The sequence below is a fragment of the Physella acuta genome, unplaced genomic scaffold (genome assembly GCF_028476545.2).
Source record: "Physella acuta isolate Inbredline_101_S28 unplaced genomic scaffold, ASM2847654v3 ptg001929l, whole genome shotgun sequence".
Lineage (NCBI taxonomy): Eukaryota > Metazoa > Mollusca > Gastropoda > Physidae > Physella > Physella acuta.
The window spans coordinates 404-72,492 of NW_026733434.1; the positions used below are offsets into that span (position 1 = coordinate 404).

A 72,089-nucleotide genomic window follows, 5' to 3' on the forward strand; every position below is an offset into this window, starting at 1 on the left:
TCAGAGATGAGTGGACTCAGTGACGATCTACAGACACCAGCATGGGATACGAACTCGGGACGTTCGGGGTTAATTGTCATACTCGACCACGTCTTAGTTGAGCATAGACTATGGAACTAAATCCAAAAGGAATAGCAGGCTGAAATAAAAGTCAACGGCCTAAGTGGCGCATAACCGGTTGACACGTATATTTAATTATGAGCTGGAAGAAACCCCTTCCAACACTAAAATTAAGAACGAAGAAGAAGAAAAAAGAAGACCATGTCGTCTCGTATGTAAGTACAGTATCTCTTATTTTTCAAACCACTCATTACTTTCTACGTTCTCAAGAGGATTATTGGATCGGTGCCAATGATAAAGCGAATGAAGGGCAGTTCGTGTGGGCGGAGGACGGTAGCTCCGCCTACATCATAAACAGCTGGTGGACTCCCGTGGCCAAAAAGAGTGACGCACTAGACTGCATCGCTGTTACTGCTGATGACAAAGTCTACGACTTGTCGTGTATTAAAGGTGATGCTGCACGTAACTACCTTTGCATGCAACCCAGTAAGTTCACCACAAATCGTTAGTTCGTTATTTTGTCGAAATCTTCGCTACTTAAAAGGGTGTTTTTTTTTAGTTTTTCAATACCAGATTAGCTTAATCTACCTTATTTCTCTAAAATATGGGATCATCCATAAACGACATCACGCTTTTTTGACCATTTTTACCTCCCCCTCCCCTCCGTCACACATCGTCACAAAAAGCCAGACCCCCCCCCCCCCCCCATAAAATGACGTTGCACCTCATTCTACAACCCCCCTCAAAATTGCAGTTGAATTTTCTTTTAAAACATCGATATTTTTCCAAAATCTTGTCTGAACTCTGCCAAAATTGAGTATTTTAATCAATTCCTATTAAAACAGTTTTCTAAAACGCGAAATAACGTCTAAAATTGGTGTGCTTTTTAATAATGCAAAAGTGTGACGTCGCACGATCTAACCCCCCCCTCCCCCTCATCACACACCGTCACAAAATTACGGACCCCCTCCCCCCTACGAGTGTGACGTCATTTATGGACGTCCCCTATAGCAAAGTAACTAAGAAGGACGTATTGTGATATTTGTCTTTTTTAAAAACGATAATAAAACACTAAATTTTAATATTTTACTTATTTTGTTCTGATAGCCTTATTAAATGTCATTCAATTAGAAACTTCATTAAAAAATTCTATTTCAACCTTTTTTCAAATTCTGCAGCGCCTGACCCTACAACTATGGAAGAAACAACCAGCCTTGCTACCACTATAACCATCTCTACTATCCCACAGCCCGCACTGAACCTCGAGACTACAACGCATAACTTAGCAGTCACCAAAACATCCAACGTTTTCTCTCTCTACTGTGCTCTCGTCCTCATTTCTATTGAGATATTGTTCAGTCTTAAATTATTATTTTAAAATATTATTTAGCGTCTGTGATACATGATTTCATATAGCATTGAAATGCTACTTGTAAACATGATATTATGTATATGCTTTTGTTTCAAAATACTTAACCATTGCTCAGTGGCGTAGCGAGGTCGGGTGTCACCCGGTGCGGCACTTAATGGTGTCACCCCCCCCCCAGAGGCGTAGCGACCCTTCCCGGGGACAAACTTTCAAGTTTTCGATTTGCACCCCCCTTCCCTCAAACTTTCGATTTGCACCCCCCCCCCCCCCCCGTCAAGTTTTTCTCTATATATTTTGCTATTTTTTGCCTTGGTGTCACCCCCCTCTAAATGGTGTCACCCGGTGCGGTCCGCAAACCCCGCCCCCCCCCCCTCGCTACGCCCCTGCCATTGCTAACCTTATTATATTGAAAAGCTAACTGTAAAACATTATACTATGTACGTGTTGTTGGTTTTTTCAAGATATTTTACCATTGCTAACCTTATTACAAACTCAATTTTAATGGGACAGTAATAATAAATCATTTTAAGTCTGCTTAACGCATCATATGTTTATTTACCCATATTTAAATTTGAATTGTCTTTCCGATTAATTCAATGTTTGTTTTGAAATTCTAGTTCAATTGTAAATTTCTTCAAGATTGTATGGGTTACCACAGCCTTTTAAGTTATTTTTTAAAAGTACTTTGGGATTACATAAAGACTGAATAAAAGTTTATTTCTTTTGTTTTCAATGCATGTATTGTATTTGTACGTTATTTTGAAAAAGGTTTTACCAAAAAAAATGATCAGGACTATTATCAGTGTTTCTTCCAGACTTATTTCTCGGGGGTGGGGGGGGGGGGGGGGGGCGGACACTGGTAAAAGTATGTTTTCTATGTTAATTCCATTTCGTTCGGGGAGGGGGGTGGACTTTCTTGGAGGGGGGGGGGATTGGGGGCAGAGCCTTTCCTCTCCCCCCCCCCCCGAAGAGATGCCTGGAAGACAATGTCGCATTGGGTTTGATTGATTCATCAATGTTTAGTGTAGTTCTGGACGACAATATAGGTGAGCACATGGGTAGCAGTAGTTGCTGTCCTGTGTGTGTGTGTGTGTGTGTGTGTGTGTGTGCATGCGCAACCACAACAACACCTGTCAATGTGAAAACTATTCGAGCCACAACCACAGGGGGTATAGAGGAGACACAACACATAACTCAGCCGTTACCAAGGCGATCAATGTTTTGATTATCTCCCTTCTGACAGTCCTGGCTTCCCTTGAATTATTCTATCTTAGTTCATGTCTCTTGAATTAAATATCTAATCAAAGCTAAAATCATAACATTTAACTAACTTTTTCACAATGGTTTACCATTTATATGAGGTTTAATCAAGGAATATAAACATAAATCAGATCAAATGTAATGTGTTTTTAGTGTGCCATTTAAAATGATTATCTAGAAATGCTTAATCTGAATGTAATGTGGAAGGTATGTACTCAAAACTCTTGTGAAATTAAGATTTAAATAAACTATAAATTATATGTATCTATTTAGCTATTATGTGTTTATATATTTTTTACAGTACAGGGATATAATTATAAAGCCCTCTATTGCCAAGAAAGACACTACAAGAGGATCTGTATAGAGTTTTATACACTTTTGGTAAAGTTTGAGAAACAAAATGAATTAGTTCTTTTTAATGAATTGTGCTGGTATCTTATAATAGATTTCTTATTTGAGAGTAAAGTGTAATTCATTACAGTTTATGTTACGCTAAGTTTTGGTTAAAGTTAACACCTAGAAAAATTTTAAGAATTTACATAATGCAGGCAATAAATAATGTTACATTTTAGTACTTCTATAAATCTGTGTGGTATATAGAGAATTCAAATAAATTGTTATAGTTCTTGACACTTTATTATTATATATGTCTATAAAAATGTGTACCTCTAGATTAGTGGTATATAATATTATTTTAGAAATGTATTTCTGTTTGTCAAAAGGCAGCACTAAATGTAAGTCATCTTATTGACAACCCTAAAGCATAAAATACCATACTTATAATTTACACAACAAATGTATATGGGTACCATACAAGAAAAAAAATTGAATGTTGATAATTAAATTCCAAATTGGTCCAATTTGTTAACAGATGTAAAGTCAAACAACTTAAAACCAACACATTTAAAACTACAAACATTTTAATTTGTAACATAAAAACGTAAACTCATTTTAAATGTTTACATAATACTTTGATTATATTTTTTTGTAGTATAAGTTCACTTTATATTTTGTGATAGCTAGACATCAACACTTAAAATAAGATTTACCAAACCTGTAGCTAATGAAATGTCCCTGGGAATATCTTCTTGACTGAAGCAATATATACATGATTTTGATTACTTTATCAGGTGTAATTTGCATTTCTTCATGATGTGAAGCAACATTTGAGGGCAAAGTTTTGTGATAAAGTGCTGTTTAATAGAGTTGTTTCAGTGTCAGTATCTAGAAGATGTAGTACAACAGAAATAGGAGCACATTTAGAGATTTCAGTGTGGCAATAGCTCTATAAACACATTTGGGTTGTCAGTGTGGCAACAGCTCTGTCAGCACATTAGGGTTGTCAGTGTGGGAATAGCTCTATTAACATATTTGGGTTGTCAGTGTGGCAATATCTCTATTAACACATTAGGGTAGTCAGTATGGATTTCAGCACATTTGGGTTGTCAGTGGCTTGAAGATGTAGTACAAAGGAATTAGAAGCACATTTACAGATGTCAGTGTATCAATAGCTCTATTAGTACATTTGGGTTGTCAGTGTGGCAACAGCTCTATCAGCACATTTAGGTTGTCAGTGTGGCAATAGCTCTAATAACACATTTGGGTAGTCAGTATGGATTTCAGCAAATTTGGGTTGTCAGTGTGGCTATTATTCACTAAAAACATCTACCAGTTAGTTGGTGAATTCATTCTATTGTTTACCATCATCATCATCATCATCTATCTTGCTGCAGTCAGTCAACAGATCTGTAAAAAAAAAAAAACCATAGGCCGACTTGTAAATCAATTATATATTATTTATTGGTTAAATTACAAATATCTCTCAATATGTGTATATATGTATGTATGTATGTTTGGTAATATATCAGTATGTATGTGTTTATATATAGTAGCTGTCATTGACTAGGCTTTGCTCCAGCCATTTATAGCCATGTAGGCCTATAAATTTAAATGTTAACTGAAACGTGTATGTTTAAATTTTAAAAAAAAATTTAAAAAAAAATAAAAAAACTGCAGCAACATGTACACTTCTACTGGATTCTAAAAGTTAACATACAAATCACCTGCTATTCCTTGATAAGACAGTTACACAAATCATTATAGAGAAAACTGCTTGTTACTTACTTTCACCCTCCAACAACCCCAAATGTTATTCAATTAAAATATCCACAAACAAAAATTATAAAACTAGTATCATGTAAGAGTATATAGCTTTTTACACTGTCAATGTTGAATTAAGTGAAAAATAAACAATGAAATCATTTTAAGAAAGTGTAACAACATTGCACACACACATGCTCTATATCTACAATAAAAATAAAACAACAGGTAACCATTAAATAATATGTAGAGCAGTGATTCCCAACCTTTTTTGAGTGGCGACCCCCTTTTATAAAAAGTAAGTGACCCGCGACCCCTATAGAATTAAAAAGCCAAAATTAGTATGGAAATTAATAAGCACTAAATTAAGATTTTCTAGTAGACTTTCAATATAAACTACTCTTGATAACTGTTTTAATAGCATGAGTAAAATTGCATACTATTCACTAAACCTTCGAGGTTAAGTTTATAATTAAAACCATTTTTTGTTAACGCCAACCTATGTCATTATAATTATCTTAATTTTGTTTTTAATCGAAGAATAGTGTTGAAAATATATTCTCGAAAAGTAAATCAATTTTACGTTTGGGTATGAATGGTGAATACTAAACCAACATTGTGTCTGCAGTTTTTCATCTTACTCGGAATCATTCTGCAAATCAAAGAATTCATCTTGTAATTCATCGGAAATGCTGGCAACAAGGGAAGAAGAGAATGGGTAATGCGTAAATGCAGATTCTTCTTTTTTTTCAGCTCAGAGAAATAGCGATGCAGTTCGTTTTCAACTTATTTCAAGAGATTCAAGATGCCCAGAACTCGCTTCTTTCAAAATTTTAATTATCTCACAATCAGATTCATCTACCACACCGCAGAATTTCTCAAATTTACAAAATTTCCAACATTTGTTTTCTTTACCGATTTTGCAGCTGTGATAAAAATGCCCCGAGATTATCATGGAAAGTTATAATATTCGTTCATTTTCCCTGAAGCTTTAGGTTAAGCTTATCTTGATGTTCGAACACATCTGCTAGGTATGATACTCTCTCCAACCACTCTATGTCGTTTTAAGTATACCAAAAAGTCTTGTTTCCTTTGCACTCCCAAGAACAATTTGATTTCAGATTTTAATTCAAAAACACAATTTACAACATTTAGTTTGACAGACAGCGCACTGTAGTGTAGAAGAGCAGAACCTTGTGATCTATATTAATGTTTTGCTCAGTTCTTTGAGGCTCCAGATTTTATATAATTTACGACTTATACTAGCAATAGACTCTTGATGTCGATTGGTTAGGGCAGTGGTTAGGGAACTAAATCTTTTCTGTTTTCTGAAAGCCCGATTTTAAGCTAAACATAGATGGCGCACCATCCGTACAAACCCCCACAGCCGTTCTAACCCATTTTATTCTTTAATCATCCAGTTTCAAAAAAGGTATTTATTTTCTCCATGCTATCTTCACAAAAGAGCAACTCTTCTTTGCTATCATCCGCATGAATATAGACACAGACCAGCAACTGCGAACACGAACTCACGTATGTTGTTTGTCAACTTGAAAAGCAAACAATGGTGAAAGCTTAATTTCAATAAAAATGTATTATTTAACATTTACGTACATGCAGCGTTTGATGAGATTTTCTCCTATTGTTTTTTTTTTTTTTTTTTTTTTTTTTTGCTTGGCATTTTCTACCGCGACTTCATTTGATGCTTGCACTAATGCTGGTTAAAACTTCCTGTTTGATCAAGTTTCTGGCGTTTGCAACTAGCTTCTTACCGACGAAAGAACTCCATATATTTTTTGGTGTGTTCCGAATGACTCGTCTCAAATGACGTTTTAGTTTTGAAGATTTCATTGATTCGTGACTGAGAACAACTTTGTACAGTGCGCTTTGTTTCTTCTCGATTACATTTCCAGTGATGTTAATGAAGCCGAATTTAGAAAATTCTTCTAAATATTTATGTTTTGTTTAAAATTACTAAGGTTTAGTATACCAGTTGGCGACCCCCCAGAAATACCTTCGCGACCCCCAGGGGGGTCGCGACCCCCAGGTTGGGAACCCGTGATGTAGAGGATTGCCAATAATATTAAAACACAATTTACTGTCTCAAAAATTGTGTAAATAGGCATACAACAACTCAAATGTTAACCAAAATGTTACATGTTTCACTAAGCCCATGATGTCACTCACTACACCCTCCCCATTTTTGACATTAGCTCCTCGTTTAATTACCTCTTATCAGTTACCACCCTGCGTAATTATCCCAATACAGAATACATTTTATACCTATTCCTATCCCCATTTTTCCCCATATCCATCACCCTATCCCTAACTCAGTTCCTAAACAAAATCATATCCTCCACCTTCACCATTAACTTAACTGATGGATAATTGTCAAGGGTAACATCCTACTGCTGTTTATGAGTCTGGGTGAAGTTTTGGGAGGTTGGTAATTGACCTAGGGGTAGGGACAATGGAAAAATGACCTGGGGGTATTTGATCTGAGGGTAGGGACAATGGAAAAATGACCTGGGGGTAATTGATCTGGGGGTAGGGACAATGGAAAAATGACCTGGGGGTAATTGATCTGGGGGTAGGGACAATGGAAAAATGACCTGGGGGTAATTGATCTGGGGGTAGGGACAATGGAAAAATGACCTGGGGGTAATTGATCTGGGGGTAGGGACAATGGAAAAATGACCTGGGGGTAATTGATCTGGGGGTAGGGACAATGGAAAAATGACCTGGGGGTAATTGATCTGGGGGTAGGGACAATGGAAAAATGACCTGGGGGTAATTGATCTGGGGGTAGGGACAATGGAAAAATGACCTGGGGGTATTTGATCTGAGGGTAGGGACAATGGAAAAATGACCTGGGGGTAATTGATCTGGGGGTAGGGACAATGGAAAAATGACCTGGGGGTAATTGATCTGGGGGTAGGGACAATGGAAAAATGACCTGGGGTATTGACTGGAGGAGTGTAATGTTAGGCTTCAGTTTTAACCAGCTCCTTCCTCATTGTGTAACGTTTCATAACATCACTATAGAACATCTCAATAGAATTATGTGACATTGCAACCCTCTCCCTCCCTCCCCATTCCCACAACCACACAAAAACTACCACCAAATATATTACAAAATAGGTTGTTTTTTTTAAATTGTAGCAGGAATCGCGTTGTTTTAGAGACTGATTTTAGAACCTAATATTATGTAGTTGTAATTAATATTCTAGATAGCAGGAGTTTAATGACAGGGAACTTGAAACAATAGCAAAAAGTAACCCTCAATACCACCCTAAACAATTCACATTACTATTTCTGAAATTTTATTTGATTGATTATTTTATCATCAATGACCTCAAATCAAAACTTCTTTTCTCTTTCTTTAAGTTTCCTCATTGGTGCTAAGTACTAAATTACCCTTTTAACTAATCAGTAGCTGTGTTAAAAATAACTTTGCTATGCCTTATATAATAGTAAATACCATTGTACCTTCAAAATGCCCACTAATGCACTAACTTTATTGCTAATCTGTGACATATTTGCTAAATTCACATCAGCATTCAATCAAAAAAAGTAATGATTAGTCATTGTTGATTAATTTTCACAGCTGTTTGAATAGATTTAACAATAAATCTAAATGATTTCTTCATTTATTTTTGTGTGTAGTCAAAGAACAGGGAAAATTGTAAGTTTAAATTCCTGACAGAGTTATGTCCCTTTAGTGAAATTTAGTACCAAAGTTAGTCTTACTTAAAGTAAAACTTCTGGTTAAAACGTTAGGTTGATGTAAATAAATAGAAATGTAGACCAGAATAGTTACCACTTCTCTGATTTTTGCATCTTTTAAAGCATTGATTCTTAAAATATGAAATAGAAAATATTTTTTTCAGCTATAATTTGTTTCTTTTAAAAAAATTTTTTTTTACCTCCACTGTAAAGGCAACATTTACAAAAATAGGTTTCGTCCAATCTTAACAGTAATGAACAAGTGCAACTAGTGAGTGCAATTAAGTTTATTTAAACTTGCATTATAGTTTAAATTTTTAACAAATATCTTAAAAATATATTTCCTTTCATAAGAAATAAAAATATGTTGTATAATAAACAGCACAATTCTTTTATATAACTAAGTTAAAGAACATTCTTAAATAAAATAAATTGGGAAGCTCGAAATAAATATAGTACAGAACTGAATAAAATAGCATCACAAACATCTAAATCACCCAAATCTTATAATGTCTATGGGCCACCAATTGATCTATTACAACACTGAGGGCGTCGCATTAAACTTAGCAATATGCCATTCACCACACCCAAGTCTCATATATAGAGACAAAATCGTACAAACAATTTCAATACCAAATAAAAGAACAATAACATGTCATACAAAACACTGTGTTGAAATTTCATAGAAACAACATGGAAGTTAACTAATTAGTTATTAATAGGCCTACAGCATAAAATTGTTCTATTTTAATAGCTTAATTATATTGAGGTATGAACATACAAACACATCCAATTAGCATATATATATATATATAAATATATATATATATATATATATATATATATATATATATATATATATAGATATAGACAGCAGACAGCAGGTAGACAGACAGACAGATATAGATATACACACAAATTAATATATCTACACGTAATATATTTGATGCTATTATTATTGGGCTTGATCTGAGACATACATATCATGGGAAAAGCCAGGGAGAATATTGCAGTTTCCATTGAGAGGAACAAACCTTTTATCTAAGAAATAAAATGGCAGTGAGACAGGCTACTCTATTTCCATCCTGTCCACAATCTGGTTAATATATGGGCTTTAGGACCCCAGTCCTACAGGCTTGCAGTAGTACAGATCTTATGGTTCACTTACGTTGGATAGTAAATGAATATTTACCTAAATCATTTTATTTTAATAAAAGTAAAGTGAGTTACCCTTTTGAACTTGGTAATCTGTGTGGAAGATGAAGTAGAGTTCATCTATTGCTGTGACCTTGCATATGAAGGGATAGTTTGGTCAATATTTAAATACTTGTTTACTTTCCCTAACAAGTGTCATGAACTCAGGGATGTCCTACAGCCTACAGCCTAGGATCTGAACTCATGACATTCAGGTTAGCAGCCCTGTGCTCTACTGCATGACCACACCATCCCAATTTATTGATGGTATTCACACAAAATTACACATTTTCACTAACCTTAATCCTAAACCGATTACCATCAATTGTAAATAAAGCATTTGTTCAAAATTGAAAACATACAATACATAAAGAGGTTAGTTATACAAAAACAGAAACTTTATACTGAATGAAAGAACTGTGTCTTACCTTTTTTTTTCATTATCATTACACTGCCTGTAAAAGAAAATAATTCAAAGCGTTAAATTTAAACTTACACTTTGTACACGTGCTACGCCAGATAAATATAGTACATTAAGACATTTAAGTAAAATAATCAAAAGGCCAACTTACCAATAAAAATCACTATGGTAAAACCTAACCCTAACCCCATAGCCAGAAGCATTAAATTTTTGGGAGGCTTTACTGGATCATCAGAAGCTTGACAAAAGAAAAAGTATTTAATGAATAAAATGTAACAAGTAAAGTGCACATTACATACTGAAAACCGTGCAAAATATTTGTTTTAAAATTGGAATGAATATTTATTTTTAAAATAAAAACAAGTGTTTCATGATGGAATATAAAAAATAGAATTTATTTTATTAGTTTAAAATGACAAATTAATCAATTTTAAATTAGCTGCCTATAGTCTTAAAGTTTCTTATTTTTAAAACTTGCTTGGATTTCAACATATTTTTATTTCTTTAATAAAAAGACACTTCTTAAATCAAATGCAAATGAATTAGAGTGTATATATATATATATATATATATATATATATATATATATATATATATATATATATATATATATATATATATATATATATATATATATATATATATATATATATATATATATATATATATATATATATATATATATATATCAGCCAGACTAATTTTCTCTGTGAATAGGCTTGGTAAGTGATCAGCTTTGGTAAAAGGTCATGCAATAAACAACTACATGCTATTTAAACAATTTTTACTTCCTCATCCTCGCCCCATTGCCACACGTTAGTTAAAGCCAGGCCCTTCCCCCTCTCCCCTTATAACTACAATTATTGTTTTTTAAAACAGTAATTTCTCTAAAATATTAGCTGAGCTCTGTCAACATTGCGTGTATGTTTATTAGAATTTACAAAAAGAAGAATTTTAAAATTCCAAGAGCATAAAACACAACAACAGCAAACCTCAATTTATAACATTACTTTTTAACATGCATAAGGGTGTCATCACCCCCCCCCCCTCTCATTCCCATGAGTGTGACATCATTTATGTGGTGTCTTTTTTCAGATTAAAAATAGTATGGTTAGCAGTTATAGGAGATTTGTATGAAGTAAAAATAATCAGGGCAACATACTGGGTGCTGGATGGCTTTAATTAGATCCAAAAAATACAAAAAAAAAAAACAGGAAACAGCTAAGGCTAGTTGTATCTTATTTCAGTTACACCAAAATAGTAAGGAAAAAGAAAAATTGACTATAGAAGAAAACAACATAGCGAACAGGAAAATAAATAAAGTCTATTTGGTCAAATAGTTTAAAAAACAAGCTTACAAGTGATTCTTGCTGCTAATGGTGCTTGAATGGACCTGACTGTGTGGAATTAAAAATCTTGGTGTTATTAAGTTTAGTGTTAATATTAGTTTTTAGTACTTAGTTTAGTGTTAATATTAGTTTTTTAGTACTTATAAGCAATCTAAAACCCCTTGTTACTTTCTTGTATACAATGTATTGAGGATGTTTTGTAATCCTGCAAAAAAATTGAAATTGAGATTTCCCTGAGTCTGAAAAACTTAGCTTTGCAATTTTGTGTGTCTGTGTATGTGTGTATGGGATGGAGTGGTCTAGCGGTAGAGAGCTGGACTGCTAACCAGTAAGTCTCGAGTTTGAATCCGGGTTTAAGTCAGTAGACCGTCCCTGAGTCCAACCAACTCACGTTAGGCGGCTGGGCATAGTGCTGACCACACTATCGCTTCATATGCCGAGGTCACAGAAACAAATAAACTCTACTTCACTTGCCCCATGGACCGTCAGGTTTGAAAGGGAAACTTTACTGTATGTGTGTGTATATGTGTGTGTGTGTGTGTGTGTGTCTGCGAACACAATAACTTGAGTACCATTAGAGTTAAGTTGATGAAATTTCATATTTAATTATTGTAACAAGTTTGTAGTTCTGTATCAACGATTTGTGGATTTTCAAAAGCCTGTAATCTGAGTACTGTTTAGATAGATAAATAAAATTTCAAATAAAAGTAAAAGATCTAATTCTCTGTATTATGTTAAATTTTGAGTTAAATTCCGGTGAAATGAAGTAGTACTTGATACTATTTCAGATTTCTCAAAAAACGCATATGAATTTATAGCCCTAATGTTCAGCACTATTATACATGCATTTTGTTCTGTTCACTTGCTGCTTAATTCTTTTATCTACAAGATACTATTCTATTTTAAAAAGTTTAGTATGTAAATATTTATTCAATAGCATATCTATATCAAGAGTTGTTATTCCCAGTAGTGTAATGTAAAAGTTTAGGGGCGATCACTTGCGCTTTATTATCAGGAGATTCCTTTATTGCTGCACTAGTTGGCACTAGTGTATCTTAAACGCCAGATTATTTACTAGTGTTCAAAATTGAAAAGGATATTATCTATTGTTACTGCTGTAAAATACAAGTCTTAAATTTCTTCTGTAAAAAGTTGTACTGAACTAGCATTAAATACACATTTATGTACTTATCAAATATGACCTATACTTTTTCAGTTAAGATTTAGTAAAAGTTTGCACAAGTTTTCAAAACCTATGTTTTTAAATGTTCAATCCAAGATATGAGCATCCTACTAAAGTTGAATGTTAAAAGCTGTTACTTAAAATAACTAATGCATCTATAATGACTGTCAGAGAATTTTGATATACCTGAGCAGTTACCTACAATTTGGCTATACAAAATTCAAGCTAAACGATCTTAGAAACTGACTATTGTCTTTAAAATGGCAATTCATGGTAGTTTTATTATTGGTAATATTGAAGACAATTTATTTCTTTAGAAGATATTTATCCCAAATTTTTTTTTTTAATCACAATAAAAAACTTAAGATTTTCCAAACAATTCTAACCATGACCTGGAGATGTGACCTGGAAGAAGACACCAAGAAGATTGGATACACCTGGGGACTGTTGGAGAGACTAGCCCAGGACAGAGGCGCCTAAAAAGCTCTTGTCAGCAGCCTATGTGCCAGGAGGGACAATAGACAAACCTAACCTAACCTCTAACCATGAAATATGCTTTTCAAAATTTTGAAGTTTTACATTAGACCTAATGTATGTATAAACACTGGTTAATTAAAATCTTGAATGTATAAAAGGCACTTGCTTACTTACCAATCCGATAAGCAAAAAATCTACTTCTATGACAATCATCAGTGTAGCTGATTATGCAAGTCTTATTAGACCATACAGCATTAGCTTCTATGCGATGTAATATGCACTGGGAATGCTGGCTTGGTATAATTTCAGAACCAAATTGCATCTTTAGTACAGGGTTTTTTAAATTAGCCACACAGAACTCAAACGTGTGGACCTTGTTCTGGTCCAGCTCAATAGATGATTTGTATAAGTGGAATGATTTACCATCCTTGGAGAGACGAACAACTTCTTTCCCTGTTCATGAAAATATTGTGCCAGTTATGCAAATAAAATTCAGAAATAATTGTGTATATAGCCTACTATTATAAAAGTCAATTTTATTTTTTAAGAAATGTATTTGAAGGTTCAAGTGCAACCAGTAGGTTTATGTTACTTGGAAAAATAAAATGTTTTCAATTAATTAAAATGGCACTTTATAAAAGAGTTGCTTCTTCTTACAACAAAATATAGTACAAATATTAATTAATATAAAACTTGAGAAATTATTATGGACTGACAGTTATAATTACTTCAGTGTTTATAGATATAACAACTGATATTGTTTTTACAATAGATTGTTGAATTCACAAATTATGAATTGTTGATAAGTAGAAAACTTAACAACTAGATAGCAGCAGGGTTCCTACACCAAAGTGAACTTGAAATTCCAGGAGAATTCCAGGAGTTTTCCAGGAGAAAAACCAAAATTCCAGGACATAATTTAACCTATTAAAAAGCAACAACGACTCAACCCCGCGCTGAATGGAAGGGAGTTTGACATTTCTTAAATAGGAAGTGGTCTTTATAAAATGCTATGTAGCATAGCATTTGTAATTTTTAAAAGTAACTGTTTCTAAACCATTTAGTTTAGTTAAAGTAGATTCAATTTTGCACCCCACACCTCCCATTTATAAATTGTTATTTATAAAATTGCTATCTCTCCTTTCTCTCCCCCCCCCCCCCCTTTGGAAAATTTGGTGGCACTTTTTACCAGTCACTATCCTGTAACAATTTTTATCTTTCTACTACACAATTGAGGTAGAGAAAAGTTGAATCAGTGTGTAGTCTTGTAGCAGTTTATTTTCTTAACTTTGACTGTGTATAATTCAATACTTCAGCATAAAATGAGCTTTTTGTAAACAAATTTTTTATCCCTTTTCATCAGCCCCCCCCCCCCCCCCCACTTATGCCAATGAGTAGTTTAATATATAAATGTGACACTATTCTTAAACTACTCACTGTCCATAAATTAAGCCTGTTTATAAACCCCCTCCCCAGCACCAGTTCTAAGGCCTGTTGTCACAAATTGATCTCATAAATTTCCCACCCTGACTTACCACAAAAGAAATAAATTATACTATACAGAGATGTAAACAGACTATTGAAAATAACAGTTCTTTATTATTCCACCCCCCCCCCCCCCAAAAAAAAAGTAAAATTTCACAACTTTAAAAATATTAGAAAACAATTTCAGCAATAAACTAATTTAAAATATTAATCAATTATATGTTTGCACTTCTGTTTTCAATTCAATGATTACTGAAATAGTGTGAGTAAATTCACTTAGTAAAATAATTATAAATTAATTAAGATGTTTGCTACTGAGAAACATATTGAGCCTAGCAATCATAGCTATATCCCAGTGTCAAGTGACTTAACCCCTCACCAATGTCATCATCCGTACTAACAATGTCAATTATAAACAAACAGAACAGCTGAAACCATGTCTTGTCTTTTAAAAATGGACATGGCATTGTGATTTGAATGGGAGTCTTCAACAGTAAATAGCATAACTGTAATTTTAACTTTTTATCATTTGATGAACAAGTAGATCAACCTGAGTAGCTTAGATTTGACCTACTAAAAATAAACTGTATTTTGGAAAAAAGGACAAGGGGTCATCCATAAATGACGTCCGCTTTTTTGACGATTTTTACCCCCCCCCTCCGGCACATGTCGTCACAATAAGCCAGACCACCCCCTAAAATGACGTCACACCTCAGCCTACAACCCCTCTCAAAATTGATGTTGATTTTTTCTTAAAACATCGATATTTTTCCAAAATCTTGTCAGAACGCCGTCAACATAGAGTATTTTGATCAATTCCTATTGCAATTTATTAAAACAGTTTTCTAAAACGCGAAATAATGGCTAAAATTCGTTTTCTAACATTGCTTTTTATGATGCAAAAGTGTGACGTCACACCATCTGAACCCCCCCCCCCATTACACACCGTCACAAAATTACGGACCCCCTCCCGCTACGTGTGTGACGTCATTTATGGACGACCCCTAATACTTGAAAAATTTAAAATATTTCAGCCAAAAATAGAATTTCAGATAGTTTTTTTTTTTAATGCCGGTAGCGTATTTTTTCCTCCAGCTAGACACGGTCGCGCGGGGTCAGTTTGAGTTCATCTCGCTTACGGTTGGCCTGTAGTATACTGCTGATGACATCACTAGCGGGTCACACAGAGTTCACTTCATATACCCAACCAGCGGTCCTCCCTCCCCCACCCTATCGTGGGAAAGAAACTGGGATGCGGGATGGGAGGGTGGTAGTATTACAACACGCATGTAAAAATAGAAAGTAGATCTAGGACTGTAGATTCAAATTAGCTGCGCAAAAACTAGATTTTGGCCTAGGCCTACTTGAAATTTCCAATTTAAAAAAAAAGTCAGGCCTATTAAACAGAGCCGCACACATAGAAAGACGTGAGAAATTTTTTTTAACCAAACCCACATGTTAAAGACAGCTTTATGTCTATATTTTAAAATATGTGCCTTGTAACGCGAAGAATCGAAAAGGCAGACCATTTTTACTGGGGCGGTCAGATCTGATTACCTAGAAATCTAACGCAAGAAAAAAATATTCGCTAAAATTATCGATGCGAGTAAAATTCCAGGACATATTACAAAATTTCAGGAGAAATGTTAAAATTCCAGGAGAATTCCAGGACTTTTCTGGTTTTTTGAAATTCCAGGAGAATTCCAGGACATCCTGGAATTTCAGGAGGCCGCGGGAACCCTGTAGCAGTGTAAGCTACATCGTGGGTCAGCTGGTGTTAAATATTACTTTGAGTAAATTTTTTTTTTAAAAACTCTTAAATAGCCTATCAATGTGATTAAAAAAACTGAAGATGCAAGCACAATAATCAATTTAACCAAACATTCTAGTACTGAAATAAGTGTTTTAATCAATAAATATATAGAAAAGGAAAAAATATTTGGTTTTAATATAAGCCTATCTATTAAAAATATTAAGTAAAATTAGAAAATCTCTATGGTCTACCCTTTATATCTATGGAACAATGTATAAAGTAAAGTAAAGTTTCCCTTACTATGGGGCAAGTGAAGCAGAGTTCACTTGTTTCAGTGACCTCGGCATATGAAGAGATAGTGTGGTCAGCACAATGATCAGCCGCCTTTACTTTCCCTAACGTGAGTTAGGTACCCATCAGAGTTGGGTGGACTCATGGACGGTCTACTGACTTGAACCCAGATTCGAACTCAAGACTTATGGGATAGCAGTCCAGCTCTCTACCACTAGACCACTCCGTCCCACATAAAACAATGTATGTTACCATTAATTTTTAAACCAACAAGAAAAGCCAAACATTTACCATGAATAACAGGGACATCAGTGTAAGCCCTTATTACATCAGTTGTGTTCAACTTTGCCAGCTCAGTCATTGCTGTGGAGTTACTCAGCCACAGAGCTGCTAACCTGGTGAATGTGAAGTGGTAAACATTCCCTGAACGTGCCGTACAGTAACACTCACTGCCGTCAGTCTGGCAGTAGCTGCTCATATGAACTGTGCAGAGCTGGGGAAACATACAATTAAATCTAAATTTAGAAGAACAGCACAAACAAAATATTATTCTAGGCTTTTAAAATAATGTAATGGTTAATTGAAAAATGAAGCTTATGCCTTACAATCCGACTTAGTTCTTGTATATAATTTTAGTCATTGAAGTGTTTTAAGGCAGTTGCAATAGGGTTAAATTATTTATGTGACCTTGGCATTGTGTGCTCAGCAACATGGTCATTGACCTTTACTGGTTTACTGGGTAAAGTTATAGAGATCTTAACAGAATCTTAACAGGAATCTTTCAATGGTAATAGGCAGTCGCATTACCTAAGCTTTTTTACCATCGTCATGGTAATAATGGCTGCCAAAAACGATGATTCTGACTTTCTATTTTTAAACAATGATTTATGGTAATTTCAACAACACATACTTGTAACAATTATTTTTGTGTTTTATTCAATGAGACCTATCTAGTTTTAACAATGGTTGATTAGTGCTAAATGTAAACTTGCCTTTTGTAAATTTTTTCAGGCTAAGAATATTGAGCACAACATAAGATAAGCAAAACTTCATCGGGGTAAAAAATATAACTTGATCAAGACAACACCCAACTACGCTCATCTATTTGCTCATTGTGTATTTGAATGGGAAGAATTCTAGCAGACGACATGTTTTGCTGAATGATTAATCGCATCACAACAACACTACTTAAAAACTAACCCACCGTAACAGTCAAAGCACTGTAGCCATTTAAACACAAACAAGTTTTTTTTCAAAAAGCATTTTCTAGGCTATAGATTAATATTGATATTAAAATGGATATCTAATTAAAGGTTTTTTAAATGTTTACGTCATATTGAACAATAATGAAGATTAAAATCTTATGTGACTTACTAATGCTAACCTAAAGCATTTTCAAAGTTTTTGTGTGTGTGCCTAATTCTATGTTGAAACACAGGCATGCAAGTGAACACAAATGATATAAAGTTTTGTTAACTGCACTAGTGTATATCATGCTCTTGAACATTATTTAAATACAATCCTAATCCTCACTCTTCTTCTCAATTGTAATGTTGGATGGGATTTCCTCCAACACAACTAGATTTCTAAGTATTACATGTCAATATGTTATGTGACATATAGGGAGCTGACTTCATTTTAGCCTGCTTTTTTTTTTTGAATTAATCCATAGCTAATATCCTTACATAGTACATGTCCTTAAGTATGTTTATGACTTTTCCTGGAAAGCCATATAGCTCTAGTATCTTCCATAATGATGGATGGTGGATGCTATCAAATGCTTTCTCGAAATCTATGTAGTTGATGTAGAGAGACGAATTCCACTCCAGGGACTGTTCCACTATAGTGCGCAAGACAAATATTTGGTCGTTACATGACTAGAGCTATATGGCTTTCCAGGAAAAGTCATAAACATACTTAAGGACATGTACTATGATAATCAATGCTGTGTGCGACACGAAAATCAACAAAGTGAATGGTTCAAGGTAAAAACAGGAGTCAGACAGGGCTGTGTCATCTCACCTGTCATCTTTTTGGTGGTAATAGACTGGATTATGAGAAGAGCCACTGAGGATAAGCCAAGAGGAATTGTTTGGGAACTTACAAACCACCTAGAGGACTGTGACTTTGCTGATGACTTGGCTTTACTTTCACATGCCCAAAAAGACATCCAAGCGAAAACCACAAGAATAGAGCAAATTGCCAAAAGCGTTGGGCTAAAGATAAACTCCGGAAAAACCAAGCTAATGAAAATAAAAACCAAAAGTGCTCTCAAGACCTTTGCGAATGGAGCAGAGCTAGAAGAGGTCGAAGACTTCAAGTACCTCGGCAGCTATATATCAGCAAATGGCAGCATGGAGAAAGAAATTGCCACCAGAATAGCAATGGCAGCACAAGCTTTCAACAGACTCGCTAAGATCTGGAAATCATCCTCACTGCAGCAGAGAACTAAAATAAGGATCTATAAGTCTAATGTACGTTCTGTACTCCTCTATGCTGCAGAGTCATGGAAACTAAACAAGAAAGTAGACAGCCGACTCAGAGGCTTTGAAAGAAGATCCCTCCAACGCATCCTCAGGATAAAGTGGGACAACAAAGTCCCGAACAAGGAAATATGGCGAAGGACAGGATTATACGACATTGTCTCAGAAGTTAGAACGAGGAGATGGAGATGGCTGGGCCATGTCCTACGCATGAGCAAAAAAAGACTCCCCAACATGGCGTTGAAGTGGAACCCACCCGGAAAGAGAAGTAGAGGAAGACCACTGGGAACATGGAGGAGGGAGATGGAAGAAGAGGTACAGGCTACTGGCAAAACCTGGCATGAACTAAAGTGGCTCGCCCAGGACAGGGTGGAATGGCGGAGATTTGTTGTTGCCCTATACTCCACAGGGAGTGATGAGGATTAAGTTGTTGCCCTATACTCCACAGGGAGTGATGAGGATTAAGTAAGTAAGTAAGTAATATCCTTACAATAATTTTTCTGTATTATTTTAAAATAAGTGATATTTTTACTAGATTTTGTAACACTTTATCATAAGAATTTTTTTTTTGGATAACTTTAAACCTTCTTCTATATACAAAATAAAACTTTTCTTACAGTTTGAAACTGAAGAGCACCATTCTTTCTAAACTGAAATGGAATATCAAGGTTCCAATCAGTTGAATTTTGACCTTCCAGATTTATTTCCCCAGTGAGAGTGATGACATCAACTCCCTCTAGAAGATCGCCATCAGTGCATGAGTTGGGGGTTGCACTGTAAGACAATGTTACAGACTGTCCTGAAATAAAAATTCATTTTTAATGTTGCACTGTAATGGTAAGACAATGTAAGACTAGTAATTAGAATCTAGATTCTAGTAGCCTATTATTCTAGTAAGTAATACGATTTCCAGTAGAGGGGGAGGCACGAAATTTTTGTGGGGGGAGGCGGCACAGAAGCTGTTAAACGTATATAAATTTTTTCTATATAATTTTCATCTGCCACCCCCCCCATCTCCCCCCCTAGAAGTTGCCAGGAAGAAACTCTGATCTAGATCTAGTTAGCAGCACCAACACTTCACTGACATACAGTTGAAAAACTTAAACACTGTCCTACCACCAACTATTTTTAATAACACTTTAATAAAATTAAATACTGTGAAGCCAGTGATCGGTAAACTAGTAGTAACGTAAGGTACTAATTATAAATCTGACTAGATCTAGATCTGAATCTATTTTTTAATAGATCTATTTACTATTTAGTATTTTGTAAGTAGATCTAGAGTAAAGTTCCACGCGCGGTCACACATAGCGAACTCCCGACTTTCATCGACTTTCATCGGGCGCTATTTTGTAACCGTTTAACACAGAAACAAACCCAAAGTACTATATTATTCCTCTGCCTTTCTACTCTTAATATGTATCAATCATTTTATATTCCTACGCATTGAATTTGAGATATTCATGTTTTAGTGACGTGCTACTTGCGATATTTTTTTCCCCTCTTTTTTTTTCCCTGCGGCCATCTGAACCGGCTTGCGTAACGATCGTGTTTTATACGTTTTAATCCTAGTTTAATAAATAAAATAAATATTTTACACTTTTAAACGTGTTGTTGATTGTATTATTAATTAATAGATTTCAAAACCATTTTTAAAAACATGTTAATTAAATTAATTAACGACATTAAAAGTTGACCCAGTGATGACTCAAGGGACGCAACTATAATAATCATAACAAAGGGACGTAACAACCACTGACAAGACATAACGTAACATTTGCTTAGATATGCTTGTATGTAGAGACACAAACTAGATTTAGAAGAAGTAGATGATCGAAATAATTTAAAACAGCAGAAAAAAATAGAAATTATACAGATTCTAGGCTTAGCTTGAAATGTAGAGCATCTAGAACTAGGCTAGTCTAGCTCAAGTCGTTGGTTACGCAGCGCGGTGAAACCACCCAAATCGACACCCAAGCTGCGGCCACCCCTATTCACCTATCAGGTTGCTTTATTAGCCTAATCTATCGTATGTACAGTGTCCCGCACATATTGTAGAAGCTATTTATAGTTAACCTAGTTATAAAAAGCTTTGATTGGTTGGTTTATTCATCTCATCCGGGACTTAGTGTTTTTCATACGGGGAATTAGAATCGCCTTCGACGTCATACCTCGAAACTTTAAAATTTAAAAACTCGACTTCCAGAAGGAGAAAAACAAAAGAATTTGACCTGGATATATTTAGAAATGGACAGGTTTACAGCAGATATCGGTAGTTTCGTATAAAACATCAAAACAAATATTGTACGAAGCGATAAACATGCGATGACCGCACCGGTGTTTTAACCGCGCGTGGAACTTTACTCTAGATCTAGATTCTAGACTAGATCTATTAGATCTACTAGGAAAATAGATATATTCATAATTCTAGATTCTAGATCTAGTTCTATCTAGAATCTAGATTCTAGATCTATCCCTAGATTCTAGATCTAAAATTTGTCTAGATCTAGATTTCTAGTCTTTATTTATATTTAACTTTACCTTCCAATAATCTTGCACTTTCCAAAATAAGAAACATCAAATTGATAAAGACTTCGATCGATGGCATCTCATAATAATAAATGATCATACATTATTTTTATAAATCTAGCTAGAGTTCTAAGTTTTATTAAGAATAATTGTGTTTGTTACATAAGCATTTAATCTAGAATCTAGTTCTAGACTCAGATAGACATAGATTATGTAGATCTAGATCTAGATCTAAAAATTACGTTTTAGAAAAGAAATGGCTCATCTTAAACTTAAAAACTTCCCTTTTTGTAGATGTTCTGGCTACTTCCGGACATAAATCTAGACTTCTAGAGTCTAGCCTAGATCTTATATCATTATCTAGACTCTTGACTAAAAGAGTTTTCATTTGAAAATTTCGTTTTTTTTCTTCGAATATGTGCTTGAAAAATTAATAAATATCTTATTCTAAAAGAATCAACATTTGCTAGCAACTTCGCTGCGTAGATAAGGAGGGGAAAATGGTATTGTATGGAATATTTTCCATTCACAATAATATTGCACGTGTATGCCTATAGCAATAAAATCCGACGGTCGATTATTTTTTTTTATTAACTTATTGGTTAAAATCTAGAGATCTTGAAATGAAATCAGCGCTGATTGTTTTCTTGTGAATACAGCACAGTGCCTAGCCCGAGTTTACACAACCACCGCTATGATTATTCTTGCGAGAGCGCAAAATGTAGCAAAGGATTTTGTTTTCTAGGCCTACCCATCATCTCATCGGGGGGGGGGGGGGGGGGGGCGGAGAAAGTCTACCGCCCCACCCCGAACGAGATTGAATTTATATAGTAAACATACACTTTTACTAGTGTCCGCCCCCCCCCCCCCCCCCCCATAAAAATATTTTTCACGTTGTGTTTATTTTTAAAAACACTTTTTAAGGTTAATATGAAAGTTTTTAGTTGACATTTAGATCTAGATATCTAGAGTAAATCATATGTTCTACTAGAATATCTAGATCATGGGTTCCCAAACTGGGGGTTGCGAAGGGCTTTCTGGGGGTCACCAACTGGTAGACTAAACCTTAGCAATGAAAAAAAAAACATAAATGTATAGAAGAATATCATTCTGAAATGTGGCTTTACTAACATCACTGGAAATGGAATAGATAAGAAATAATGCGTAGGCTACTGTGCAAAGTTGTTATCACTAATGAGTCTATAGAGGTTTCAAAGCTAAAAAGTCATTTTGGGACGAGTCATTCGGAGCACATCAAAAAAGATAACTTAGATATGGAGTTCTTTCGTCGTGAAGCTAGTTGTTAACGTCAGAGACTTGATCGAACCAAGGAAACGCGATATTGGAGCAAACATCATATAAAGTCTCATTAGAAATTGCCAAGCAAAAAAAAAAACCCTCACACAATAGGAGAAAATCTCATCAAACCCTGCATGTTGAGGATGGTGAAATTAATTATTGGGTATTACAGTGCAGTAAACACATATCTCTATCTAGCAGACACGCCATAGATGTTGAAAAAACTAATTTTGAATGAAATCAAACTTTCACCATTGTTTGATTTTCAAGTTGATCAACAGACGAGAGTTCGTGTTACCAGTTGTTTGTCTTTGTGAAATAGATTCATTGAGATAAATTATATTAAATCTGGAGCCCTACACACTCGTCTGTTTCAAGAACTGTGCAAAGACGTGAATAAATATCACGAGGTTCTACACTACAGTACGTTGGGTGTCAATAGGAAATGTGAATCGTATTTTTGAATTGAAATATGTAATCAAGTTGTTCTTGGAAGTGCAATGGGAAACAAGACTTTTTGATATTCTTTAACGGCGAAGAGTAAGTAGTTGGAGAGAGTAGCATACCTGGCAGATATATTCGAACAGCAACATAAGCTTAACATAAAAATGAACGAATATTGTCTCTTATCAAGATAATCTCTTGTCATTTTTATCAGAGGCGTGGAGACCCTTCCCGGCGCCGGGGGACAAATTTTCGATTTGCACCCCCCTCCCTTCCCTCAAGATTTCGATTTACACCCCCTTCAAACTTTCGATTTATTTATCCAACCCATTTTGGCGCCCCCTAAGGTTGGCGCACGGGGACATATGTCCGCCCCCCCCCCCCTCGCTACGCCTCTGATTTTTATCACAGCTGTAAAATTGTCGACGAAAAATAAATATTGGAAATATTGCCATGTTTGAGAAACTCTGCAGTGTGATAGATGAATCTGATTGTGAGATAAATAAAAATTTAAAAGCGGAGATTTCTGGACATCTTGAATCTCTTGAAAACGAACTGCGGTGTTATTTTCCCTGAGCTGAAAGAAGAACAATCTGCATTGACACGTTACCCATTCTTTGATTCCCTTGATGTTGCCAGCATTCCCGATGAATTACAAGATGAATTCTTAAATTTGCGGAATGATTCCGCGTCACGTTTCGTGTTAAATGAAAAACTGCTAAAATATTTTGGTGTAGTATGCACCGTTCATACCCAAACTGAAATCGATTGCCTTTCGAATTTTAGTTCATTTTGTGTCTTCTCCAATTAAAAAAAAAAAAAAGAAAGAAATTTAATGCTAACAAAAATTCAACCGCGAATGTTGCGGCTAGTAATAGGCATTCAATTTCAACCATCGAAATAAAAGTTATCAAGAATAATTTATATTAAAAGTATACTAGAAAATCGTATTTTAGTGCTTATTAATTTCCTCACTAATTTCGACTTTTTAATTATATTGGGGTCGCGGGTCGCTTATTTTTTATAAAAGGGGGTCGCCACTCGAAAAAGTTTGGGAACCACTGATCTAGATCTATGTATAGTCAGCCAATATAATCGTATAGCAACATTAAACTGCTTGATAAGTCTCTTTTAAAGGCTAGGCCAAAATGAGACAGCACGATGATATCATCATTATTAATTTATTTAATATTAAATATTAATATGTAGGCTAGTATGTAGGCCTAATTATATTTTTTTATAGGGTTACTTCCCCTCAGCGAGAAATCGAGTCTAATAGTTTGTGGATTGTGAAGGAACCGACTATGAAATCCTTTGACAAATGTTCGAATTCTCTAGATCTAGACTAGATCTATACCTTCTTGATGCTTTCAAATGTTTGCTGCTAGAAATGTTAAATACAGAATTACTGAAAAAAAAAAGATGAGTTTACATTCTTATAAAATGTTACTGGACTTTAAAATATCCATAAATTTACGGAATCGGTCATTTATCTTTACGCTATCAGTCATTAGGCATACGATACTGAGCTACTAGGCTAGCAGACGACAAGTTCTGGCGCTACAACAAGAATTCAACATTAGATAAAGATCTGAATTATCAAAAACAGCCTACAGTTAAAGTTTGTATAGAATCTAGAAGTGTAGATCTAGATCTATTGCTAGATCTAGTTATTCGTAATATTTATGTTATAGAATAGAAGATTTGGAATGAAAGACTTCTATTCTAAATCTAATCTTAGTAATCTAGATTTCTAGAGTCTACTTACTTAGATCTACTAGCTAGACTGCTCTGGCTCTAGATTAGATCTAGATCTAGATTCTAGATCTATCTCTAGAATCTAGTCTAGATCTAGTAATAAATACTAGATCTAGATCTAGTCTAGTAGTATCATCTAGATTCTAGAAGATCTAGATCTAGTCTAGAGCTAGATCTAGATTTCTAAGTAATATCTATTCTAATCTTGACCTCTGCCAAACCCCTGAGACTCACTCACCGAAACCCTGGGGTTCAATAAAACCCTGTTCAGAACAATTGATCTAGATCTAGTCTAGATCTAGTCTAGAAATATCTACTTATCTAGATCTAGAATCTAGAGTCTATATTTATTACAACTAGAGTCTAGAAGTCTAGATCTAAAACTAACTTTAAAAAATGTTGTAAAACTAAAACTTCATATACTTTATAAATTAGATCTAGACTCTAATCTAGATCTAGATTGTATAGAGTACTATAGAGGCTATATTTATATTATAGATCTAGATATAGATCTATATATTAATATTATTTACTACAAATGAAGACAATGTCTTTAATAAAGACAAGCATAGAGATCTAGATTTTGTATTTTAATACTCTAAATCTAAAGTCTAAAGCAAGCTACGATCATTAGTCAAATAATTTAGTATGTAAATTCTAGATCTAGACTAGCTACTTTGTAGCTAAACAGTAATCACCAAATTCATTTAAGGACCAAGTTAGTTCAGGAGGTAAAATTGACTCATTATAGAAAATTCCAGGAGGTAAAATTTGACTCATTATAGAAAATTCTAAGTCTGGCTCTGAGATTTGTGAAGGTCACTGCTAAACAGAATGGTAATTAGATCTATTTACTACAATGAGATCAGTTAGAATTTAGAAATGTTACTTAATTCATTGAGTGAGCAAAAGCAAATGTGAAAAATCAAGAGAGATGTCTACTCCTGCACATAGTCATTTGTTGTTTAGTAGGCCTAAAGAAACAGGGGCTAGTAAGGGAACAGTGGCTTAAGATAGTTCCACACAGGTGCTTGAGATCTATTGCTCAATGGTGCTACTAGAAGAACCCTCAAATGCAGGGACATAAAAACTATTTAGTGTTTCCTAGGTTATCGTAAGGAATTAAGTTTTTTTTATATTTTAAATATTAAAAGTTGTAAACCAAAAAATCATCTTTTTTTTTTGTTTTTAAAAACACTTTTTAAAGATTAGCAATAAAATGTTAGAAAAGGTTTCTTAAATTTAATGAAATATTTTTATAACTGATGAAATAAATACTGTTGTATTTTCAGCTATGGAAAACATGAAGCTAAAAGTAGAACATTTGCCCACATCAATAAAAGAATTTTTTACACCTGAAGAATTTGCTGCTATACCTGAATATGAAAAGAAGCATCTCAGCAGCTTGAGGCAAAATTATGAAGTGCTAAGAAGTGCAGGTAAGATTTTATTTGCCATTTAGTTTTAGTATGTATATTTTTGTTTTCTGTTCAAGGTCTATCTACAAACTTTTATAATAATGTTGTTATATAAGGCCTCAATTTTCAATAGTCATGAGCAGAGCCTTAAATAGGTTTTTTTTAAGAACATGTTCTTTTCTATTTGTTTTCTTTCTCTTGATTTTATAGCACTCTCTATGCAAGTTTAATGTAGTTCTTAAGTAGAGTTAAATATTGGACATGTTCTCATTTTTTGTCCCATTTAATTAGAAATAGTTTTCCTTTACATAATTTTTATAAATTTATTTTTTCAGGCCTTTCAGTAGAGCCTCCTGAATTTATGCTTAAGAAAAAGAAGAAAAAAGTGGTGCTAGACTTATCCTCAGATTCTGATGATTCTGATTCTGACTGGACCCCAGCATTGGAGGCTACACCACGAAGTAAAACTTAAAAAAAATAGAATCAGCTGTTTGTTGTCTCAAATGTTTTATTGAATTAACATCTGATTGTGCTAAAGAAAATAAGAATGATTTGTTTGATGTGTCAAATGTTAAATTAATTGGCTCAACAACTATGTGTATATGAGTGGAGAGAGAAAGAAGGCAAGAATGAATTCATTGATGGGTAAAATGTTTCATTGCATTAACAAATGTATATGTAAATAGGTGGAGAGAGAAAAAAGACAACAAATGTTGCTCTGTGTCATCCTGAGATGAGTAAAGAGAAAACCAAACCAAAGGTTGAGATTTTTTTTTTTTTTTTTTGCATCTATTTCATAAAACTTCCTATGCAAAAAGTATTCTTCCAAAACATTATCAAAGCCATTGCTCTATAAAATCCAACCAGAGTAAATAAGCGGATAGGGGTTCAAAATCAACTGCTACGTTCCTCTTTACCTAAATTATAATACTGCTACATAGACCGTACACAGCATTAACATATATTGTTAATCTTTACAATTTTAAACTTTAGGCAGTACAAGTTAAAAATAGGCAGCCTTGGTTTCCATCAAAAACTGCGATAGAGAAAGAAGCAAGACACACATATCCTCTACGTAGGAAAAGAGTGACCAGCTACATGTCTCTGCACATTCCTGAAGACGATGAGTATCTCTGTTAGTTTATTTGTACATGATAAGTTTTTGTGTTTTAGCTATTTTGTATATGATGAGTATCTATGTTAGTTCTTTTGTACTTAATAAGTTTCCCAATTAGTTCCTGTTTTAGCTATTTTGTATAGGATGAGTATCTCTGTTAGTTCTTTTGTAGATGAATATATTTTTTGTCTTGTTTTGTGTGTACATGAGTATCAATTCTAGCTGTTTTGTACATGATAATTATTCCTGTTACTCGTTTATCAAATCATTATCATCTCTTCCTGCTTTGCCCACCCTTATCTTAGTTAGGTGCCCTTTAGAATTATATGGACTTATAAACCTCCCTACAGACTTGAGTCTGGGATCCAAACCCATGACTTCTGGGTTAGCAGTCATAAGCTCAACCCTCCGATCATGCTCTTCCCTGTTTATAAACTACTTTAGTGTAATCATATGTCTTGTATCCCACCTTTTCACTGTGTTTGCTGTTTTAAGAATGAAAAAACTATTTAAAATATTATTTGTACTTAGGGGACAGATTAGTAGAGCACCTAACCACTGGCATAAGGACTTAGATTCTGCAGATGCTCTGAGTTTAGCCAGTTTTTTTTTTACTTATAACCAATATGATTGTGCATCTATTTTTGTTAAAGTTGTTGACAATTAAAAAAAACACTCTACATAAAGGTTTGCTGAACTAAACTACAAATGCTTTTAAATCTGTTGTCCTTATAATCGGTTGTTATATTGCTGCTGGGCATTAATCTGTGTATCATCAAGTGAGTAGAACTAGCAAAAGGTAATTCAATTGGTTGTGCTACGATATCCTTCTTTGTAGTTTAAATGTTTTACATTTGTGTTTCAGTTTGTGAAGAGTGCAACATTGAATACATAGGAGATTGTACTGAACATGGTCCTTTAAATATTTTATTAGATTCACAGGTAAATAAAACAGTGCTGCTTTGAGTTTATATTTTCTATTTCTATGCACTATTTGTGATGATTAAATGCCTTGAAAACTTCACTTACTAAGGCCTGGCAGGTATACCAGACAGGGTATTGTTGCATAACAAATAAGATTAGTAATAACTATTAGAAAAATGATATGCAGTTTTCTATGGTGAAATAGGTTCCCCCAGACTGCCTCAGGGGAAAGGACAATGATTATTGTAAGAAAACTCTGCCCCCTGGTCTAGTCATTAAAACATCTAACATACCTGATGCTGGACTTGGTGTTTTTGCCTTAACATCCTTTCCTGCGCGGACAAGGTTTGGGCCATATGGTGGGAAAAAAGAGAAAAATGAGCAGATGGCACATGACTCTGGGTATTGTTGGCAGGTGAGCAATGTAGTGAAAGAAACTGTTTGATGCTAGTACAAGTTTTTACCCATTTAATGCCCATTTTATCTGTAGATGTTCTTTTGGAAAGTACATGTATCAATTTTTTTTTATTTTACTCATTGTTTCCCATGCACAAAGCATTATTTCTTTAATTTATATGCTTCCTCAGATTTTCAAGGATGGGAGACCATCCCATTTTGTTGATGCCAGTGACAGCTCAGACTCTAACTGGATGAGATTTGTAAACTGTGCTCGCTGTGAGGATGAGCAGTGTGTCACAGCATACCAGCACAAAGGTGAAATCTACTACAGAGCTCATAGGGACATCAGTGCAGGCACAGAAATACTGGTAACTAACAGATTATCTCATCATCTTTTCCTGTTCATGTCCAAGACATAAGGGGTAAATGTAGTAGAGTTCATTTGTTTCAATAACCTTGGCCAGCCGCATTAGTTTCCCTGATGGGAGTCAGGTACCCATTAGAGCTGGGTTGATTCAGGAACGTTCTACAGACGAACCCATGATCCTAGCTTCAGACATTTGGGTTAACAGTCATAAATTCAACCATTCAACCAATGCCATCCCTTACTAACTTAGATGCTTCATCAAAACACTCAAAACTCACTGGCACTGGGGCAGGCATAGCCATTGAATTATTTTTTTCTTCCATGTTGCAATTTAAGAAGTGCAACACTTAACATACTAACTGCAAAAATAAAGAAATTTTATTGATCTTGACAGTAAGTTATTTCTTGTCAGAATAACCCAATCATGTCAGGTGTAGATCACTTTTTTTGAGCTTGGATTCTTAGCACCACTGGTAATTGGTTAAAAAATAATTTAGAAGAAATGTGTTAATGACAAAAAAATTGTTTTCAACTAATATTGTCTAACCATTGCTACTTTATAACTCTGTATTTGTAATATTTTTTAAAATGTGAGACATGGAAAAAACAGTTAAAAAAACAAAAATATAAATATTTTTTAAATAAAGTCATCCTGTCTTATGTATTACTCATTAATCTATTGTTTAAAAAGCTACATAATACATATGTCATAAACTATCTAGAGGTAAGCAGCACTTCAATAGATTTAAGAAGAAGGGGTCTAGTGTATGGTTTATTACTATGACTTTAAAGTTGGAAACTTTTTCCCAGGCAATTGTGCTAACAATCTTTTTCCTAGCCCCACCCAATGATTCCAATGGATTGAATCTTGTGTTTAAGTTAACTAGTAGGCTACTGAACAGTATTCTGTCATTTTCAGGTGTACTATGGTGACAGTTATGCCAGAGACCTGGGCATTCAGGTACAGAGGGTTGGTGTTGTAAGCAAGAACAGTTTAACAAACATGGAGAACAATGACTGTGGTAATAAGCTTACTCAGTTCTTTACACTGATCATCTCATCTCTGTTATCTCATTTTTAGTCTTTATTGTTGATACAATTGACTTGTCATTCTGTTTTATCAGTAGCCATCACTATGTCCACTGTATCAGCCAGTAATCACTCAGATTACTGTCTTTACTATACCAGTCATCACTGTGTCCAATGTATCAGTCACTCATTACTGTGCCAGTCAGTCACCACTGTGTCCACTGTATCATTCAGTCATCACTGTGTGCACTGTATCATTCAGCCATCACTCTGTCCACTGTCTCAGTCATCACTGTGTCCACTGTATCAGTCAGTCATCACTGTGTCCACTGTATCAGTCAGTCGTTACTGTGTCCACTGTATCAGTCAGTCATTACTGTGTCCACTGTATCAGTCAGTCATTACTGTATCAGTCAGTCATCACTGTGTGCACTGTATCAGTCATCACTGTGTCCACTGTATCAGTCATCACTGTTTCCACTATATCATTCAGTCATCACTGTTTCCACTGTATCATTCAGTCATTACTGTGTCCACTGTATCAGTCATCACTGTGTCCACTGTATCAGTCAGTCATTACTGTGTCCACTGTATCAGTCATCACTGTGTCCACTGTATCAGTCAGTCATCACTGTGTCCACTGTATCAGTAAGTTATCACTGTGTCCACTGTATCAGTCAGTCATTACTGTGTCCACTGTAACAGTCATCACTGTGTCCACTGTATCAGTCAGTCATCACTGTGTCCACTGTATCAGTAAGTTATCACTGTGTCCACTGTATCAGTCAGTCATTACTGTATCAGTCAGTCATCACTGTGTCCACTGTATCAGTCATCACTGTGTCCACTGTATCAGTCATCACTGTTTCCACTATATCATTCAGTCATCACTGTTTCCACTGTATCATTCAGTCATCACTGTGTCCACTGTATCAGTCATCACTGTGTCCACTGTATCAGTCATCACTGTGTCCACTGTATCAGTCACCATTGTGTCCACTGTATTATTTAGTCATTACTGTGTCTACTGTATTAGTCATCAATGTCCACTGTATCAGTCAGTCATCACTTTGGCCACTGTATCATTTAGTCATCTCTCTCCACCTTTATTATACTTTTCATTGTTTTTATATCCTTGTTGTCTTCATCTTTATTCACATTATCACTGAGTAATCACTTCACAATGTAAAAGACTATAAAAGATTAACACTTATTGTCAGGTTAACTGTATTTTTTATTAGCAACCTTTATTCAAATATAGATGTGTTTCATGTATTCGATAAAGTTGTCAGTTATTTTTATAAAAACATTTGTTGCAGATATATATCCATGTCAGCATTGCAGAGTGGCCTTTTCAAAACTTTCCTATTTGAATACACATCTGAAATACAGACATGGAGGTGAAGGCATTGTCAGTAGGGGTTTGGATGCTATTGATGACACTACTGTACATTCTTCTTCCCAGTCATCAAACTTACATCAAAAGCAGATAACACACATTGGGAAAAAGCCTTACAAGTGTGACAAATGTGGTAAATGTTTCGTAAAGCTTGGAAACTTAAAGGAACACCATAGAATTCATACAGGAGAAAAGCCTTACAAGTGTCACAAATGTGGTACATGTTTTACACAGCCTAGCCACTTAAAGGGACACCATAGAATTCATACAGGAGAAAAGCCTTACAAGTGTGACAAATGTGGTAAATGTTTTACAGTGCTTGGTAGTTTACAGAGACACCATAGAATTCATACAGGAGAAAAGCCTTACAAGTGTGACAAATGTGGTAAATGTTTTACAGAGCTTGGTACTTTACAGAGACACCATAGAATTCATACTGGAGAAAAGCCTTACAAGTGTGACAAATGTGGTCAATGTTTTACAGTGCTTAGTAATTTACAGAGCCACAATAGAATTCATACAGGAGAAAAGCCTTACAAGTGTGACAAATGTGGTACATGTTTTACACATAACGAACAGTTATCCAGACATAAAAGAACCCACAGCTGAAATATGACTTTAAACATCTCTGTCTAAGATAAGCATCAATTCTATCGTCATCTGACATGCCTTGTACTCTGGTTCACATTTCCTTATGTAAAATAACTGTTAAAACATTTTCTTTTATCATTAAAGTTTTAGATATCAAACTTTGTTAGTTTTTTTAAATTGTCCTTACTTATACTATATAGGTAGGGCCTACTTAATTCTAGTCAAATCGATGCAGTTTTATTTCAAATAGCAAGATCAAGAACAATCAGTTAGTTGAATTCGCTACAAAGTTTGAATGTTATTATATAGTTTGAAAATGTTAGGTAGGTTGTTACGACTGCTCATGTGTGCTATGCCAGAGCTTTGCATCACTTGGTTCGATGCTATGAAATACCACTACCGGATTGAGGTTACAACCTTAAGCTACTATTAGGCTACTTCACATCTAGATGACAAATTATAGATAAGACCAACTCAGTAATTCCTTCCTCCACTTTATTCTTGTATTAGACTTCTTTATAATCTTCATTTCCATTCACATCTCTCAAATCTTGAGTCATACAAGTCAACAAACGTCCTTTCACACCGACGCTCAAGATCAGACGGCAACAACGAACTCACACTTAAACGTCACACTTTCACTCGTTCAATATACGGCCGCACCATCAATCATGCGCACCAATTTGCCTAGTCAAACATGCACATAGCTGTTTTTTTTTTGTTTTTTTTTCTAAAAGACTGACAAAAAAATTGGTTTATAAGATTTCATAATTACAAAGTGTTACCTAATTAAAAATCAAACCATTGATTAAATTTAAAAGTGCATGTTGGGGAAATTGCGATGCGGTAAAATGCGAGACACCTGCGGAATCACGGGTAAATAGCAAGATTCAATTTTGAGGCTTTTGGGTGTTGTTTTTTTTTCTCACCAGAAGTGCGAGGAGAAAAGTCGTAAAACTAAACAAATATAGCACGAGCGTTGTAGTATGTTATTTTTTAAATTCTTGATCTAGATCAGATTTTGTTTAAATATTTTAAAATCAATACTTCTCCTACGATCGCCCGCTCACGTGTTCTTGTCAGCGGCAGAAAAATCCCGTCTCGGTCGACTCAGAAAGAGTGGTCAGTGTAGGTGCATATAAAAACTGTAATATAGGTCAAAGCTTAAGCAATAGCAATATAACATACTTGCTAGGGTCATAGTGTTCATATAAATTATAATGTAGTCAGTGGAAGGAATATCCAGGCACATTGTTTATTTATTAAGGCCAACAACTTCCGATCTCTAACACTTTGTATTTTGTTGCAGTTGTAGAAATCGTAGAAATATAGGCCAAATAACACTTTAAAAATTGTAATTGTATGTTTTGTTAAGTAATTTTAACTATATTTTTGAAAATAAACAAAATTGATATTTGCTTTATTCGATTAAAAAATAAATCGTAGAATGTCGGTAATAAAACAAAATTTCAACAAAACAACCTCAGTGGCGGTAGCGGCTTCGAGCATGGTGATGTTCAAAGTTGATATATCGGTCGGCTTCGATGTTCCACACACGACCGGTCAGCTCGTTCCACTGCAAGTTCAATGCTATTGGTTCTGCTTGACCAAATATATAGCTGACCTTCGCTAGTATTCTACTTGTCGCCTATATTTGACATATATCTGAATCTTACCTAACATTGCGTTATCTCAGGGACTCTTAACAATTAAGCAGTTAGTTGTTGTTTTGTTAAGTTATGTTGGAACCTGAATTAATAGCCTATATTTTGCGTTTTTACAGGGGGTATTTTGTAAATTATAATAGAAACTCAATAAATTATTTAATGATAACTGAGTTCAGTAATCATTTTTAGAAAGAAATTTTTTTTAGTTGTTTAATTAAAAAAACAAACAACAACAGCAAATTGAAAGTTTTCTGAGGTGCTGGGTCATTTCTTTGCCTGGGTGGGATTCTGGCTTTTTGTGACGATGTGTGACGAAGAGGAGGGGGGGGGGGGGGTAAAAATCGTACCAAAAATAGATAAAGTGGATGGCCAGTGGGGGGGGGGGGCATTTTGTTAGCCATCAAAAATGACTATGAATGAATACAAGGGAGGGGGGCGCAAATTCAATAGTTCAAGCCGGGCGCCGCAATGGGTCGCTACGCCTCTTTTGTTCTCGTTGATCTTAATTTAACAATATAGTGCCTTAGTGATAGTGATCCAGGAAACGCATCTGCAAGCGAAGAAAAGGTCTTGTAATGCCTGCAAACATATTGCTAGCATGGCAATATGGTCTCTATATTATATCTGACGAGAAGCACAACCCCACTGGTAACTTTCAGATTTCCAATAGAGAAATAAACAGGATTTTTTACCATAAGTTCACAATAAAATTAACGTGGAACAAATTAACCATTGAGAATGTCGTTTTTGACATTTAAACTAATTAACTCTTATTTGTATGCATGTATTAAGCACTAACATTTACAAATAGAAAAAAATTAACCAAAAAATAAATTTAGAAGAGCGAAGTTTTATTAAAGGCGGTTTCAAATAACAACATAACATACAATGGATCATAAACATTAGTTTAGCAGTAAAGTGGCCAATAATTTGAAAGTTTTTAGATGTTTTTTTTAAATATAGGCCTACATTCTATTTCTTGACACGAAATATTTTAGAGTAGGCCTACCCTCTTATACACAGCACCCCTGTTACTTACTAAACTATAAACTGTATTTGGCGATTTGTTTCTTAAAAAAAAAAAGACACAACAAACATGGTTTAGTAAAGTTTTAATGTCTAATTATTGCGATATCTGCATAATGTTATTGTCACACGTTAATTTAACTGTCAATTTTTAGAGTTGTATGGAAAACAATATACTTATGTAAACCAAACAGAGACCTCTCAATTATCACATTTTCTATTTATAGCGATGTAATAAAACTACTCAGCTTAAGAGATCTTGTTTTTAAATCACACGTTAATCACATCAATTGCAATGTATGTAGTTACCAACATTTTGTGTAATTATCCCAAAAATTACCCAAAAGAATTAGTTATAAATATATTGATTCTAAGTAACTCTTATTACTATAATGAATAATTAAATAATAAGTCTTCTGCCCCTAATTAAACTTGTGATTGTGTAATTAAATACTTGACCCTATGGTTACATTGTGATAGTGACTTTTCGGCGCCACTGAAAATTGCTCATAGTTGGAATCTGAAACAGCAGAAGCATGATTCTAGGAGAGCATGTCATAATGTTTTTTTTTATAAATTCAAATAATATGATTGAAATCAGAATTGTTTTTTTCTAAAATAGTTATTTTTAATGTTTTTTAATCTTCTAATTCATCTTAGCCAACTAAATCAAACTAAAAATTAAACCTTCATACTATTATTTTCTTGAGTAACAAGATCAATTTCGTCATAATCGTGTCTTTGGCGAAACTTCAAGGTAGTATCAGTATTCACTGTGAGAAAAAACATGCCCTTTTTAATTGCATTGTTTTAACAACTAAGCCACATTATATAACAGCTGACTATACTCTTTTCTAAATACAATATCATAGACTCATTACGAGTTATACATTTGTGAAACTTCTTAGTTTTATTTTTAAAAAATGAATTGGCCTACTTTTACTTGCAAACTTCATTTTTGTGGTTACCGATATAGTAAACCGTAACAAAATATTTTTGCAACTTAAATATTACACATAAAAAAGTAAAATAAAATTAGGCAAAATCTAATGTAGAGAAAATTATGATTAATTAGTGCGAAATTTAATTTTTTTTTTAAATTTTCCCCATATTTAATCACTTACGAGATTACTTACAAATAGAGTTAAATTAATAAATAATTCAAATGTAGGCCAATTTGTTGAAAAACCTTGTCATTAATTAAATCATAAATTAAGTTGCGATAATTAAACATACGTTTAACTAATTGCAATGGCTGATGTGTCAAAACTGTAAGATTTCACACAATTAAATATGGGAACAGGGCATTACCCCCTGTCTATTTAACCCCCGAACATCCCCCCCCACCATTCCCCCCCCCCCCCCGAGTAATTACCCCCATGTCAATTACCCCCTGTCAATTCCCCCCCCCCCCCCCCCGACCAGTAGGACATTACCCCCCCCGGTCATAGCTTAAGGTTAAGCTAGGGTTAGCGCTAGGGTTTGAGTTTGGGCTAGGTCTAGGTTTAGCTCTAGGGTTAGCACTAGGGTTAGGGTTAGGAATAGGGTTAGGGCTAGGACTAGGGCTGGAGCAAGGGTTGGGGTTAGGGCTAGGGTTAGTGTTAGGATCAGGGTTAGGCTTAAATGGATGTCAAGAGTTGGGTTTGGTTTTGGGTTTATTTTAGGGTGAGGTGAATTCTTAGGTTTTTCGTCTTTGTCTTAAGGTTAGGGTTAAGGTAATATAATGGTATAGAGCTGGAGTTAGAATCAGGATTCTATCTTGATGGATGGGGGAGGGGGTGGTAATTCCCCAGGGGGGTAATTGACAGGGGGTAATTACTCCGGGGGAAAATGTCCGGGGGGGGGGGGGGTAATGTACTGTAGCCATTAAATATACTGCACCGTTTTGAAATTAAATTCTACATAATTAGGAATCCAAACCGTTATTACCTGCTATATTCATATACGTGTTTGACATTTCTCTGCCTTCGTTGTTAGTAGAGCCTACGAAATTGAGAAAAAAGCCATTAGAATATATACTAAATACATTACACTTTATTGTGATTCACATTTCTGAAGCCTAACATTTAATATTATATTTTAAATTGGTTTAGCGCCACCACGAGGACAATTTTGTTAATAACAGATTATAACACACTATTTCTTTTATATCATCTGTAGGTAGTCGTTTTTTAAAGAGTGTATTCCTAACACAAAACACCTTAAAACATTTGGTTTGAAACTGTCATATTTTTAAAATGTATTTTTAAAATAAATAGGAAATTATATTTTGCAAATTGCAGGTCATTTAATATTTTATTTTAAATGGTATATTTTATATTTGTGCGATATGCCATACCTTCATACAAATCCTTCTTTTTCTTACAAAACACAAAACATCTGAAAATTTAGAACATTTTAAATGAAACTAAATAATTAAAAATTAGCAATTTAACATAATTGTTTAAATTAGCAGCTCTGTGCTCTATAATGTTAATTACTATTATAAAAAATAATGAGTTTACGTATAAAAAAAATAACAACAGTTGAAGTTTACCTTGTTTTACTGAACATGCGACGCAAACTTTTACCTAAAAATAACAGTAACAGCTCTAACAGTAAGAAAATGAATAACTATTTTTAAAATGCCTAAATCTAACATTGGTCATTCGTTTTACTATTTATCATAGTACGTATGTCTCTGTCAAATGATTAGCATTTTTTTTTCGAATGAGGGGAAGCAACTTACGTTTAACAATGAGTAGAATAACAAGACCAACGATAACCAATCCTGCCAAAGCCCCACTTATTATTGCAGGAAGCAGATCAATATCCGCTGTACTTGTTGGTCCATTTTTGTGGTTGTCTATAGAAATTAAACATAGCATAGGTTATAATCAAATCGGAAGGTCTAACGGTAACATGTGTGCTTGGTAACAGTGGGTTTTTTTTTCAGTTATTTTTTCTCTGAGGTGGGGTCTCTTGAAGTGTTTGAGTGGTCTACTTATAATTTTCGGGTGGTGTCGACACAGGTTTGCTTATGTTGTTTTATATTTATATATATTTAATTAAAATTTCGTTCGTGGGAGGGGGTGGTAGACGTGTTTCCGTGGTGGTTGGGGGGGGGGGGGGGGATGGGACTCAGCATGGTTACCCCAAAGGCGGTAACAAACCAACCGGTGCGATGCAGCCTACTGGTCTAGCGATTTCCAACATACATGCGAGAAAAGCTAGATTCTTCATCATGCTACCGTCCGCCTGACACATGAGTCGTCCCGTTAAAGAGAGAGAGAGAGAGAGAGCGAGAGAGAGAGAGAGAGAGAGAGAGAGTAAAATAACATAAAATGTAAATTATTTCACGACCACCATAGTTTGTGTCTTTAAAAAAAAAAGCTAGTTTCTGATATTTTCTCATTTTCTGCGCATTTGAAAATTTGGTGTTATAAACATTTTATAGATACATACTTACATATATATATATATATATATATATATATATATATATATATATATATATATATATATATATATATATATATATATATATATATATATATATATATATAGTAACATAAATTTGCTAGTTCTACAGTCAGTCTGTCTGAAGAGTTTGTTTTGAGACCCGGAAATTTTGTGTGAATTTCCCTACGTTATCTTTAAAATTGTATCCAAAAACAACGAACAATGTTCTTGTACTATTTTAAAGAGGTAGCCGGATACGCCTTATAAGACAAGTAGGTGTCCCGTCACATATAGAGAAATGTAATATTATCATTCATAATTAGCATGTTAGAAATGTAACTATACAAATTAATTTATTGGACTATTCTAAACAGCTGTTAATTATATTCATTTTTAGCTAGAATTAGATTTGCTTGTTACATTTTTTTCAATATGAATACGAATCTAGTAAAAATAAAAAGTGTGTTTTGAAATTGAATTAAATTAGAGAGTCAAATTATTAAATAAGCAAATACGTTATGAGTGTTAATTTTCCCGACCCCCACCCCCAGTAATTTAGTTAGTTTTTAAATTGTAAATAAAATTAGTCGAAAATATAATGCACTAACAATAAAAATAAAACAGCTCTAACGATGTTAATACTCATAAAATACTAATAAAGAGCATTAATAACTATAGTTATAACTATGATACAGTCAGAAGCGTAGCGATGGGGGAGAGGGGGGTGTGAGGACCGCCCCGGGTGACATCATTTAGGGGGGGGGTGACACCAAGGCAAAAAATAGCAAAAATATAGACAGAAAAATGATAATTCCACTTAACCACGTGATTAATTATAGTGTTAAATAGCCTTTTAAGAGCAAATTTGACAAATCCCGACAAGGGTAAAGGGGGGGGGGGGGGGTTGACACCATAACGTACACCTGCTAATGATAGAGAAAACATGCTACGTCAAGCTGTATTTATAACCGACTATTGATAAAAAAAATCCGTTAGTATTATCTGAGCACAATTTAAAGCAATCACCGTGGAGGTAGGGGGGGGGGTGAGTGGGGGAAAGTAACATTGCTAAATATGCCTGAGGTTTGGTTGAGAATCTTAATAAATTATGTGTTAATCCATGTATATGATTTTTGGACGGGGTGGGTGGGAGGGGGTGACACCATTAAGTGCCGCAACGGGTGACACCCGACCTCGTTACGCCACACGATACAGTCTACTACACAAAGGTAAAAAATTATAAAGCTGATAAGTACATGCCTAAAATATGATACGATTGAGCATAAAAAACATACACATACCTTTTACAATGGAAAAATTATACATTAGACCATCGCCATATCCATTATCCACAAACAAGGTGTAGCTGTTCAAATCTGATTCACTGACATTATTGATCGTAACGTAAACACGACCATAGGGCAAGTTGGTTAGTGTATACCCAAACTTATACTTGCTGCTCTTTTGATAACTCTGCGAGATGGAGCTTATTATGACGGCATTGTCAGAACCAGATTCTTGTTCAGCCAGTGCAAAACTTGTCGGGGCGGGGTAGCCAACGACATCAAAACTAGTTACAAAATTACTGCCAAGCTTTGAAGTGAATTTATAATTGTCAATCTTATCATTTAAGATTTGAAGTGAACCTTCGAATCAGAGATACAATATATATATATATATATATATATATATATATATATATATATATATATATATATATATATATATAGTTTAAGAAATAATAAAATTAAATTTAGAATGTAATTTTTCTATATTTAAAAAGTCAGTTCATAGTTGTATGATTATTTTGTTACATATATACCATCATACAATCATATCAAATATATATTATATATACGAAAAAATCTAATAAAAATTTAAATTGATGAAATTTTCCACTTGGTCATTGAGATTTTTAATATAAAGATAACATATTTTTTTAAAAATTAATAAACGACTTACAATAAAAAGAATATTTTTAAAAGTAAAAAAAATTAGACTTCAATTTATTACGTTCAAATAAATATTAATTTCATGTTTAATTATTAGTACTTACAATATACATAAAGTGTTACAAATTTCTCTGTACTGCTGTTGAGGAATGTGTTGGTCGCTCGACACACATACTCGCCCATATCGTCACACCTAGCTTTAAGGTTTTTACTTGCTAATGTGACGTTACTTCCTTTCTTGTAGACAACAACATCAGCGGATGGACCACTGCTTACGTCGCAAGAAAATCTCACAAGTGTGTCGTAGGTTGGGTATTGTGGCTCGCGATAAAATCTTAAGATTTTGGGTGGAACTGAAATATGATTCGTTTTCTATCATTTAGCATTAGCTAATTGTGTATTATGATTGGATTTTGAATAGAAAAAAAAATGCTTTCATGATTTCAGTATTATTTAGTTACAAGTGTTAAAATGTTTAAAACAAAGTCGTGCCTCATTTTGTACCAAAAAAACGACATATATTATTTCATTTCATTAATATTCTACAGTTGTAATAAAACTGGTATTTAGTGCTGTTTTTGATAAACAAAAAGTGGGCTCGTCTATAAATGGCGTTACACATCTTGATACAGGGAGTCTAGTGATACAGGCTGGGAGTATTTAGACAATGTTCATTTCGAAAAAGCAATATAGAAGTTAAGCAGTTTTTTCCTGATTGTAAATAACTTTTTTTTAAAATGTGGGAGCGAATGTTCATTAATCTTGGTGTTGACCAAGCTTAGTAACTAGAAAAAAATTAAATTAATTAAAAATTAAAAAAAAAACAAAAAAAAAAACGATAATTGCAATCTCAGGTAAATGGATAAGCTAAATATGTCGCCATTTTAAAGTGTCAGTACTAGGTGGCTGGGCAAAGTGCTGACAACGCCATATTTCGTCCTACTGCGAGGTCATTGAAACAGATGAAATTTGCTTTATCTACTCCGTGTTTCTTGGGCAAGAACGGGAAAATATAATGATGATGATTTAAGAGTGTAGAGAGTTAGCTTTTTGTGACGATATGTGACTATGGGGTGGGGGTAATCGTTAAAAATGTTTGACGTCATTTCAAGACGATCCCTAACTACCATGTCTAAGTTGCTCACATGCAGCCTGTAAGGAAAATGATGAACTCTCAGATGCAAAAGCAAAAGGCATTTGTCCAGATCTTGCCAAACAAGTGAAATTTAAAAACGACTCTGAAAAAAATTAATTGTTAATATGTTGGTTTTGATTAGAAGTTTGTTGAAAAAAAAATTACATAATTAATATACGGACATTATGGTTAGCAAAAATATAAAATAGTTTAACATTGTTTTTACTTTTTCGTGTATAGGCTTTTGAAAAACGAAAAGTAAAAAATGTTTTACTTCCGATTACCAGCAATCGCTGAAAATTTGATACAGAACTACAATTTAGAAATAATAGGCCTACATATATATATATATATATATATATATATATATATATATATATATATATATATATATATATATATATATATATATATATATATATATATAAATATATATATATATATGAAATTTCATCAACCTAACTGTAACGGTACTCAATTTATCGTGTTCACAGACATACACACATACATACATATGCACACACACACATACATACACGCACAGACATACGGATAAAATTGCAAAACTATGTTTTTCCGACTCAAGGAGGTGTAAAACTTCGAGATTTGTGAAAATCTCGATTAATCTCGATTTTTTTTTGCACGATTACAATACTTCCTTTATACGTCGTATAAGAGAATATAAAAATCATGTCTATATCCCGAGTTGCCACCACCTGTAGTGTTATTTAAAAATATTCGGGAAAGTTTAGGGGAGATTACTCCCGCTTAATTTGTTACATTTCACTAAAATTGTGTACGTCACTCGGCCAAGCTGTATTTTTACATTAATTTGTACGAGCCGACCCGCGGCGTATTATACGCCGCTATTTAGTTGTTTTATTTTCTACTTTTCAGTAATTCATAATTTGTGAATTTGATAGTACCAACGCTGCCACTGAAAATATTTGCTTTAAAACACTATCTGTAGCTCGTTAAGGACGATAACCCCCCCCCCTTCCTTTCCTCAACCCCTACCCCCCCCCCCCCGTGAAAGTAAACGCCTCTTAGTAACCTCCCCTAAGTTTAAAATCGTTTCAAACTAAATTATCTGCCCCTTATAGCCGTCACTAAACCCGGTTCTACGATTGTAAACATTTAGCGTGAACCACAGCTCACCAGACCATGTAGGGGTGGGGGTGGTAGGGAGCGCGCTTACAGCTTGGTGTTTTCTATCGTCTCCAAGAAGAGAATTATATACATAGATAGATTATTTACTGGCTCCCCATTTAGTGATAGATTGCTACATTTTAATATATACTTTTTAATCTTGGCTCATTATAAATGGCCTTTAAATCACCCCGTAGCGACGTGGTCGAGTAATAGAACACTTAACACACAAAGACCTTATTAAAGCATCAGCAGCTAGGGATTCGAACTTGGAACAATTCAGTTTAGCAACCATGAGCATTACCAGTTCGACCACAACGAATCAGAGGCGTAGCGGGGGGTATATATGTTCCCGGGCGCCGACCTAGGGGGCGCCAAAATTGGTTGGAAAAACAAATTATAAATAGTTCGACGGAGGGGGGGGGTGCAAATCGAAAGTTTGAGGGGGGGGGGGGAGTTGCAAATCGAAAGTTTGAGGGAGGGGGGGGGGGGGGTGTTGCAAATCGAAAGTTTGAGGGGGGGAGGTGCAAATCGAAAGTTTGAGGGTGGGGAGGTGCAAATCGAAAGTTTGAGGGGGGGGGGAGGTGCCAATCGAAAGTTTGAGGGGGGTGCAAATTGAAAGTTTGTCCTCGGGCGTCGGGAAGGGTCGGTACGCCTCTGCACTGAACCCATTGAATAATTGATTCACACAAATCTATCTTAGACTGTGTATACAACTCCAAGCTTACCGCTGGGCCCAGCACTAACTGTAAGACTTGCCGATCCATCCTCGCCGTGAGTACCGACTGCCTCAAAATTGTTATCACTACTCACTTTGTACCACTGTGCCACGGCTGGTGGGTAGCCTCGTTTGGTGAGGATACACTTACAGGAGACGGGTGTCCCAGGTTTGATATAGCCTTCGCTTATATACTGCCCCAATGGGCAATTAGATAATTCTACTTCCGGCTGACCTAATTAAGAAAAAAACGTGAACATACACCAAGTTAAATCAATCCTATAACTCAGAGGCGTAGCGATGGCGGGGCGTGGCGGGGGGGGGGGAGGGGTGCGGACCGCACCAGGTGACAACATTTAGGTGGGTGACATCAAGGCAAAAAATTGCAAAATATGCATTAGAAAAATTCCTTTTGCCAGATTAATTATAGTTAAATAGTCTTTTAAGTAAACATCGACAATTATTACAAAAGGGTGGGGGTGACACCAATGCGTAAATCTGCTATTTATAAAGATAACATTTCTACATCCTACTGTAAAAAGCATCCCCACTGAGTGATTTTATACTACATATTGTGTGTTGTGTGCTGGAACGACAGGTACCCTCCCTTTGGTGTATAGTTGTATCCCTTGGTTGAGTGTGTTTACATGGAGCCAGAGGTGTTCACGTGAGGTGTGTCAAGTGACGGGTGTCAGAGCGTGTGCCAGTGTGTGAAGCAGTTGTAGTGTGGATGTGGACGTGGATATGACAAGACATGACTGTGACTGGGGTCGTGTTAAGTATCATCATCTATGTTAAAGCATATAGTATCATTTATTGTTTTCATATTGTTTATTCTTATATATATATATTAAAGTTATTATTATTGCTTAGTATTGTTATCCAGTGAATTTACTGTGGTGTATGTTGTCAGTTGCTATAATATACCCCTAGACTTAGACAGAAGAACCCAACAGATATAAACATCGTTACTATTAAGTATGCACTGATTAAAGCTTATACACATACATGTGCCCGTGTATGTTTAAATTATAGACCTACGTAGGCCGACACACACACACACGCACGCACACGCATAAAAATATACTTTTATACTTTTTCTTTTTTTTTTGACAACAAAATTTAGCTATAATTGGGGAATACCATTCCATTAATGGCAGATAACTAAAAATTTCAAACAAGATAACAGTGAAATAAAGGCGGCTGGGTATAATGCTGACTACACTATCTCTTCATATGCCGAGATTTTTATATCATATTATCATAAAGCGGCATATTATAAAACATTTTGCCTGTATGTGGTTTCTATACAAACAGTTTGTTTTCCAACTTACCCAGCATTTCTATTTACAAACATGATTAAGCTGGAAATTCGATCCCCTTACTGTTATAGTTTACTCACGTTAGGGAATACAAAGGCGGCTGGGCATTGTGATGCCCACAATATTTCTGCATAAGGCTTTGTCTTTGAATAATATGAACTCTACTTCATCTACCACGTGTGTTTTGGGCACGAAAGAGAAAAGATGATTATATACAATGAGCTGACCCGCGACGTAGCATACGCCACTATTTAGAATGATTCCTATTTTTCAGTAATTCATAATTTGTGAATTCGACACTACCAATGCTGCGACTGAACATATTTTCCCACGTTTTCTTTAACTTGCTTTCGCGTCTGTTTTTCCAATCAAATCTTGCGATCGAAATTTCGGGCACTTCCCAGTTAGCTAGCGCGCTTAAATTTTCAGGGAAGCTTTGTTTCCGATGACAATACAATATTCAATTATTATTATTACTAAATTGATCCATGGAAAAATTTTATTGATCATTTTAGACCCCTATATATTTGTACAAAAAAGGGACATAACCTAGTAATTGTAATTTGATGAAAACAAGTTTCGGTACTTTCCCTCTTGTGGCTTACTGAAGGAGCGAGCACGCGATTGGCTGAGTAGTGGTCACGCGGTGTTCGTGTACAAACCTATGCAAATCTGACTGATCAGGAAGTAGAATGTTGATGGCAACACAGAAGAAACGTCGATTGGAAAAGGCACGTGTTTTTTACGAGTTGTCTTCGTTTACCCAAAAAAAAATGAATGCGAGAAGATAAAATCGATAGCAAGATTTGAATGCAAACAACCAGAGAAAGACTAAAAAGTAGAAAATAATTATCATTTAAAAAGTTTTTAAAAACCCACGTTTTCTGATTGAACTAAAAAGTAGAAAATAATTGCTATGCATCACAATAATGCAAGCGATCACTCTACTATAAGCGATGAAAAACGTGGGGCACCGTGATTTTCTTACAGTTTCTAATACTGTTGACTCTCTACAAGCTCCCTAATAAAAGTCAATAGTATTATCTAATCAATAGTAATATAACTTTTACATCTTATATTAACAATGACCGATAAAAAACTTTTACTTCGGCGCCCCACGTTTTTCATCGCTTATAGTAGAGTGATCGCTTGCATTATTGTGATGTATAGCATTTATTTTCTACTTTTTAGTTCAATCAGAAAACGTGGGTTTTTAAAAACTTTTTAAATGATAATTATTGCTTTAAAACACTATCAGTATCTAGTGAAGGACGATTATCCTCACCCTCCCTCCCCAACCCCACCCCCCCTCCACCCCCCGCCTCAGTGAAAGCTGCCGTCTGTGACGACAGTTTACAAACGACACAGAAATGAGTAAGCAGAACATGTTATCTCCCCTACATTTCAAATCGTTTAAAAGCTAAATAATCTGCCGCTAATAGCCGTCACTACTATTGTAAACGGCTCACCAGACTGGTGGGGGTGGGGTGGGGGTGGTAGCGATATGGTCTGTTGAGCTTACATCTTGGTGGTGTCTCGCATGGTCCCCACGTATAGAATTATATAAATAGATTGGCTAAGATTTCATATTTATTAAAATAGAATAACTTACTAAACACTTCTAGATCGGTGCATACATCATAGATATCTGGATATGCAACAAGAGTGAAATTGTTCTTATCATAGCCCTCAATGACTATATACAGTGTTAAATAGGTAGTAATGGTGCCGTCTGGGTTTCTGCTGATTTGCCGGTCAAATACAGTACTTCCGGTGGAGCAATGCTCCGTGTCCACAAAACAGTTGGCTAAAATGTTGAGAGAGTTACTGCGCCAGGTTACCGTATTTGTGGTAACATATCCGCTCCATGTGAGCGTATAGCTGTCTCCAAGTGTAGCAGTGGGTGGATCGCATTTCAAAGCTCCTGTAAACAAATTGTTGTATTGCATTATTTCTAAACGACATGCAGTGTTTCTTCCACACTTTTTTCTCCGGGGGGTGGGGGGGGGGGGGGCACTTGAAATTTTCGGGGGGGGGGGTAGACTTTCCTCGGGGGAGGGGGGGGGCGGACACTGTTAAAAGTATATATTTTCTATATACATTATATAAATTTCATTTCGTTCGGGGTGGGGGGGGGGTAGAATTTCTTTTGGGGGGGGGGGGGCTTTGCCGAAGAGATGCCTGGAAGAAACTCTGACGACATGACACAGAGGTACATGCGTTTAATCATAAATAAAGTTTCTTCCAGACTTGTTTCTCAGGGTAAGGGGGGAGGGCTTAATACCTACGGGGGATGGGTAGGGGGGGGGGGGTCGGGCATAGACTAAATTTTCGAACAGATTCCTAAAAAAAACACTAATTTAAACTGACAGGAACACTCCCAAACACAAACATTTCTAAGCAAGCCAACCTTAAATACAATATAGCCTATTCCAGGACTAAACATTTTATTAGTACAGTGTTAAGTATTCTTTTAACTGAATTTTACATCCAGTAATAAAATTAATGGATATATATATATATATATATATATATATATATATATATATATATGTGACTAGGGTGGGCCTAGCCACCAGTTACAAATCTGATAACGAACGAGAAGCCGAGACGCAGTATTGGTCTGATGCAACCGATAACAGGTGGCTTATTGGGTCGGTCTGATAACAATCTCAAAGCCAACGCGTGCTATTTTGGGAGACGGCCTGTCAACTTTGATCGATAGGAAGCAGATGTTATGTCACGGACTGTACGTAGAACTGCGTAACTAGTGGTCGGTGACATCGAGTACAAGTATCGATTACGTAGGAATACAAGTATGCAGACGAGTACGGATACAAGGCATAAATAGGAGGGGACGACAGAACTCGCTCTCTTACCCCTCTTACCGCTCTTCGAGCTTCATCGCTCGCTTTAGATCAGTCAGTCTGTGTGACATACTCAAGTTGGTTATATTGTGTTAAGAAGGACAATAGACATGTGGATTCAGTTATATGAAGCCTAGTGAGGACTGTTAGGGAGTCAGTTGATTCAGACTATTATTGTGAAACATTTCTGTTGATTCATTGTGTTATATTGAAGCATTTCTTGATTCATGTAATAAAAGGATCAATAGCGAACCTGCATCTTCGAGTCTTTCTACTGTAGTCGATGTTGTGTAGCATGAGTGGTTCAACTCGTTACAATTGGCGTTATCGGGCAGGATAGACTCGGGGAAGGTCACATTGGGCGTTGCAAACAGGAAAGATGCAACTAGCCTAGGTCACATTTGGCGTCGTCGAGCAGGATGAATTCAACTAGACTTGCCGTTTTAGGCACCCATAGTCAACCTTGTGCATAACTGTGTTTTGTGTGTATGTGAATTCGGACATTCAGGAACTGTGGAAATCGAGGAAAATTTTTTCATATACACACGGTAAGAAAGAACTCTTTTGTTTTACTTACGGAATAAAATGTCTACTCTGGACGAGAAGCAGACCCATATAGTGGTCCTACCCAGAGAGTCCCACATTAACAAATTTTACGGGGACGGTGATCCCACTTTAACCAACAGGTTCAGTGAAGAGGTCAAAGCGGCCTGGGCCTCGAGAGGCATGTCACCAGAGGAAAGATTAAGACTGCTGATGGGCAGCATAGGAGAGACGGTTAGGGCAGAGGTCAAATGCCACGATAAAACCATCCAATCAGATCCAGATAAGGTGCTGGATCTGATTATGGAGACCTTTGGGGAGAGACGGTCGGGATCGCAACTGCTAGCGGTGTTAGTAGGCTTGAAGCAGAGAATGGCGGAGAGTGTGATGGAGTACTCACACCGGATGAATAGGGCCTTTGATTCGGTGAAGGTCAAAACACCGGACATTGATGTACGCCTACTGAGGGACCATTTCATTGAGGGGCTGGCAACCCCGATCCTAAGAAGAGAGTTGAAAGAGGAGGTCCACAAAGAACCGCAGTTGACCTTCCTTGAGGTCAGGAACTCAGCGATCCGCAGGTCCGAGGATGAGGACCAATCGAACTGTTCGGTGGACAAAGTCTCGGTGCCTGAGCAGAGACAATCCCCACCCACAGGGGCCGACACGATGGAGACCATGATGGCTCAACTGTTGGCCCACCTAGATAAGGTTGACCAACGTTTGGAGAGGTTAGAAAGCAGGTCAACAGCTGAGAATCGGGAAAAGAACGGGACAAAACAGGGACGGGTTGGACGGCCGCGTCCGGCCAAGCCATCACTCCAATGGACGGCCGACGGCCAGCCAATTTGTTTGTCTTGTTCACAACCCGGACATATGGCACGGTATTGCCAGGGAAACGGTCGTCCTCTGTAAGGCAGGGCCAGGCTACAGAGGGGCGAGGGTATGGCCCAAGAAGCAAAATGATGGGAGTCTGTCCCGAAATGGTGATTACGATTGGGGACATCGCGGTGAAGGCAATTGTGGATACAGGCTCCCAGGTGACGACAATCACGGAAAATTTTTACACCAAATGGATGAAAGGAAAAGACCATAGGTTGAGGTCTGACACATGCATGCGCCTGACGGCAGCTAATGGACTAACCATTCCATACTGTGGTTATTTTCTGGCGGATGTCGTGGTGGCAGGACATAGGTTGAAGCAGGTTGGGGTGTTCGTGACGAAACACAACCTAGAGACAAATGTGTCAAATATACCTTGCCTGTTGGGCATGAATATTCTTGGCCAGTTGCCAGAATTTTTTACAAATATTGTCGGATTGACCACACCAGGTCGGGGATCCAAGTTGGCCAGGTTTGCCAGGACCAGAGGAAGGACAGCAGTCCCGGCAAACACGGTCAAGGCAATCACATTACAAATTGGTGATAGAAGCGTGAATGGTGATGTGATGATAGAACCATGTGGCGCCGCACTGAGGGCGGGCGTCGTGTTACTGCGGACATACACATCAGCGGAAAATGGACTAGTTCAAGGATTAGTGGCAAATGTTTTGGATGAAGAAATTTTTATACCACCTAATACTCTGGTAGGAGTACCACAGAACGTCGAGGTACTAAGGTCGGCACAGTGTATTGAACTGAGCAATACCAGCAGTAATGAAGTAACAATTAGGTCGGTCAATGTGACGGCCGAGGTGAAGAAACAGGATGGCCGATCATATACATTCCCGGAAACTGAGGACCCAAAACTAAATGAATTGCTGAATAAATACAGTGATATATTTGCCTCGTATGAGGGTGATTTGGGGTACACGGAAGTAATAAAACACCAGATACCCTTACTACAAGACAAGCCGGTGGCGCAACCTTATCGAAGATTACCACCGAGTCACTACTCGGCGGTGAAAGCACACCTGAATGATCTACTAAAAAAGGGAATTATTACAACCAGTACGAGCCCGTATGCGGCACCGATAGTAGTGGTAAAAAAGAAGTCAGGGGAGATAAGACTGTGTTGTGATTACCGGAAATTGAACAATATCACAAGAAGGGATGCATTCCCCTTGCCTCGTATTGATGAATGTCTTGATGCGTTGGGGGGAGCAAGATTTTTTTCTACCTTGGATTTGGCTAGTGGCTACCACCAAGTGGCCATGCACCCCAACGATCAACATAAAACTGCATTTATTTCTCCACTGGGACTGTACGAGTGGACCCGTATGCCGTTTGGTCTAACTAATGCACCTGCTACATTCCAGCGAGTAATGCAGAGTGCTATGAGTGACTTTCTATTTCAAATAATGTTGGTGTATTTGGATGATATTCTAGTTTACTCAAAAACTTGGGAGGACCATCTAAAAAGATTAGAACAAGTGTTTCTCCGTCTTAGGGAGATAGGAGTAAAGCTGAACCCAGACAAATGCTGCTTTGGTTTGAAATCGGTACATTTTTTGGGTTATGTGATTTCGTCGGATGGCATCGCCACTGACCCAGATAAAATTGCAGCTGTTAAAGAATGGAAACAACCAACAACTACGGTAGAGGTCAGGTCATTCTTGGGCTTTGCTTCCTATTATAGAAAATTTGTGCCGGGTTTTGCAAAAATTGCCGCACCATTGCATGACTTGGTAAACAAAATGACAAAGAAACACAGTAAGGAGAAAAAGAAAGGTAAAACACAACTGATAGGTGAATTATGGACTGATGAATGCCTGAACTCGTTTAAGCTATTGAAAAAGGCTTTGACAGAGGCGCCGATATTGGGATACGCAGACTTTGACAAACCATTTCGGCTAGAAATTGACGCCAGCTCTAAAGGTCTGGGAGCTGTGCTATCACAACAACAAAAGCAAGGTTTCAGGGTTATTGCGTATGCAAGTCGAGCTCTGAAGGGATCAGAGAGGAACATGACAAATTACAGCGCCATGAAACTAGAACTTTTGACATTAAAATGGGCTGTGACGGAAAAATTCAGGGACTATTTATTAGGTGCTAAATGTGTGGTATACACTGACAATAACCCCTTGAGCCACCTAAAGACAGCAAAGTTGGGATCCATCGAACAGCGATGGGCAGCAGAATTGGCACTCTTTGACCTAGAGATAAAGTATCGCCCGGGGCGGTCCAATGGCAATGCGGACGCCCTATCAAGGAACCCTTACGAGGGACCGGGTGATGAGGAAGAAACACTGAAAGGAATATGTGAGGTCAGAGCGTCAACAGATATCCCTCATGGGGTACAAGTGATGCAGAACGGGCAGACCGGGGTGGAGCACATATCCACGGAACCCGGACATATGGACAATAGTGATTTTAATTGCCTTAATCACCAAAAGATAAGAGATGCCCAGAGAACGGATAGTGGCTTACAGCCGCTGTTGAAACACGTCCAGGAACAAAAATTCCCAGGAAGAAGGGAAAGAGAACAATTTGGTCGAGAAACAAAGAAAATACTGAGTCAGTGGGACCGTCTCAGTATAGAGGATGGTGTTCTCATGCGGAGAATTCATGACCAAATTGATGGGACAATACACCAGGTGGTGGTGCCTGGACAGTTAAGAGAAGAAGTGCTAAGGTTGGCACATGACAGGGCAGGACACCAGGGTCAGGACAGGACGCACAAAATATTACGACGGAGGTGTTACTGGCCCAATATGGAAATGGAGGTCAAACGCCATTGTGAGGCTTGTGTGAGGTGTCAGCATGCGAAAATGCCAGTTGTCAAAATGAGACAGCCATCAGGACACCTACTAGCGACAAAACCACTAGAGATTGTGGCTATGGACTTTACGTCGTTGGAGCAATCATCGGATGGGACGGAACATGTGTTGGTAATGACTGATGTATTCACCAAATGGACGGTGGCGGTGCCCACGCGAGATCAGACCGCCAAAACAGTGGCAAAGGTCTTAATAGAACATTGGTTCATCAAATATGGCATACCAAGACAATTACACTCTGACCAAGGAAGGGCTTTCGAGTCAGAAGTAATTAACCAACTGTGCAGCCACTACGGGATCAACAAATCTAGAACAACCACATTTAATCCGAAAGGAAACGGACAGTGTGAACGGTTCAACCGCAGCATGCATGATTTGCTGCGTACGCTAGAACCTGAACAGAAAAAACGTTGGCCTGATTTTCTCCCTGAGTTGGTATATCTATACAACTGCACACCCCATGCCACAACCGGCTTTACGCCATACATGTTGCTGTTCGGACGGGAGGCTCGACTCCCTCTTGATTTGTTCCTAGGAAAAAGAGAGAGTATGACTGGCTCATACACAGCACTGGAATATGTGAATGAACATATGAGAAGAATTAGAGAAATGTACAGGGTAGTACAGGAAAGACTAGAACATGAAGCACGGCGAAGGGAACCGCCGGTACAGACAAAGGACCCGCCACTCAAACTGAATGACAGGGTATTACTGCGTAGTCACCCGTTAGGCAGAAACAAAATCCACGATCTCTGGGGACAGGAGATATGGCAAGTCGTGGAGATGCCTAAAGTAGCAGGTGGCCCCTTTAAGATAAGACCCATCGATCACGCCAAACCGGATCGGTGGGCGAATATTGCTCAATTAAAGAAATATTGGAATAGGCAAGAAGAGCAGTTACACACAGGGAAATCCAAGACAATTAGGGAACCGGAAACTATAACGGAAATTCACATACCCATCCCGGAACCATATCACCATCAACAGAACAACCGCGATACACAAGTGGAGGATAACGGCAACAAAGAGGATCCCGTCCCTTCCAGAAGCAGAGAGACAGTAGACCATCAGTTAAGTGGTCCGCGGAGAAGTTCGAGGAACAGAAGGAAGACGAAATTTTTTGTCAGCAACCATCAAGTCTTTCATGGTCGCGCTGGTAGGAGAACAGACGGTTCAAAAAGCTATAAAAGTGAACTGGTGAAGGCACCAAACGAAAAGGGTGGATGTGAATTCTAGAACTGTTTTGTGTCTCAGGAAGACGATGTAGACACAGTTGATATGTGAAATACGTATAACTGTCAATCGTATACGAATGGGACGTCGTGGACAGTGAGTGGAACAATAAATTTTTTTACGATTATGCGATTGACTTTGGAGGAGTGCACCTGCCAGGCGTTGTTTGTGGTTGAAAACACACAAAAAAAGGCAGGGGTGGATGTGACTAGGGTGGGCCTAGCCACCAGTTACAAATCTGATAACGAACGAGAAGCCGAGACGCAGTATTGGTCTGATGCAACCGATAACAGGTGGCTTATTGGGTCGGTCTGATAACAATCTCAAAGCCAACGCGTGCTATTTTGGGAGACGGCCTGTCAACTTTGATCGATAGGAAGCAGATGTTATGTCACGGACTGTACGTAGAACTGCGTAACTAGTGGTCGGTGACATCGAGTACAAGTATCGATTACGGAGGAATACAAGTATGCAGACGAGTACGGATACAAGGCATAAATAGGAGGGGACGACAGAACTCGCTCTCTTACCCCTCTTACCGCTCTTCGAGCTTCATCGCTCGCTTTAGATCAGTCAGTCTTTGTGACATACTCAAGTTGGTTATATTGTGTTAAGAAGGACAATAGACATGTGGATTCAGTTATATGAAGCCTAGTGAGGACTGTTAGGGAGTCAGTTGATTCAGACTATTATTGTGAAACATTTCTGTTGATTCATTGTGTTATATTGAAGCATTTCTTGATTCATGTAATAAAAGGATCAATAGCGAACCTGCATCTTCGAGTCTTTCTACTGTAGTCGATGTTGTGTAGCATGAGTGGTTCAACTCGTTACAATTGGCGTTATCGGGCAGGATAGACTCGGGGAAGGTCACATTGGGCGTTGCAAACAGGAAAGATGCAACTAGCCTAGGTCACATATATATATATATATATATATATATATATATATACATATATATATATATATATATATATATATATATATATATATATATATATATATATATATATATATATATATATATATAGGCCTAACAACAGAGATGTGTGATCCTTACATACCTGTAGCAGAGAATGCTGATACTGCTAGCACGATAACAACATTAACATTCATTTTTTTCTATTCGCTGTGTGTTGTTAAAATAAATACACATGTTTAGTTATTAAATCTAACAAGAAATAATATAATAATATATATACATATATATACGTATATATATATATATATATATATATATATATATATATAAAATTACGTATATAAATATATATAGCCTATAGATGTATCTAACCTACATATCCATGCGTGGTTTCATAAAGAAAACACAGATCATTACTAAAACATTCCAAGCACAATTATTTCACCTAATTACTTTTCACCATCCAGAAAGTGTTAGTTTGTTACCAGATCTACATAAATCACACAACTGTAACACTTTCGAACATGAAAGGCGTGTCTATCAGGAAGTGAAACATAGCCTCTTATCTCTGTATAAATTCCATCTCTGTATGCCGTAGCTTAGGGCAGGTTGTTCCAAGAATTGTTTTGTTGTTGAGTAGGATATTTTTATCTGTAACATTTCCATACATGGACTTCGTTCACATACAGGTTGCACTTATTCTCTTAAATCATGAAAACCGTCCCTCCCCCTCTTAATATATAGTTATTGGGTACATGAACTTAACACATATTTTACCAACATGCTGACCAATTATTTCAATACAACAAAGAACAGTATGTTTAAAAAATATGTGTATGAGTTTTATTTTAATATTCTGCTAACTCTTGCTTTATATATATATATATATATATATATATATATATATATATATATATATATATATATATATATATATATATATGTACGTATATATATATATATAGTTGTAATGTATTTTCTTACAACTTGTAGGTAAAGGCTTATGGCTTTTAGATAATATGTAGCATATCATTCTTTTAAAAAAAAATAATTTAATTTGTTTGTTGTTTGAAAGGATAACCGACGTATCATGTTTCTTTTTATCATTTTTTTCGTTAAAACTGACAACTTTGCTAGGCCAAGTGTGGGATAGTTTGAGCTAGTATTGCCTTGATAACGCGACACACATTGAATGTTGCTATCTATTAGACGGGATGTGATAGAGGGCATTTTCCTCTCTCCATGTATAACTATAGCCACTATAGGAACATTCGGTAAACCCGTAGAACTTGTTGCGGCTGTTAACTGTTAGGGATATTTTTGGTACGTTTAGCTATAGTGCTGTAGGAAAAAATATGCTTTAAAAACATTCCAGTTCTTTTTATTGAAACAACCTAACAACACTGGAGCATTCGATATTTTGTACCAGCCAAATAGTCGGGTAAGATATTTAGAGTTAAATATTTGAATAAAATTGAGCAGTATTATGGGGTTTTTTTACTTAAAAGTAAACACATTTTAAAGTGGTAATGGTTAAGGTGTTATTTTAATTTGAGCTTTCACGTGTTCGTTTTTTGTCTGTTAATATTTCAAAACTGCAAAATGTTAACAGTATATATGTTTGTTTTACATACACTCAGCGGTTTTAATGTGAGAAAAAAAAACATATTGTATATAATTGAGAGTAAAGGAAATTAAATATAGTTTTAAAGTTTTAAAAACAACACTGACTAATGATGTGTTCTGTTTACTTTTGGGAAATAAACTCCCAACAACTACCCGCTGGTCGTTTCCGCAGTCATTATCCAATGTCAATCACACCACCATCTGTAGCTACCCCATGTTAGAATACGTATCAAATCTATTTCTATACAGCTTGTCATTGATCTCTATTTTCTATACATATACCTAAGTGTTATGATGCATGTCTCAAGTATAAATTGGCGCGAGTGAATGTCGGTGTGAAAGGTAGCTATGTTGAACGCATTGGAATGATGACGTGGACTGAAAGATAGTGACGGGTAGAAACTTGGTTGCTGTGCATTATGTGTGAGTGAGTCTTATCTTGATCATAGTTGTGAGGGGACGTATACTGACCGGTGTGACTCAGTTGGGAGAGTGACTCGTGAGATGTGAATGTAGATTAAAATTATAACCCAGTCTAATACCAGAATAAATTAGAAGAAAGAAACCCTGTGTCCGTCTTATCTATAAATTGTCACCTGGCCGTCTGGATGTGAAATGACACAATGACTGCATAGAGTGTCTGATATTGCATAGTAGTCAACAAGTAGATCAAACATCTCACACAGTCGTAACACTAAGCCTAACCCTAATTTTATCACTAATTATCTTTAAGCTATCGAATATCGGTGACAGCGATCGGGTTATAAAATATGCATCTATTCCAGTAACGCCCCGCTAAAAAGTTGACCCCCGGCACCCAAAAAAAACATAATTAAAAAGAATATACGAAACTTAGTTTCAGATTTTATTGAAGAGAGTTATTGGGATATGTCGTTAATAGTTTGCAAGAAAAGGTTTACATTTTGGAACCTTTAAGCCTAACCCAAACTTTAACCCAAGAGGAGGATACGACGTTGTTTTTATGGCGTGTCATTAAAATTTTCGCTGTGCACTTTTTGCTTTAGTGGCGGTCCTTATCTGAACATGACACTACACTACACTACACTACGCTACGCTAAGCTACACTACGCTACGCTACGCTACACTAATCTACACTACGCTACACTGCAATACACTGCAATACACTGCAATACACTACAATTCAATACACACACACACACGTGTGTGATAATATGTTAAGCAAAGCTTTATATATTTTTTTCTATTTTTATCTCAGATCACGGTGGAATACTTTGGTTAGTTAACTCAACAGACGTCACATTTGCACACATACATGAAAACATGAATCGGTTACTTAAAATAGGATTTATGTTTTGGATGACTGTTGTTGGTAGGTAGCTGGACCGCAATGGTTCTACTTTTGAACTTATTAATATTTGCCACTTTTATATGGAACAAACACATATTTTTCTTTTTCGGATTAGCATGAATCTTAAATAACGTTTACAAACAAAAGTACATTCGATGTCGGAGCGTAGCTTTGTGAAATCAGTGTTCCTTGTGTAACTAGACGTCCTTATATATTTTCCAGCATGCGACAGTCAAAGAATCACACTTGAAGAGAACAACGCCACTGCATTATTTACCAGCTGTGTACGGGGGGTGGAGGTTAATGATACATTTTATTTCTCTGGTCTATTGGACGCCTCAAACACAGATCCAGAGGACTGGCCACGATTTGCTTCATTCTATCTGAGAGAGAATCCCTCTTTGCCTTACTATTGGGTAGGTTTAACTTGATCATTCTACATAAGAGAGAGTCATTCTGTGCCTTACTATTGGGTAGGTTTTATTTGATCCTTCTACATAAGAGAGGAGAGAGAGAGAGTCCCTCTTTGCCTTACTATTGGGTAGGTTTACCTTGGTCATTCTACATAAGAGAGAGAGAGAGAGAGTCCCTCTTTGCCTTACTATTGGGTAGGTTTTACTTTGCCTGAGAGTGAGAGAGAAAGAGAGAGAGAGAGAGAGAGAAAGAGAGAGAGAGAGAGACTCCCTCTTTGCCTCACTACTGGGTAGGTTTTACTTAGATTGAGTTAATGTTCCTTACTCTGTACACAAATACACACTCGCGCACATACGCACATAAACACGCACACACCTACATAGCAACACCCACACATACACACACGCTAACACACGCTAACACACACAAACACACACACGCTAACACACACACGCATATATATATATATATATAGATATATATATATATATATATATATATATATATATATATATATATATATATATATATATATAATATATATATATATATATATATATACATATACTCATTTTATTCTATTTTCAGTTTTGCGATTTAGATTGTAGATTTAACGTTTACACACCAACATCATCAAATTGTGAATGTTTTTTACAAGACGAGTCGATATACAGTTTTACTATCGAGGGTAAAGCCACACCTTCTCTCAGCAAAAACGAGATTCAAGGAACTTGGACAAATAACTATGGCACATCATCGACATTTACACCTGTTAGAATACTACCTGAAATTTTTGGTAGGTTTATTTATTTTTTCTTCTTCGCCGTTCTTAATTCTTGTGTTGGAAGGGATTCCCTCCAACACAAGTATTGCACGTCAACTTGTTATGAGCCATATAGGCTTTTGACTCCAATTTCAGCCTGCTTTTCTTTATGGATTTGCTTCCATAGCCAGAGTTTCTTCCAGGCATCTCTTCGGGGGTGCGGAGCCCCCCCCCCACCCGAACGAAATGGAATTTATATGGAAAATATATACTTTTTTGTTGTCCGCCCCCCCCCCCCCCCCCCCCCCCGAAAATACCAAGTGCCTTCCCGGAGAAAAAAGTCTGGAAAAAACATTGTTCATAGCCTTTGTCCAACCAAGAACTAACTACAAGGCAGCAGTTGTTTGATTTGGTAGTTGTTTCTGAAAGATAAGTGTCTGTCTACAGCCATCTAGCCTCGTCTGTCCGGGAGTCATTAATTAAAAGAGCTAATTTAAGCAGAACCTTCGCCGCATTAAATTTTTATCTTTTAAAAATTTCAGATAAAGTTTTGCAAACCGCAACAATAAATTCCCAAGTGTTCCCATTGACCATCGATGACCCAGACACGACCATCCATGTGATGTATAATGATACTTTAGATTTGAACTATTGTGTTTCTAATGTTGACTCTCAGTTTTACTATTTCAATACACGTCAATGGTTCTCGTGTGGAGACTTCCTACAGTTCATGTATTTCTATGGTTTATAACACGAACTCTTCTTCTGTCGGAGTTAATTTTTATTTTACTGAATCTAGTAAGTGTCAAAGGTCGATTGCATCACATGTAACTATAGTTCGAGAAAACTAGCTATATATATATATATATATATATATATATATATATATATATATATATATATATATATATATATATATATATATATATATATATTTCTCCCGTAGTAAATTACTTTTATTTCATTTCTATTAAAAGTCAATACATTCAAAATCCCTTGCAGAATTAGTTCAACATTTTCTTCTTTAGTCCAGGCTTACAATACAAAAACTTTTCAAAGTACCATCTCATCACCTTTTCCCGTTCTCGTCAAGGACATGTGGAGCAGATGAAGTAGAGTTAATCTGTTTTATTGACCTAAGCATACAATGGGGTAGTGTAGTCAGCGCTCTGCCCAGCCGCCTTTGTTTGCCTTACGTGAGACAGGTACCCATCAAAGCTAGGTGGACTCTTGACGTTCTATAGATATAAGCCTGGGATCCGAACTCGAGACTTTCATGTTAGCAGTCGTAAGCTCTACAATTCGAGAACACATTCTCACTACCAAATTATGACTGCAGTTTTTTTTTTACTTATGGGTCATCCACACGGGGGGGGGGGGGGTTGGGGGGGTCCGAGAAAAATTGATTCTGGCGGTCGCTGTGGACTTTTAAAAGGGGATTAATTGGACTTTTGTGGACGGAGGGGGGTGGGGGGGGGGGGGGGCTGCAGGGGGAAAGGTGTCCAAAGTCCAAAAATATTGTGGACGCTATAACTAGATGAACCCTTAGAGAACTAAATTTGTCATTAGTTGAATAAAATATGTTAAACGCTATTCACTTTGTGAACAAAATTTGTGTTTCGTAAGTCAAGGTTTAAAATATAAGCCTACAATGTTACCATGTGATTCTGTTTACAGTAGTTGTGAAATAGATCTTTCATGAAAATTGAATGCACATATTTTGTTATGATACGATTAAAAAATCAGTTTCAAGAACATAATTTACAACTCATTTTTTGTACTTTGATAGGTTTTTTTTGTTATAAGGGCGATCACTCACTCATGCAACTCTAGGCTTAGAATAACGCGGTTATTTCCTTTGTTGTAATAAACGAGAAAGTTTACCAATGATTCTGCAGGGCGTAAAATTAAAAATCGTGCAATCGGGGGAACACCAGGGGCGGAACTACAGTGCCGCCAGACCCCGCAATGCGGGGGGGGGGGGGGCCCACAGCCGCCCATAATCATTTTTTTTTATAGTTAAAATTAATTTTCTTGCATTTTTGACCTGATGGTTGTTTTGAAAAAAAGAATACTGTAGCTGCGGTTGGAGTATCTTTATTCTATAGACACCATCCTACGCTCTTGTATATTCTTTTTCCTAAAATCAAACACACGCTGTTGTCGGTAAAATTCTTTTGAAAAAAACATCAATTGCGCGAGAGGCCGCTAGATATTAAGACGGCTTTTTGAGACCATCCCAAATTTGGTACTGATGGATAAAAGCACATCGGTGCTTTGTTGGCCCTTTTAAGTTCCTTTCTCCGACCTCCCCTCCCGCTCTTAGCCTTACAAGAAGCGAATAGATAGCGCTCCAACAACTAAGCTGGCTCGTATCGGTGGGAGTGTTGACAAACTAGCGCTCCAACAACTAATATCCAAGAAATAAAGTGCCGACATTGCTTACGTTTAATAACCACTGTTCCAGAAAACAAGGCAAACGTCTCAAATAAATACACGAATGATATATATATATATATATATATATATATATATATATATATATATATATATATATATATATATATATATATATATATATTAGTTTCGTCACTGGCACCTTGATAGCGGTTTTGTAAATAACAAACAGATAACAGATCTAATACAGTAGTGATGTTATTTAGTAGCTAAGACATGCTGTTGCGTAAAAAAAATTTTTTTTTAAATTTACACATGAGCTGTAGTGTGAAAGATAGGCAAACGTTCAAACCACTTCCATAAATTTTTTCCCTTTTTCAAATAGTCAAATGGGGGTGCTCATAAGCTCCTTTTAATAGATTTGTAATAATCAAATTAAACAGCAATTACTTATCTTAATTGTTATTTTAAAAAAATAAGCACTAAAGAATGGTATAGTATAAAAATAAAATGTAGTTAAAACAAATAATATAAATTAAAAAAAAAACATAAAAATAAACATAACACGAGACACCATTACTTATACAAAGCTTCTTGATTTATATACTTTTGACCGACTTAATTATTAGAAGTATTAAGGCAAACATAAATGAAAATAGATATTTTCAAAACTGACCAATGCACTCACACACATGACATGTTGTTGTGATTAGATTTAATTGAATTTTTTCTTTCAAAAGCCGATCAGGACAGAAATGAGTATCCAATGTTTGTATTGTGTGTTTGTGTATATATATATATATATATATATCTAAATATAATAAAAGCTCAGTTCTGTATGTAATGCATTTGTATGTCGTTGGAATTGTTAAAGCTCAGTTTCTGTATGTAATGCATTTGTATGTCGTTGGAATTGTACGAATTTAAGTGTTAGAAAATTAGCGTGCGCATTTGTCTAAATTTATGAGCTAAAAAATTACCATTGAAAGTGTTGGGAAATAATTTTCATTTTTCAAATTATAGTAATAATTGTCCGGCATGGTCATTCACACAAGTTTTAAAAAAAATATCATCTTTACAAAAATTCTAATTATGTCTTTATTTAGTCCTATAGCACTTACTTCCCTTTGATAAATTAGGAAAAACACAATTACTTCCCTTTATAAAACCATGCATTCCGTGAAAATAATTTACTTTTTAATTACTTTGTTTTGGTGTTGGGAAAAAAAATAATTACATAATTAGCGGGGATTGATCAAGTGCAAATGTTGTAGGATTTTACGGATAAGCTTGGAGTATTAAAATTGTTTATTAAATTGAAACAGGCGCGTTCGTTTAAGTGAGTGCAAAAGACTGTGAATAAGTTGGGGTACTATAGTCGTTCATTAAGCTAAAACAGGTGATTCCGCCCCGGGCGTTTATGTTCGCGTTAGTGTTTCTTTGTGTTAGGTGGGTTTGCGTTAGTGGTTGCGTTTTAATTTGGTTCGTTTTTGTTCTTTCTTTTTTCGTTTTTGTTTGTGTTTTTTTTGTTTGGGTTTGTATTTGTGTTTTTGGTTGGTTTTGCGTTTGGATTTGGTTTGTTTTTCGTTGTTTTTTTTTGTTGGTATTGGTGTTTGTGGTTGGGTTTGTTGTTAGGTTTTTGTTTTCATTTGCTTTTTTTGTTTGTTTTTCTTTGTGTTTGTATTGGTGTTTGTGGTTGTGGTTGGGTTTGTTGTTAGGTTTTTGTTTTCGTTTTGTTGTTTTGGTTGGTTGTGGTTTGGGTGGGCAATGCCGGGTTTATGATGATTACTAAACACACGGGTAATGGTCTTTAACAGAAAGGTTTTTCACAGAAGCCAGAGCAGGGCCTGGCGGGACGCTAGTATATATATATATATATATATATATATATATATATATATAATATATATATATATATATATATATATATATATATATATATATATATATATATATATATATATATATATATATACATACATACATAAACGTATACGTATACATTATGGGGGCCCAAAAAATTTTTCGCGGGGTGGCCCATTTTTTCTAGTTCCGCCAATGGGGAACACACAACTAGTTCAGGGGTCGTGAAGCTGCGGCTCGCGAGCCGCACATGGCTCTTTCACGACAAGAGGAGGATCACACGTTTTGTATACAAATATTAATAATTATTGTATTTCATTTTCAGAAATTCATAAAAAATATTATACTGTAAAGAAAACAACGTTAAAAAGAATTTTTGCACTCATCAGAGAACAATAAGAGTAGGGGGAGTAGAAGCGTTTACGGACGGCTGACAGTCGAGTTAGCTAAAATACTTTAATATTTTTTTTCTGCAAAACATGTGTATGTTTTTATATGATAAATATCATTTCGTATATAACGCTATTTATTTTTAAATCACAGATCAAATGCAGTTACTTAATTTTAAATCAAATACCCAAGATTGAAATAGAAACGTTATTGGCTCTTTAAAAACTGGGAAATTTTTTAAGTTGCAACTTTTAGCTCTTCCGTCTCAAAAGGTTGTCGACCCCATGAATTAGTTGATTGAGATAATTTCAGCGAGCGGCATAGGATGGTACAGTTAAATAACTGTTTATAAAAGTTGTACAGGTCATAAGGGTAGTCTATTAGCTGACCCATGTCCAAAGTTGTCCTGGGGGGGGGGGGGGATTGTGAGGTGATTTATTAGTTTACAGCCGGGGGGCTCATTGCACTATCTGGGTGACACGCGGTGCTGTACACGTTCAGTTACCTGGACAGCAACAGCCCCGCTGGACAGCAAACAGCCCCGCTGGACAGCAAACAGCCCCGCTGGACAGCAAACAGCCCCGCTTGACAGCAAACAGCCCCGCTGGACAGCAAACAGCCCCGCTGGACAGCAAACAGCCCCGCCTGGACAGCAAACAGGACCCCGCTGGACAGCAAACAGCCCCGCTGGACAGCAAACAGCCCGCTGGACAGCAAACAGCCCCGCTGGACAGCAAACAGCCCCGCTGGACAGCAAAACAGCCCCGCTGGACAGCAAACAGCCCCGCTGGACAGTGAATTGCCTAGTTAAGACAACGGACGCAATCGTCGCCACCGCTTCGCCCCCCCCCCCCTGTGGTTATCTAACAGACCGCCAGCTACTACGTCGGCACATACAAAGGGTAGAAGACCCATCGTCCAAGTTCCCAGCGTCGGAATGTTACGCCACCGCATCAGACAGCTCCAGTTCATCGTTTAAACCACTCTGCGTGGAAGTCCTCAACCAGCATTGAGATTGTTTGCGTCATCACATTGACCAACGAAAGTTACGCCTACACCCGCCTCACGGGAATTTACATCAAACTCGCCACAACCCACCCACCACAGAGGAACGCCAACAATTACATAACACGCACACATACACTGTACACTGCTCGCAGAGCCCGTTCAACCAGTTACACATTCTACTAAGATTAGCTCAAGGCCAGTACACGGACAACCTAGCCAGAAGTGAGTTACACATGATTGAATTCACACATACCATGTCCATAACATAGACATACATTATCAAGCAGAAACACCACAGACGTCAGGATTGTTACACAAGAACTAAACTGACACTTTTTTTTAGGAACACAGACACAGAATTTATGTTTTGTAAACTGTGCTGTCCCATTTTGTATTTTATTTTTATGATTGATGTAAGGGATAGAATAGAGTAGTAAGATAGTTTGTTGATGTATTAGATTAGTAGCAGACGCTGAAAAATATAATTTGTCAGCTACAGAAAGGAGGGGGGGGGAATATGTGATGACGCAAGGTTGCGTCGGAGAGCTCAGGTAGATAGCAGAAACAGGCTAGCCTATAGCGAGTTGGTCAGAGAGAGAGAGACCGATAAAAATACGGGAACTGACTGGTCACGTGGGACGATCAGCTGACCACTGCAGCGTGGGTCGGCAAGTTAGGCCGGCAGAGAGGTGTTAGGAAGCGGTCAGAGACGGTCGAGATGTTTAGGGCTAGGTAACAGTAATAGATAGTGAAGAGAGCGGTCAGATAGGTAGATCTAGGAAACGGCAGACAGTAGTAGTAGTAGAGAGTATAGAATAGGCTAGTTAGTTAGGTAGAACTTGATTTTATAATTTCAATAAAGAACATTTTACATTTGAACTTGAAGTTGTGTTATTGGATTCGTGACGCCCTCTTAAAAATCCCCACCCTCACAACTGGTGCAACTAGAAGAACTTCAAACCATTCATCCGTACCCTCACAACATATATTTATATATATATATATATATATATATATATATATATATATATATATATAATATATATATATATATATATATATATATATATATATATATATATATATATATATATATATATTATATATCTCTATATATATTTATATATATATATATATATATATATATATATATATATATATATTATATATAATATATATATATATGTGTTGTGTAACTAGTGGTAGTTACGATCAATGGGTTAGGGCTATAACAGGGGCGGGTACCACAAACACCGGGGGGGGGGGGGTTGATCTACAGCTGCCGTTAGCTCTTACATCACCCTGGGTGTGGCCGAACCATTTAGACTTTAGTGGATCTGCCTCTTGAATAGCGACACACCGGTCCAGCAGAAACATTGGCCAGATGAACAAAGGGACTGAAACCGCCCACGACATTTATTGAACCGGTCAGCTGATTGGCTCCAGTCCCTTTGTTAAGCAACTTTTTACTCCCACTCCCACCCCACCCCACTTTCCGTTACATCTATCCCCCTTCCCACCGATAGCCCCCCCCCCCCCCCAACCCCCACCCCACTCTAACACGCAGCTGCGTTATATTTGTTACTTCCGGTACATCAATCCCACACAGGAGGGGGGGGGGGGTAGATTTTTTTTTTAATCGGGGGACTCTAGGTCAGAACTTACAGCAGTTAGTTTGGTCTATTAGTGGTTTGTTAGTAGTCGTTATTTGTGGTCGGTTAGTGGTCGTTATTTGTGGTCTGTTAGTGGCCGTTATTTTTGGTCGTTATTTGTGGTCTGTTAGTGGTCGTTATTTGTGGTCGTTTTTTTGTGGTCTGTTAGTGGTCGTTTTTTGTGGTCTGTTAGTGGCCGTTATTTGTGGTCGTTATTTGTAGTCTGTTAGTAGTCGTTATTTGTGGTCTGTTAGTGGCCGTTATTTGTGGTCGTTATTTGTGGTCTGTTAGTGGTCGTTTTATTTGTGGTCTGTTAGTGGCCGTTATTTGGGTCGTTATTTATGGTCTGTTAGTGGTCGTTATTTGTGGTCTGTTAGTGGTCGTATCGTTATTTGTTGGTCTGTTAGTGGTCGTTATTTGTGGTCTGGTTAGTAGTTCGTTATTTGTGGTCTGTTAGTGGTCGTTATTTTGTGTTTCGTTAACAGCAACGTGCACTTATCTACCATTCCCCCCCCCCCCCTCCCTATGCCTAACGCTACTTCTACCTTTTGCCACTACAAATGGCTGGCAACAAAAAAAAAAAAATATTCAAGAAACAACAAGCCATCACTCAACGAGTTATCTCTCCTGTCGCCTCGTTGTTAATAAAATAAAACCAACATGACCTTGAACTCGAATGCCGATGGTGTTAACATTCTGACGTCGACAAACAAGGGGCAGATAATCGGTGTTGCCATTTTGTAAGTCTTCTGGGAGTTCCCTGAGAGTATTTATAGACTCTAGACCTAATGTGTACTTTTAAAAGTGGGGACGGTTATAAATTGTGAATAGCCTAATAGGGAGGTTGGGAATATTATTTTGAGTTTATAATGGTTAGGTGGGAGTAGTGATTTTGTTTATAATGAGTAGGTGTTGTGTGCTTTTGGTATTAACGGGTATTAAAAGTAGGGTTATGAAGTTATGATTTTGTTACGTGAAAACATAATCTTTTTTCTAACACCCTTTTTTTTCGGGGAGGGGGGGGGGGGGGGAAGAGAAGGATTTTCTTTCATTCGGCCTGGAAGGGGGGGGGGGGCAGCCGGGGGGAGATGATGTCTGGAAGAAAGTTTGAAGTGTAGTTACGTAATCAGGTTAACGGCAACTGTCGTGGTTTTGTACGTTCTACCAAAACAATATTCACTTCACATAGGATTAGTGTTGCATCCTTTAATTAGTGAAGGATTAAGCTAATTAATTAAATTACTTTTTTCCATGACGCTGGAACAGAACGTTTTTAATTTAGTTGTAATTTCTACAGGTTGTTTTTTTTACTGAGTTCAAGGAATATGTTGGCTTGATGTAGACAATGTGTTGAGAGACTTTAAACACAACATGAAGTGTTTGAAAATATCCAAATCAGTGGGTCCTGGCGGAGTTGGGTTCTGTCGTGTTGTAGGTCTAAATGGTGTCGACTGAGGACAGCATGAATAGCGGCCCCTGTTGTAGGTCTAATGGTGTCTGATGATAAGCGTGATTAGCGGCCCCTGTCCTGTTGTCAGAGTTTCTTCCAGGGCATCTCTTCGGGGGGGGGGGGGGGGGGGCCGAGAAAATTCTACGCCCCACCCCCCCCCCCCCCCCCCCCCCCCCGAACGAAATGTAATTTATATAATTTATATAAGGAAAAATATATACTTTTAACAGTGTTCGCCCCCCCCCCCCCCCCCCGAAGAAAGTCTACCGCCCCCCCCCCCCCGGAAAAATTTCAAGTGCTACCCCCCCCCCCCCCCCCGGAGAAAAAAGTCTGGAAGAAACACTGCCTGTTGTAGGGTTGTAGGTCTATGGTGTCAGTTGAGGACAGTGTGAATAGCGCCCCTGTTGTAGGCCTAATGGTGTCTGATGAAAAAGCGTGATTAGCGGCCCTGGCTGGGATTTGCACGCCTGCTGGGAAGAATTAAGGGGCGAACAAACTGAGAGGCTAGTCAAGTGCTCGTTCGCCGTGGCCACATTTGTGGCGCAGGTGGGAGGAGTCGGACAGATGATTGACAGCTAGGCAAGCTTGTTGTTTGTTTCAGGCACCTGAAGGGCAGGATCGTGGACTATTACTAACCATGGATTATGACTTGGACCGCTAGGGTTACGGGCCTATCATACATTTAACAGATCTAGATCTTAACCTGAAAAGAGTTTAATAAAACCATTTGAAGAAAGGGATCGTCCATAGCCTTAGTGTGGTTGAGAAAAGCGGTATTTTGTGACAAGGGGGGGGGGGAGCCAAAAATAAATGATCGTATTTTAAAAAGTTTTTTTTATCTGAATATTTGCAGTTGTTCATTTAGCATTTTTAACAGACTTATCTATATATATATATCTATATATATAATTCTCTTCTGGGAGCCGCTAGAAAACAAGCTGTAAACGCGCTCCCTACCTCCCCACCCCTACATGGTTTTAGTGAGCTGTGTTCACTCAAAATGTTTACAAGCAGAGCCAACGATTTTAAACGTAGGGGGGGGTGGGGGAGGAAGAGGGGGGGGGGGTTATGGTCCTTAACGAGCTACTTATAGTGTTTTAAAGAAATATTTTCAGTGGCAGCATTGGTACTGTCGAATTCACAAATTTTGAATTACTGAAAAGTAGAAAAAACAACAAAATAGCTGCGTATGATACGCAGCGGGTCGGCTCGTAGACTCTAATTCTCTTCTGGGAGACGCTAGAAAACGAGCTGTAAACGCGCTCCCTACCATCCCCACCCCTACATGGTCTTAGTGAGCTGTGGTTCACGCTATGTTTACCTTCATGGAGTCGGGTTTAGTGACGGCTATTAGGGGCAGATAATTTAGTTTGAATCGATTTTAAACGTTGGGGGGGGGGGGGGGAAGGGGGGTGTATGGTCCTTAACGAGCTACTTATAGTGTTTTAAAGAAATATTTTCAGTGTCAGCGTTGGTACTGTGGAATTCACAAATTATGAATTACTGAAAAGTAGAAAAAAAACAACTAAATAGCGGCGTATGTTATTCCGCGGGCCGGCTCGTTTTATGTAATTTAATTAGTGATACAAATTGTTTTATAAATATAATCTAACCCTAATTTTGACCGAACTTAGAACGAATATTTCAGAAAGAATAGCTGCTTCAGAAAAGGAAAATTGCAGCTTGACGGCAAGGTGGGGTGTGAGTCAGGGGCGGAACTACAGTGCCGCCAGACCCCGCAAAATCCTGGCTAAATTATACTTTTTTTTTTTAATTTAAATAAAAAAAATTAGGTGGATGTCGAGTTATCTTTCTTCTACAGTTACAAACAAACACGATAGTCGGCAAACGTCTTTGAGAAAAATGCACAGACTATAGCTCGAGAGACCGCCAGACATATAGACAACTTCAAAGACGCAACCTACCGTTCTTTTTTAGTGGCGTCGATTAGGAGAACAAAAAAGCTTTGAAAATCGAGCTGGGGAAATGTTGCGGCGACTATCCTGGTCTTCTAGACGACCGGAAAAAGTCGGCGCTATTGATGTAGATGTTCATCGGCGCTTTCTTGTCTCCTTCCCTTGAACCTTCCCAACTCTCTACCCTCCCCCCCCCCCCATCCCCCTAACCTCTACCCCTCGCCACACCCTTACTTTTACAATAAGATGTAATGCATAGATTAACAAACCGTTTATGAACTACTGAACTGTAAACTGACCACTTCTGCACATTTTGTTAAAGACACTAGTCGGTAGTTGTTCATTTACCTTATGAAGTATTTGGTTGACGAATCTAATTCACACAACAAGGAAGGTAAGACTCGTCTTTATATTATTAATCGTTTTATAATTAGTACACGTATTAATGGAACATTAGTTATTAACACTAAATACATTAAAGTTAAATTTTTTTAGGATACAATGATCTAGCTTTAAAGCCTAAAAATAACCAAAAGATCTATACAGGGGCGGAACTACAGTGCCGCCAGACCCCGCAATGCCTGGGGGGGGGGGGGGGGGAGCAAGCCGTTAAGGGGGCCCACAGCCGCCCATAAAAAAAAAATTATAGTTAAAATTATTTTTCTTGCATTTTTGAACTGATGGTTGTTTTGAAAAAGAATACCGTAGCTGTGGTTGGAGTATCTTTATTCTATAGACACCATCCCACGCACTTGTATATTCTTTTTCCTACAAACACACGCTGTTGTCGGCAAAATTCTTTTGAAAAAACATCAATTGCGCGAGAGAATGCTAGATATTAAGACGGCATTTTGAGACCATCCCAAATTTGGTACTGATGGATAAAATTACATTGGTGCTTTGTTGTCCCTTTTAAGTTCCTTTCTCAGACCTCCCCTCCCGCTCTTAGCCTTACAAGAAGCGAATAGATAGCGCCTCAACAACTAAGCTGGCTCATATCGGTGGTAGTGTAGACAAACTAGCGCTCCAACAACAACGCTGGCTCGAATCGGTGGTAGTTTTGATAAACTAGCGCTCCAACAACTAGATCTAATATCCAAGAAATAAAGTGCCTACATTGTTTACGTTTAATAACCACTGTTCTAGAGAACAAGGCAGACGTCTCAAATGAATACACGAATGATAGCGTGTTATATATATATATATATATATATATATATATATATATATATATATATATATATATATATATATATATAAATTAGTTTCGTCACTGGCAACTTGATAGTGGTTTTGTAAGTAACAAACAGAATACAGATCTAATACAGTAGTTATGTTATATAGTAGCTAAGACATGCTGTTGCGTAAAAATAAAAAAAATAAAATGAACACAGCTGTAGTGTGAAAGATAGGCAAACGTTCAAACCACTTGCATATATTATTTCCCTTTTTCAAATAGTCAAATAGGTGTCACTGTGCTCAAAAACTCTTTTTAATAATCAAATTAAAAAGCAATTGCTTATCTTAATTATTATTTTTAAAAAAAATAAGTACTAAAGAATGATATAGTATAAAAATGAAACGTAGTTAAAGTTAATAATATAAATACAAAAAAAACATAAAAATAAACATAACACGAGACACCATTACTTATACAAAGCTTCATACACTTTTGACCGACTTAATGATCAGAAGTATTTGACATAAATGAAAACAGAGATTTTTTCAAAACAGACCAATGCACTCATACACATGACATGCTGTTGTGATTAGATTTAACTTAATTTTTTTTTTAAAACTCGATCAGGCCAGAAAGGAGTATCCTATATTCGTATTGTGTTTGAGTGTATATATATATATATATATATATATATATATATATATATATATATATATATATATATATATATATATATATATATATATATATATATACACATATATAGGGGGGCCCAAAAAAATTTTTTGCGGGGTGGCCCATTTTTTCTAGTTCCGCCACTGGTGTGAGTTTTGTTTTAGTAGCGGGAAGGAGGGGATGGATTTCTGATTATTTTGTTAACAATTGGAGGGGGGATCCGCAACAGTTTTCCCTTGTGCAGTTTTCCATTTGCTCACCATAATGGTCCACTTGGTCCGCACGGTGTGCACTGGTTGATGATAGACCTATCTATCGTATGTTTCTCTACAAATGAAGGAGTTAATTAATCTAATTAATGACTAAAGCAAAAGTTAGGCTATTGTTTTATTCAGGGTTAACGTAAACAATGGACGGAAATGTTTTGGTGACAGCGGCAGCCTAATTCTGTCCAGGACGTGTGCCGTTCATTCATGTTCGAGGTCAGGTACGTAATGAAAACTATGGGTCCCTAATACAGAATTGTCGTTTGGGCCCGGGCCCTAGTGGCCTAGTAAATGGGTGTTTAGGTCGGGGCCCTAGTGGCCTAGTAAATGGGTGTTTAGGTCGGGGCCCTAGTGGCCTAGTAAATGGGTGTTTAGGTCGGGGCCCTAGTGGCCTAGTAAATGGGTGTTCAGGTCGGGGCCCTAGTAAATGGGTGTTTAGGTCGGGGCCCTAGTGAATGGGTGTTCAGGTCGGGGCCCTAGTGGCCTAGTAAATGGGTGTTTAGGTCGGGGCCCTAGTGGCCTAGAAAATGGGTGTTTAGGTCGGGGCCCTAGTAAATGGGTGTTTAGGTCGGGGCCCTAGTGAATGGGTGTTCAGGTCGGGGCCCTAGTGACCTAGTAAATGGGTGTTTAGGTCGGGGCCCTAGTAAATGGGTGTTTAGGTCGGGGCCCTAGTAAATGGGTGTTTAGGTCGGGGTCTTAGTAGCGTAGTATATAGACGATTAAGAAGAGATGAGAGATGACACACGTGGTGAGGTCCTGTTTGTTTAGCCACACCTCTACGTCTGATTGTACTGGACGATACCTAAACATGATCTAACTTATAGACACGTGTACAATACATAAACCGATTGTAGGCAGAGTTTCTTCCAGGCATCTCTTCGGGGGGGGGGGGGCTAAGCCCCCCGAAAATTTTTTTACCCCCCCCCCCCAGAACGAAATGAAATTTGTTTAATTTATATAGAAAATATATACTTTTAACAGTGTCCGCCCGCCCCACCTAAGAAAGTCTACCGCCCCCCCCCCCGAAAATTTTAAGTGCC

At 36.7% G+C, this 72,089-nt stretch overlaps 3 protein-coding genes and 1 long non-coding RNA gene across 6 annotated transcripts; 2 read left to right on the plus strand and 2 right to left on the minus strand.

Annotated features, from left to right (window-relative positions):
• Positions 1–3,950: 3,950 nt before the first annotated feature.
• LOC131931256 (uncharacterized) lies at positions 3,951–22,014 on the minus strand. Of its 3 annotated transcripts, XM_059287979.1 has the most exons (9): positions 21,923–22,014; positions 21,693–21,709; positions 19,769–19,950; positions 16,960–17,161; positions 13,314–13,592; positions 11,489–11,527; positions 10,282–10,368; positions 10,138–10,164; positions 3,951–4,435 (listed from the first exon to the last, which is right to left on the minus strand). In XM_059287979.1, exons 1-9 carry the CDS (start codon positions 21,943–21,945, stop codon positions 4,380–4,382), a joined length of 912 nt encoding a protein of 303 aa, XP_059143962.1. In that variant the 5' UTR covers positions 21,946–22,014; the 3' UTR covers positions 3,951–4,379. The 3 variants fall into 3 exon arrangements, with proteins under 3 accessions (XP_059143962.1, XP_059143960.1, XP_059143961.1); XM_059287977.1 differs by lacking the exon at positions 21,923–22,014 and having other exon boundaries at positions 21,693–21,904; XM_059287978.1 differs by lacking the exons at positions 3,951–4,435; positions 21,923–22,014 and adding an exon at positions 9,769–9,803 and having other exon boundaries at positions 21,693–21,904.
• Positions 22,015–24,942: 2,928 nt separating this feature from the next.
• LOC131931250 (histone-lysine N-methyltransferase PRDM9) lies at positions 24,943–32,491 on the plus strand. The gene is made up of 10 exons (XM_059287971.1): positions 24,943–25,044; positions 26,474–26,620; positions 26,935–27,060; positions 27,286–27,359; positions 27,593–27,734; positions 28,582–28,658; positions 28,846–29,055; positions 29,228–29,407; positions 30,326–30,428; positions 31,755–32,491. Exons 2-10 carry the CDS (start codon positions 26,476–26,478, stop codon positions 32,441–32,443), a joined length of 1,746 nt encoding a protein of 581 aa, XP_059143954.1. The 5' UTR covers positions 24,943–25,044; positions 26,474–26,475; the 3' UTR covers positions 32,444–32,491.
• Positions 32,492–35,384: 2,893 nt separating this feature from the next.
• Positions 35,385–40,187, minus strand: LOC131931251 (uncharacterized). The gene is made up of 7 exons (XM_059287973.1): positions 39,861–40,187; positions 37,847–37,963; positions 37,655–37,688; positions 37,457–37,497; positions 37,048–37,101; positions 35,814–35,891; positions 35,385–35,638 (listed from the first exon to the last, which is right to left on the minus strand). Exons 1-7 carry the CDS (start codon positions 39,883–39,885, stop codon positions 35,565–35,567), a joined length of 423 nt encoding a protein of 140 aa, XP_059143956.1. The 5' UTR covers positions 39,886–40,187; the 3' UTR covers positions 35,385–35,564.
• Positions 40,188–57,011: 16,824 nt separating this feature from the next.
• LOC131931252 (uncharacterized) lies at positions 57,012–58,118 on the plus strand. The gene is made up of 3 exons (XR_009384267.1): positions 57,012–57,096; positions 57,298–57,491; positions 58,078–58,118. It is a non-coding gene; the product is annotated as an uncharacterized LOC131931252 (long non-coding RNA).
• The last annotated feature ends 13,971 nt before the right edge of the window (positions 58,119–72,089 follow it).

Bases quoted from the DNA above. Each gene is read 5' to 3' on its own strand.
- LOC131931251 (XM_059287973.1), bottom strand. From the start codon at position 39,885: ATGTATAATTTTTCCATTGTAAAAG. The intron at 37,498-37,654 runs GTAAACTTCAAC...CTAAATTTTCAG, and splicing joins CGCATGTTCAGTAAAACAAG to ATGTTTTGTGTTTTGTAAGA. The intron at 37,102-37,456 runs GTATGGCATATC...TCAATTTCGTAG, and splicing joins AAAGAAGGATTTGTATGAAG to GCTCTACTAACAACGAAGGC.
- LOC131931250 (XM_059287971.1), top strand. From the start codon at position 26,476: ATGGAAAACATGAAGCTAAAAGTAGAACATTTGCCCACATCAATAAAA. The intron at 29,408-30,325 runs GTAACTAACAGA...TGTCATTTTCAG, and splicing joins GTGCAGGCACAGAAATACTG to GTGTACTATGGTGACAGTTA. The intron at 30,429-31,754 runs GTAATAAGCTTA...CATTTGTTGCAG, and splicing joins CATGGAGAACAATGACTGTG to ATATATATCCATGTCAGCAT.
- LOC131931256 (XM_059287977.1), bottom strand. From the start codon at position 21,780: ATGATCATTTATTATTATGAGATGCCATCGATCGAAGTCTTTATCAAT. The intron at 10,369-11,488 runs GTAAGCTTGTTT...TCTTTTGTCAAG, and splicing joins ATTAGCAGCAAGAATCACTT to CTTCTGATGATCCAGTAAAG. The intron at 4,436-10,137 runs GTAAGACACAGT...TTTTTTTTACAG, and splicing joins AATGATAATGAAAAAAAAAG to ATCTGTTGACTGACTGCAGC.